Genomic DNA, 72,089 nt, shown 5'->3' on the forward strand with positions numbered 1-72,089 from the left:
GTTGTTGAAAGAGTGACTACTCTTTCCTTTGAGTATAAAAAAAATATCCAATTAAAGAGATCTTTATATACTGCAAGTCATTTTGAACAGATTTGATCTCACATAGATTTGAGGTCTTTTTCTTTACCATTCCAAGAATCAAGGCCATATTATTTAATGTCTCTTGTATAAAAGATTCTTTCCATGTAAGCCATCAAGTCTTCATATGAGAATATATATGCACGTGACTTCTGTAAGGCATATTACAATTGCCTTTATATTCTTGGTACTTCCTTTAGTAGCCTTGTGTAAGAATCTTCTTGATCAAATTTATTTCCCTCAGATAATAAATAATTTTCCTTGTATCTGTAGTATCGATCCTTGTATATTTTCATTCTATTTGAGCACCCAAAATATATTATTCAACATCTCATATTTTCATAACTCTTGCCGCCTTTCCTTGTAGATAACCCATAAGACTAGTCTTCTAGCGGTTGCTCCTCATTACAGAATAATCTTGGATAATCCTTCTTTATTCATTGATGAACTTGGACCTTTTTCATGTGCATTACATGAATTTGGCATTCCCTTAATTTAAGGGTAATTTTCTTTCCTTTCGAGAATAGGTACTGGAAGATTTTTCAAGTCTTCTCTGGCCTTGTTATTAATTCCCTCCGTAGTGTATATATGGTTGTCACGACTCGGATATTCAACTTTCGGGAGTCGTGATAACGCCTACTAGTGAAAGCTAGGCAAGCCAAGTAGTCCAATTATTTAGCCATTTTTTATTTTTAATCCCTTAGTAATTCGAAAACAACATAACAAAAGTAGTAGAAATAATAATAACAAAAACAGTGCGGAAGATAAAATTTGATAATTTAGATTAACACAAACTTCGGAAGTCTAAGTACAACTCTATCCTGGATTTGGTGTCACAATGTCACAGACCATCTATGAATACTGCAAATAAAATCTGAATAGAAATACACGAATATGTCTTTGAATAAGTAAAAACAAAAGGAAATGATAGAAGGAGACGCCAAGGTCTGCGGACGCCTGCAGGACTACCTCGGGTCGCCTGATGGACTGAAGGCATCGACCTTATTATGGTCCAAAAGCTACAACACCGATATCTGCACACAGTACAAAGTGTAGTATCAGCACAACCGATCCCATGTGCTGGTAAGTGCCTAGCCTAACCTCGGTAAAGTAGTGACGAGGCTAGGACCAGACTACCAAATAAACCTGTGCAGTTAAATCATATACAGCGGAAAATAAAGGTAGAAATGTACAGTTAAAAATAGGAGGGGGAAACATGCTTCGGGGAACATCAAGTAATAACAGAAGAACAACAGATAAATATAAGGAACACCAAAGTTCAATTTTCAACAAGAATCAGAAATAAAAGATAAGTGCACGGCATCACCCTTCGTGCTTTTACTCTCATCCTCTCCATAAAATCAATAAAATCGGCACGGAATTGTACATCGTGCGGCACGACATCACCTATCGTGCTTTTACCTCACAATATCGGCACAGCATCACCCTTCGTGCATTAACACTCTCGAAAATCATACACGGCATTACCCTTCGTGCTTTACACTCTTCATCACCCAAGCAACAATCACAAAGCAATTTGGGAAAGAGATTCAATAATATTTCAATACAATCCCGGCAAGGGAACAATAGCATAACGACAATATCCCGGCAAGGGAAAACAATATCATGAATAACAACGTCCTGACAAGGGAAACAATACCAAAAATAATAACATCCCGGCAAGGGAGACAATATCATAAACCTCTCCTCTTTTTCACATTTACCTCACAACTCAATTCACAACTTGAGCCAATGCTCTACAATGTTCAATTGCCAATAATACTTCCTCAAGTCATTTTATAACTTGAGCCAATGCTCTTCAATGTTCAATTACCAATAATACTTCCACGAGCCTTGTTCAACATTAGAAATCATCATATAAAGCATGAACAATACAAAACAGAGTCATATTAATCATAGTATGAGATTCACGGACATGCTTGACACCAACGTATAAATACTCATCACCATGTCTATACGTCGTACTCAACGATTAACACATAGCAAATAAGACACGGCTCCTAATCCCTTAAGCTAAGGTTAGACCAAACACTTACCTCGATGCCACGAACACAATTCAAACCTCAACTACCGCTTTACCTCTTATTTCCACCACCAATTCGCTTGTATATAGCCACAATTTACTTAACGATATCAATAAGTGCTAAATGAATCAATTCTAATGTGTGAAAATAGATTTTATAAAGATTTCGCTAAAAAGTCAAAAATCGACCCCGGACCCACATGGTCAAAACCTGAGGTTCGAACCAAAACCCGATTACCCATTCACCCGCGAACTCAATTATATAATTTATTTTGAAATCGGACCTCAAATCGAGGTCCAAATTCCCAAAATTTGAAAAACCTAAGTTCTACCCAAAACACCCAATTTCTCCCATGAAAACCCTTGATTTTGAGTTGAAATAGTGTAAAAAGATGTTATAGATTAAAAAAAATGAGTTAGAAATGACTACAATTGGTTTGGAGATGAACCTTTCTTTAGAAAATTGCCCAAAAGTGTTTAGGTTTTGAAAAGGTTTGAAAAATGCAGAAAAATGCGTATAAGTTCCAATTAACAGGTCTCTGATGTCACATTTGCGACCAGGGTTCGCAATTGCGAACCCTTACGAAGTCTGCTATCTTCGCAAATGCGACGAAATTGTCGCATTTGCGACCACTCAAAAATCTTGAAGGCTTCGCATTTGCGAGACATCTATCGCATTTGCGACTCTGGCCCTTCCGCATTTGCGATAAAATGGCCGCATTTGCGATCAAGGCCTACCCAGGCCATCTTCGCAAATGCGATACTACTTCGCAAATGCGAGCTCACATTTGCGAGCCAGGCCCTGCAGACCTGCAACACACCAACAATTTTTCTAAGTCTAAATTCACTCCGTGGCCTATCCAAACCTCACCCGGCCCTCGGGGCTCCAAACCAAATATGCACGCAAGTCCAAAAATATCATACGGACTTGCTCGTTCGATCAAATCATCAAAATAACATCAATAACTATGAATTTAGCATCATAATCAAAAAAAATCTCATGAACTCTTAAGTTCCATTTTTTAACAACCGAGGGTCCGATTCACGTCATAACAAGTTCGTTTCTTACCAAATTTTATAGGCTCAACTCAAATGCCATATAAGACTTGTACCGGGTTTCGAAACCAAAATATGGGCCCGATACCATTAAATTCATACACATTCCAATTTCTAAAACTCTTATAATTTCAGTTAAATAATTTCTTTCAAAAATTCATTTCTTGGGCTTGGGACCTCGGAATTCAATTTCGGGTATACGCCCAATTCCCATATTTTCCTACGGACCTCTAGGACCGTCGAATCACGGGTCCGGACCCGTTTACCCAAAACGTTGACCAAAATCAACTTAAATTTATTTTAAAAGCAAAATTTATCATTTTTCACAGATTTTCACATAATGACTTTCTGGATACATGCCCGGACTGGGCACGTAAATTGAGGTGAGACAAAAAGGAGGTTTTAAGGCCTTGGAACACAGAATTTATTTCCAAAATAAGTGATGACCTTTTGGGTCATTACATTCTCCACCTCTAAAACAATTGTTCGTCCTCGAATGGACATAAGAAAGAAGTACCTGAGTCGGAGAAAAGAATAGGATATCGGCTTCACATATCGGACTCGGACTCCCAGGTCGCTGCCTCAACAGGCTGGCCTCCACTGAACACGAACAGAAGGAAAACTCTTCGATCTCAACTGACGAATTTGCCGGTCTAGAATAGCTACCGGCTCCTCCTCATAGGACAAGTCCTTGTCCAACTGGACAGTGCTGAAATCTAACACGCGGGATGGATCGCCGTGATACTTCTTAAGCATGCACACATGAAACACTGGATGCACGGCTGATAAGCTCGGCAGCAACGCAAGTCCATAAGCCACCTCTCCCACTCGATCAAGAATCTCAAACGGGCCAATAAATTTATGGCTAAGCTTGCCCCTCTTCCCAAATCTCATCACGCCCTTCATAGGCGACACCTGAAGCAACACCCGCTCACCAACCATGAGTGTCGCATCACGAACCTTACGGTCAGCATAACTCTTTTGCCTGGACTGAGCTGTACGAAGCCTATCCTGAATGATCCTGACCTTGTCCAAGGCATCCTATACTAGATCCATACCCAACAATCGAGCCTCTCCCGGCTCAAACCATCCAACCGGTGACCGACACTGCCTACCATATAAAGCCTCATAAGGAGCCATCTGGATGCTTGACTTGTAGTTGTTGTTGTAGGCAAACTCCGCTAAAGGAAAGAACTGATCCCACGAACCTCCAAAGTCCATAACACAAGCTCGGAGCATATCCTGCAAAATCTGAATAGTACACTCGGACTATCCGTCTGTCTGAGGATGAAATGTTGTGCTCAACTCAACCCGTGTGCCCAACTCTCGCTGAACTGCCCTTCAGAAACGTGAGGTAAACTGCGTGCCTTGGTCAGAAATGATAGACACGGGCACACCATAAAGATGAACAATCTCCCAGATATAGATCTCTTCCAACCGCTTAGAATAATAGGAGACTGCTACCAGAATGAAATGCGCTGACTTGGTCAGCAACCCATACTGCGTCGAACTTCCTCCGAGTCTGTGGGAGTCCAACAACGAAATCCATAGTGATCCGCTCCCACTTCCACTCAGGAATCTCGATCTTTTGAAACAAACCACCAGGTCTCTAATGCTCGTACTGTACCTGCTGACAATTCAAACATCGAGCCACATATGCAACAATATACTCCTTCATTCTCCTCTACCAATAATGATGCCGCTAATCCTGATACATATTAGCGGCGCCCGGATGAATAGAGTACGGGGAGCTATGGGCGTCCTCTAAAATCAACTCTCAAAGCCCATTCACATTAGGCACACAAACTCGATCCTGTAGCTCAAACCTCCATCATCTCCAACTGTAACCTGCTTGGCACCTCCGTGCCGCACTGTGTCCCTAAGAACATACAAAAGAGGATCATCAAAGTGTCGATCACGGATACACTCAAATAATGAAGAACAAGCGACTGTGTAAGCTAACACATGGTTGGGCTCAGAAACATCCAACCTTACGAACTGATTGGCCAAGGCATGAACATCCAAAGTAAGCAGTCTTTCACTAACCGGAATATACGTAAGACTGCCCATACTGGCTGACTTTCTACTCAAAGCATCAGCTACCACATTGGCTTTTCCCGGATGATATAGAATGGTGATATCATAGTCTTTCAATAGCTCCAACCACCTTCTCTGCCTCAAATTTAGCTCCTTTTGCTTGAACAAATACTGCAGACTCTTGTGATTCGTGAACACCTCACATGGCACTCCATACAGATAATGCCTCCAAATCTTCAACACGTGAACAATGGCTGCTAACTCCAAATCATAAACTGGATAATTCTTCTCATGAATCTTCAACTAACGCGAAACATAAGCAACGACCTTGCCATCCTGCATCAACACCGCACCAAGTCCAATACGATATGCGTCACAATAAACTGTATATGGCCCTGAACCTATGGGCAAAACCAACACCGGCACCGTAGTCAAAGCTGTCTTGAGCTTTTGAAAGCTCGCCTCACACTCGTCCGACCACCTGAACTAGGCACCCTTCTGGGTCAACCTGATCATTGGGGCTACAATAGATGAAAACCCCTCCACAACTGACGGTAATAGGTTGCCAAACCCAAGAAACTCCGGATCTCTATAGCTGACGCGGTCTTGACTGCCTCTATCTTCTTCGGATCACCTGAATACCCTCTGATGAAACAACGTGACCCAAGAATGCAACTGAACTCAACCAGAACTCATACTTCGAAAACTGAGCATACAAGTGACTATCTCTAAAAGTCTGAAGAACAACTCTCAAATGCTGCTCATGCTCCTCCCGGATGCGGGAATAGATCAAAATATCATCAATGAAGACTATCACGAATGAATCTAAGTAAGGCTTGGACACTCAGTTTATCAAATCCATAAAAGCTGTTGGGACATTTGTCAACCAAAATAACATCACCAAGAATTCATAATGCCCGTATCGAGTGCGTAAAACTGTCTTACGGACATCGGATGCCCTAATCCTCAACTGATGGTAGCCAAATCTCAAGTTAATCTTCGAAAATATCTTGTCACCCTGAAACTAATCAAACAAATCATCAATCCTCGGCAATGGATACTTATTCTTGATTTTAACCTTGTTCAACTGCCGATAATCTATACACATCCTCGTCGGTCTGTCCTTCTTCTTAACAAACAATACCAGCGCACCCCAAGGCGAGACACTAGGTCTAATAAAGCCTTTATCAAGCAAGTCTTGCAACTGTTCATTCAATTCTTTCAATTCTGGCGGGGCCATACGATATGGCAGAATAGAAATAGGCTGAGTGCCCGGAGCTAAATCAATGCAGAAGTCAATATCCCTATCGGGTGGCATACCTGGCAGATTTGAAGGAAAAACCTCAGGAAACTCACGAACAACAGGCACAGAATCCATAGAAGGAACATCAGCACTAGAATCACGAACATATGCCAAATAGGCCAAACACCCCTTCTCGACCATATGTCGAGCCTTCATATATGAGATAACCCTACGGGTAGAATGACCAAGAGTCCCTCTCTACTCTTAACGAGGTAAACCCGACAAGGCTAAGGTCACAGTCTTGGCATGACAGTCCAAGATAGTGTGGTAAGGTGATAACTATTCCATCCCCAATATGATATCAAAATCAAACATATCGAGAAATAACATATCTACTCGGGTCTCAAGACCCCCAATCACAACTATACATGAACGATGGACACGATCTACCACAATAGAATCACCCATCGGTGTAGACACATATACATGAGCACTCAAAGAATCACTAGGCCTGACCAGACACGGTGCAAAATAAGATGACACATAGGAGTATGTAGACCCCGGATCAAATAGCTGAAGCATCTCTAATACAAACCAAAACAGTACCTGTGATAACTGCATCGGAAGCCTCAGCCTCAGGCCTGGCTGGAAGTGCATAACATCGGGGTTGGGACCCACCACTCTGAATTACATATTTGGGATGACCTCCTGCTAGCTGGCCTCCACGTCAGACATGTCTACAACAACATTCTTATATAACAATACACACCTCTAGCACCTTTACCTCTACCTCTAGCTGGCTAAACGGGTGGGGTAACACTCGGTGCCTGAACCATGGCACGGGAACCCTAATGTTGAGAGCTGATCGGTGCTCAAGGGCAAAATTTAGCAATATTTCTCGTATCACCACAAGTATAATAAGCCCTCGGCTGCTAAGACTACTGACACTAACGGCCTGAATAACCACTCTGAAAACTCTAGAGGGGAGGTGCACTGATAGGAGCTGGTGGTGCACCGCATGGCAACTAATCTGAATACTGCATATGAGAACCACAGTCACCTGGAGCATCGTAAGAAGCCTGAAGGGCTGAATGAAATGGCCTGGGAGGAAGGCCCCTACCAAAATAATCCCCGCCTCCAGATGAGGCACCACTGAACCTGCCCGAATGACGAGGCCTCTTGTCAGACTCCTGACCACCCCCCTGTGATAGAACCATCTCAACTCTCCTGGCCACATTGGCCGCAACTTGAAAAGAAATTTCGCTTCCCGTTTCCTTAGCCATCTGCAATCAAATAGGTTGAACGAGTCCCTCAATGAACCTCCCCACCCTCTCTCTCTTAGTGGGAAGTATAAGAAGAGCATGACGGGCCAAGTCAATGAATCTGGTCTCGTACTGAGTGACAGTCATAGAACCCTGCTGGAGACGCTCAAACTACCTCCGATAGTTCTCCCTCTGAGTGATAGGAAGAAACTTCTCCAGAAATAGCTGAGAGAACTAATCCCAAGTCAAAGCTGGTGACCCAGCTGGTCTAGCCAAACAATAATTTCTCCACTAAATCTTGGCGGATCCAAACAAATGAAAAGCAGCAAAGTCGACCCCAATGGTCTCCACTATCCCCATGTTCCGAAGAACCTCATGGCAACTGTCTAAATAATCCTGGGGATCCTCAGAAGATGCACCGCTGAAAGTAGTAGTGAAGAGCTTGGTAAACCTGTCCAATCTCCATAGGGCATCAACAGACATAGCTGCTCCATTACCGGTCTGAGCTACCACACTTGGCTGAGCTGCTCCAACTGGCTAAGTTGCTGGAGTCTGAAACTGGGGAGCCATCTACTCCGGAGTGCGGGTAGCGGGAGTCAGTGCTCCCCTCTGGCTTGAGAGACGGCTGGTGCTACCAGAAGTAAGCCTGCCCGGATGACACTCTCCACAAGGCCCTCTAGACAGACCAGAGCATCCTGGAGTACTGGGGTAGCAATGAACCCCTCTAGGACCGGAGATGGGCCCACCGGAACTGCCTGGGCCGGAACCTTATCATCAAACTCAACCTGAAGCTTCACCGCTAGTGCTGCTGCTCTAGGCTAAGCTCTGCCCCCGCCTCCGCCTCTATCACGGTCTCGGCCTCGCCCTCTGCCCCTCATCGGAGCTGTTGGGGGCTCGGGCTGCTGATCAGTGGATGAGAAAGCATGTGTTCTCGCCATCTGCAAAAGAACAAAGTAGAAATTCAATTAGCATTGAGAAACCAAACCGTACGACAGGAAAGAATAGATGTGAAGTTTTTTTTCCTAACTCTGTAGCCTCTAGGGGATAAATACATACATCTCCTTACTGATCTCTCAGACTCTACTAAGCTTGTCCGTGAATTGTGAGACCTAAGTAACCTAGAGCTTTGATACCAACTTGTCAGGACCCGGATTTTCCACCTTCGGGGGTCATGATGGAGCCAACTAGTGAAAGTTAGGCAAGCCAATTAGTCCAATTATTTAACCTTTTTTTATTTTTAATCCCTTAGCAATTCCAAAACAACATAACAAAAGCAGCGAAAATAATAATAATAAAACAGTGCGGAAGACAAAATTTGATATTTTAGATTAATACAAATTGCGGAAGTCTAAGTACAACTCTACCCAATATTTGGTGTCACAATATTACGAACTATCTATGAATACTACAAATAAAATCTGAGCAGAAATACACAAAATTTGTCTCTAAATAAGTAAAAACAGAAGGAAATGATAGAAGGATACGCCAAGGCATGAGGACGCCTGCAGGACTACCTCGAGTCGCCTGATGGACTAAAGACAGCGACCTCAATGTGGTCCAAAAGATGCAACACCGAGATCTGCACACAGTGCAGAGTGTAGTATCAGCACAACCGACCCCATGTACTGGTAAATGCCTAGCCTAACCTCGGCGAAGTAGTGACGAGGCTAGGACCAGACTACCAAATAAACATGTGCAGTTAAATCATATACATCAGAAAATAAAGGCAGAAATGTCCAGTTAAAGATAGGAGGGGGAAACATGCTGCGGGGAACATCAAGTAATAACAGAAGAACAACAAATAAATATAAGGAACACCAAAGTTCAATTATCAACAAGAATCAGAAATAAAAGACAAGTGCACGGCATCACCCTTCATGTTTTTACTCTCGTCCTCAACATAAAATCAATAAAATCGGCACTGCATCACCCTTTGTGCTTTTACCTCACATAATCATGGCACGGAAGGATCCTTCGTGCATTATCACTCGTATCATGGCACGGAATTGTACATCGTGCGGCACGGTATCATCCTTCATACTTTTTCCTCACAATATCGGCACGCCATCACCCTTCGTACATTAACACTCTCAAAATCATACATGGCATCACCCTTCGTGCTTTACATTCTTCCTCCCCCAAGCAACAATCACAAAGCAATTTGGGCAAGGGATTCAATAATATTTCAATCCAATCCTGGCAAGGGAATAGTAGCATAACGACAATATCCCCGCAAGGGAAAACAATGTCATGAATAACAACGTCCCGACAAGGGAAACAATACCAAAAACAATAACATCCCGGCAAGGGAGACAATATCATAAACCTCTCCTCTTTTCCATATTTACCTCACAACTCAATTCACAACTTGAGCCAATGCTCTATAATGTTCAATTGCCAATAATACTTCCACAAATTATTTTACAACTTGAGCCAACGCTCTTCAATGTTCAATTACCAATAATACTTTCACGAGCCTTGTTCAACATTAGAATCATCATATAACGCATGAACAAGACGAAACAGAGTCAAAAAAATCATAGTATGAGACTCACGGGCATGCTTGACACCAACGTATAGATACTCGTCACCATGCCTATATGTCGTACTCAAAAATTAACACATAGCAAATAAGATACGACTCTTAATCCCTCAAGCTAAGGTTAGACCAAACACTTACATTGATGCCACAAACACAATTCAAGCCTCAACTACCGCTTTACCTCTTGTTTCTACCACCAATTCGCTTGTATCTAGCCACAATTTACTTAACGATATCAATAAATGCTAAATGAATCAATTTTAATGCGTGAAAATAGGTTTTATAAAGATTTTCCCAAATAGTCAAAAAACGACCCCGGGCCCACATGGTCAAAACCCGAGGTTCGAACCAAAACCTGATTACCCATTCACCCAAATATATAATTTGTTTTGAAGTTGGACCTCAAATCAAGGTCCAAATCCCCAAAATTTGAAAAACCTAAGTTCTACCCAAAACACCTAATTTCTCCCATGAAAACCCTTGATTTTGAGTTGAAATCGTGTAAAAAGATGTTATAGATTAAAGAAAATGAGTTAGAAATGACTTACATTTGGTTTGGAGATGAACTCTTCTTTAAAAAATCGCCCAAAAGTGTTTAGGTTTTGAAAAGGTTTGGAAAATGCTGAAAATGTGTCTAAGTCCCAATTAACTGGTCTCTGATATCGCATTTGCGACCATTCAAAAATCTTGAAGGCTTCGCATTTGCGAGACATCTGTTGCATTTGCGACTCTGGCCCTTTCGCATTTGTGATAAAATGGTCGCATTTGCGATCAAGTCCTGCCCAGACCATCTTCGCAAATGCGATACTACTTCACAAAGGCGAGCTCGCATTTGCGAGCCAGGCTTTGCAATTGCTAAGCCTGCAGACCTGCAACACACCAGCAATTTTTCTAAGTCTAAATTCACTCCGTGGCCTATCCAAAACTCACCCGAGCCCTCGGGGCTCCAAACCAAACATGCATGCAAGTCCAAAAATATCATACGGACTTGTTCGTACGATCAAATCATCAAAATAGCATCAATAACTATGAATTTAGCATCAAAATCAAAGAAAAATCTCATGAACTCTTAAGTTCCATTTTTTAACAACCGATGGTCTGATTCATATCATATCAAGTCCGTTTGTTACCAAATTTTACTAGCTCAACTCAAATGCTATATAAGACCTGTATCAGGCTCCGGAACTAAAATACGGGCCTGATACCATCAAATTCAAACACATTCCAATTTCTAAAACTCTTATAATTTCAGTTAAACAATTTCTTTCAAAAATTCATTTCTCAGGCTTAGAACCTCATAATTCAATTCCGGGCATACGCTCAAGTCCCATATTTTCCAACGGATCCTCGGGGACCGTCGAATCATGGGTCCGGGTCTGTTTACCCAAAATGTTGACCGAAGTCAACTTAAATTTATTTTCAAAGAAATATTTATTATTTTTCACATATTTTCACATAATGGCTTTCCGGATACAAGCCCGGACTGCACACGTAAATCGATATGAGATAAAAAGGAGGTTTTAAGGCCTCGGAATACAGAATTGTTTCCAAAACAAGTAATGATCTTTTGGGTCATCACAATGGTGATTTCTTGTATCACTGGTAAATATTCTCCATACTTTTGTAGAACATTTCCTTATTGAAATATTCCATGCTATCTCCTTTAATCTTCTGATTTCTTTCCTTTTGTTTTTCTTGTACTAATCTTCTAAAGTTCTTTTATAAATATTTTCCATATCTTCTTTGATACATTTTGAAACTATCTTCCAGCAAGATAAACCATCCCAATAAAACTCAGTAATATCCTCCATAAAATTAGTATGCATTTCAGATATTTCCTTCCTCAACTTTGTTGTAAATCACCATCATTCTTTCATCTGCTTTCCATAATAAGCTTGTACTAATAAAATAAATTTATCACAAGTAAATGTTCTTTGATTAAACCTTAGGTTGGTTTGGTATCATCAAAATTCGTCTATGAAACCTTGGGGCTAACACTCGACTCAAGAATTAACTTACTACTAAAAAACAAAAATTGGTGACGGATAAATTCTGTAGCTAAACAGAAAAATCTATCACTAATCCTATTTAGAAACGAATTAATAACTATTTAGCGATAGATTAACGACAAACTTAGTAACTAATTTCATTTTTTCGTAGTAACTTTGTCGCTTTGTCAAAGGTTAATCAGTGGTATCTTAACATATCTTTGAATGTCTCTTTTTTCTATGAACTATACTTGGATTTTTTCATATGCCTTCGGATTTTACTAAAACATCAAAAAGGGTAGTAATTGTTCTTCCCATTAAATATGTGGGATTCTTAGGACATCATAAGTCGCATAGTAGACAAACTCACATGGGATCAATATTTCTTGCTATCTTCATTGTCTGACCCATAAACCATCTCTTGTACTCCCTTTGTTTCAAGAACTTAAGATATTTATATATTTATCAAATATTTAATGAATTTTTAACATATATATATATATATATATATATATATATATATATATATATATATATATATATATATATATATATATATATATATATATATTAATTTTTCCTAGTTGGGATAAATCTAGTTTATTTTTCCAACAAAATCAAAATGGTATATTGATACAGAATTAATAAGTATACAATCGAATATTGATTCTATTTGGCAGAAACTATAGAAGCCATGCATGAAGTAATGTGAGCAATCGAATTAGTTGTAAAGGTGTTTGCTTTGAGTAATAATGATCTGAAGCTAACCCACATTACCAATCTAGGAAGGAAAGAGCCCTAAATTATTAATTCCTTTACGTACAAGTTACTAGCCATGCATGTTGTGACTCACCGTTTTGCCATGTTCAGTCTGGAGTCAGACGACATCTTTTTCGATTCATTTTATTTTCTTGGCTATGTTTCTTTCAGGATTCAATATTAATTATACGCAGAGGCAGACCCAGGATTTGAAGGTCGGGGGTATACTTTTGCATTCAACCAAAATGTATTTTGTATATAGGGTGTCACTACTAATATATTAGCATTTTCTAAAAAACACATACTCTTGTATTCACGAAAAGTTTGGCGAATTTTTTGGGTGCCGGTGACCCCTTATTTGATAACATAAGTCCGCACCTCTGATTATACATATGGGTCCTGACGGATAGAATTTTAACTTTATGGGTTCTGGATTCTAGAACGACAATTTAAATGCTAACAATGGGTTTTAAACTTAATATTTGTATACATTTAATGAATTTCTTAACATAAATACACTGTTTGAGCAAATAATATTGGGTTCAGCCGAATACCGGGCTTCTAGCTCTACCCCTGAACCTTAGAAAATAGCACCTTTCTTCATTATGGGTCTTCCCCTTAGTTCGAAGCTACTCCAATGTTCAAGGAAAGGTACACCATAGAAATAAAGATTAAGCACTTTGAAAAGTGTTGTGTCCTAGATTTATGGCTAAGTGATACAACATCTTCATTTTAGAAGCAGCAAGATAAAATATATAGACAAAGAAGAGAATATTGAGTTCTTTTAACTAACTTAGACTTAGTAGAGAAACATGTTAAAGGAAACTTACAAAGGAAAAATGCAATTATGAGCCCCCAAATAATAGGCTTAAATTTCTCCTTCATCAAGAAGTATAAAATAGGAGATGTAGCAATGGAAATTTCATCACTTATTCAACTCAAGTACTTAGAACAATTAGAGAGTGACTAATATAATGGCTAGATCAACAGCCCACTTAGTTGTGGGTTTGGGAATTTTGTTGCTAATGTTAGTAGCAATGGTAGAGGCAACTCCCCCTGGAATAGCTGATCATCCAAGCCATTCTCATTGCTCAGATGATGAGATAAAGCAATGTAAAAATCTTCCACATGTTTGTCCTAAATTTTGTCCCAATGGCTGCATAACTGAGTGTCGATCTTGCAAGCCTATATGTATTGATGGCTCAGTGCCGCCTCCTGATGATCATGGTTCGTCAAAACCTCCACCATCATCTCCTCCAAAGGAAAAAACTCCGTCATCCCCATCTCCTCCCAAGGAAAAAACTCCACCATCCCCATCTCCTCCTAAGGAAACAACTCCACCACATTCACCTCCTCCCAAAGAAAAGACTCCACCACATGATGGTGATGATCACGATCATGATGGTGATGGTGATGATCATGATCACGATGGTGATGATCACGGTTCAGGATCTAACACTGGCCCACCTCCACCACCTTCATATCCTCCCAAGGAAAAAACTCCACCGTCTCCTCCTAAGGAAACAACTCCACCACATTCACCTCCTCCCAAAGAAAAGACTCCACGACATGGTGGTGATGATGATGATCATGGTTCGTCAAAACCTCCACCATCATCTCCTCCAAAGGAAAAAACTCCGTCATCCCCATCTCCTCCCAAGGAAAAAACTCCACCATCCCCATCTCCTCCTAAGGAAACAACTCCACCACATTCACCTCCTCCCAAAGAAAAGACTCCACCACATGATGGTGATGATCACGATCATGATGGTGATCATGATCACGATGGTGATGATCACGGTTCAGGATCTAACACTGGCCCACCTCCACCACCTTCATATCCTCCCAAGGAAAAAACTCCACCACCCTCATTATCACCCCCGTCTCCACCTAAGGAAAAGACTCCACCACATGATGGTGATGACCATGATCATGATGGTGATGATGATGACCACGATCATGATGGTGATGACCATGATCATGATGGTGATGATCACGATCACGATGGTGATCATGGCTCAGTATCTCCTCCTAAGGGATCAACTCCGCCACCATCTCCTCCCAAAGAAGTAACTCCACCACCATCTCCTCCCAAGGAAGCAACTCCACCACCACCATCTCCTCCCAAGGAATCAACTCCACCACCTCCCAAAGAAGTAACTCCACCACCCCCCTCTCCTCCCAATGAAGAAACTCCACCATCCTCAACTCCTCCTAAGGAAACAACTCCACCGCCTTCTTTGCCACCCTTATCTCCTCCTAAGGAAGCAACTCCTCCACCCTCATCAGATTCTAATTCTGCTCCACCTCCCGATCAATCTGATTCTTCAGGTGACCATAAATATCCTCCCCCAACTCCTTATTCTCCTCCTCCTCCTCCACAGGACACAACTCCACCTTCATCTTCACCACTGTCACCACCATCTTCTCCTCCACCACCCTCATCTGGTTCTTCTCCTCCTCCTCCTCCTCCTCCTCCTCCACAGGAGACAACTCCACCTTCTTCTTCACCACCGTTGCCACTATCTTCTCCTCCACCGCCATCATCTGGTTCTCCACCTCCTCCTACATATCCATCACTCACTCCTAAGCCACCCACACCAAAGAAGGTCAAGTGCAAGAACAAATACTACCCCAGTTGTTATGCTGTCCAACATGTATGCCCAAGCTCTTGCCCTACAAGTTGTCAAGTTGATTGTGTCACCTGCAAGCCCGTTTGTAGTAAGTTATTACTCCATCAGTTTCAATTGATATGTTTTACTTTTTTAGGAAGTGTCAAGAAAAGAATGCCTCTTAAAACTACAATATATTCTTAAAGACACTTCCTTATAAAAATGATATTGTATATTTAAAACCACAAAATTCTAAAGATATTTTTAATAATTATACACACTTTTAATTTAATACCACAAGATTTGAAATTTTTATTTACATTCTTAAACTTCGTGCCTAATCTGAAGCAAATAAAATAAATAGAAGGAGTAATTTCCTAATTGTTTTTTCAATAATCCCTTTATATTTTTTTCTCCCTAGTTTATGTTAAAACTAAACTATGCATTATATTTACCAACTTTTATTTGGGACGCAGAGTGTGACAAGCCTGGAGCAGTTTGTCAAGATCCACGTTTTATTGGTGGAGATGGAATTACTTTCTACTTCCATGGCAAGAAGGACAAAGATTTTTGCTTAGTCTCAGACCCTAAATTCCACATCAATGCTCACTTCATAGGAAGAAGAAATGAAAACATGAAAAGAGATTTCACTTGGGTACAATCTATTGGTATCCTTTACGATACTCACAAAATCTCAATTGGTGCACTAAAAACATCAACATGGGATGATTCTATCGATCGTCTCGCTCTCCACTTCAACAATGAAGCTATATTCCTTCCTGAAAATGAAGGTGAAAGATGGCGATCTGAAACTATACCTATGATCTCTATTACTAGAATCAGTAACACTAATGACGTTGTCGTCGAAGTTGAAAATGTTCTCAAGATCACAGCTAAGGTTGTGCCTATAACACAACATGAATCTCGAGTTCATAACTATGGTATAACTAATGATGACTGCTTTGCTCATCTTGAACTAGGGTTCAAGTTTGTTTCTTTAAGTGATCAAGTGAGTGGTGTTTTAGGGCAAACTTATAGGAAAGATTATGTGAGTAAAGTTAAAATGGGTGCTCTTATGCCTATAATGGGAGGTGACAAAAATTTTGCAACATCAAGTCTTTTTGATGCTGATTGTCCTGTGGCTAGGTTTCAAGAATTTGATAAGGGTTTGTTGAATTTGGATTTGCCAAGTTTGAGCTGCAGTAGTGGGATTTATGGACGTGGAGTTGTATGCAAGCGTTAGAATTATTTTCCAATAGAATGGAGATTCAGTAATAAATGGTGATTTTTATATCAAAATAAGGTTGTAATCCAATAGAATGGAGATTCATTAATACATGGTGCTAAACAGTAAAATGAGTTTGGACCAAAAAAAGAAATGTTATTATATATGTCATATTCTTCCAATAAGATTTTGTTGCTTTCAAAAGTTAATAATGTTCTTTTCCAAATTGATAGAAATATATAACCATCGTTTGTGATTAAGAATGCATTCTCCCACTTTAAGAATTATACAGGGCGCCAAGATCCGGATCGCCTAAACATTTTGTCAGCCCATCAAAAACGACCTAAGAAATAATAGTCATCGCCTCACCATGACTGTTACTCATTTTTTGGCGTTTTAGAGCCATATAGCTAGAATTGCGCCTGATTCCCATATTTTCGTGCTATAGCCCACGCCTTCTTCATGGGCCCAGGCCTCTGGACATGGATCGCCTAAAGTTTTTCTAGACTATCAAAAATTACCTAAGGAACAATAGTCATCGCCTCACCATGACCGTACCTCATTTTTTGGCGTTTTAGGGCTATAAAACTGGAATTTCGCCCGTTTCCCAAATTTTCGTGTGCTATAGTCCACGCCTTCTGCGTGGGCCGAGCGTCCGGATCCAGATTGCCAAAAAAAATTTCAAACCATCAAAGACGATAACCGTTGCTCTTTTTTGGCGTATTAGGGCCACAAAACTGGAATTCTGCTCAATCCCCAAATTTTCGTGTATTATAGCCCACCCCTTCTACAGAGGCCTAGGCGCCCGAACCCGAATCACCTAAAATTTGCGAGACCATAAAAATGACCTAAAGAACAATAGTCACTGTCACACCATGACCGTTCCTCTTTTTTAGCGTTTAGGGTCATAAAACTAGAATTCCGTCTGATTCCTATATTTTTGTTTGCTATAGCCCAAGCCTTCTGCATAGGCTTAAACGCCTAAACCCGAATGGCCTACAATTTTGTCGGACCATAAAAAGCCCAAAGGAATAATAGTCAATGCCTCGCCAGGACCTTTCCTCATTATTAGAGTTTAGGACCATAAAACTGGAATTCTACCTAATTTTCAGATTTTCGTGTGCTAAAGCATACGCCTTCTATATGAGCCAGGGGGTCCGAACCCGGATCACCTAAATTTTGCCGGACCACCAAAAACGACCTAAGAAATAATATTCAACGTCTCGTCATGACCGTTACTCGTTTTTGGCGTTTTAGGGCCATAAAACTAGAATCCCGCTCGGTTTTTAGATTTTCGTGTGCTACGCCTCTACATGAGCCCATGTGCCCGAACCTGGATAGCCTAAATTTTTCGGACCTTCAAAAACGACCTGGGGAATAATAATCACAGGCTCATCATGACCGTTCCTCATTTTTTGGTATTTTAGGGCCATAAAACTGAAATTTCGCCTGATTACTACATTTTCGTATGCTATAGCCAACGTCTTGTGCATGGGACCAGGAGTCCGGAACCGTATCGCCTAAAATTTTGTCGAACCATAAAACACGACCTAAGGAACAATAGTCATCGCCTCGTCATGACCGTTCCTCCTTTGTTTGGCATTTTAGGGCTATAAAATTGGAATTCCGCCTGATTTCCAAATTTTTCGTGTGTAATATCTCATGCCTTATGCATGGGCCCAGGCACCAGACCTGGGTCGTCTAAAATTTTTCCGGACCATCAGAAATGACCTAAGGAACAATAGTCACCGCATCGCCATGATTTTTCTCGTTTTTTGCATTTTAGGGCCAAAAAATATGAATTACGCCTGATTCATACATTTTCATGTGCTATAGCTCATGCCTTCTGCATTGGACTAGCGCTCGCACCCAGATCGCCTAAAATTTTGTTGGACAATTAAAAATGACCAAAGAAACAACAGTCACCATCTCGTCATGATCGTTCCTCTTTTTTGGCGTTTTAGCCCATGAAATTGGAATTCCACCTGATTCTCATATTTTCATGTGTTATAACCCAGGCCTTCTACATGGGCCCGGGCGCCCTCTGCCTTGATCATCTAAAATTTTGTCGAACCATCAAAAACGACTAAGGAACAATAGTCACCGACTCGCCATGTTCATTCCTCTTTTTTGGCGTTTTAGGGCCAAATATTTGGAATCCGCTCAATTCCCAATTTTTCGTGTGCTATAGCCCATTCCTTATACATAAGCCTAGGTTCCCAGACCCGAATTATCCAAAAAATTTGTCGGACCATCAAAAATGACCTAAGGAACAATAGTCATAACTACATCATGATCTTTACTCGATTGTTGGCATTTAAGGGTTATAAAACTAGAATTTCACTCGATTCCCAGGTTTTATATTCTATAGCTCACGCCTTCTGCATGGGCCCGGCCTCCGGACCCCGATAACCTAAAATTTTGTCAGACCAATAAAATGACCTAAGGAACAATAGTCACTGTCTCGCTATGACCGTTTCTTATTTTTTGTCGTTTTAGGGTCATAAAACTAAAACTCCACCCGATTTCTAGATTTTCGTATTTTATAGCCCATGCTTTCTACATGGCTCGGCCACCTGCACCTGGATCACCTAGAAGTATGGCAGCCTATCAAATACGACCTAAGGAACAATAGACAGTGCCTCATCATGATCGTTACTCATTTTTAGCATTTTAGGGCCATAAACTAGAATTCTGCCTGATTCTAAGATTGTTGTGTGTTGTAGCCCACGCCTTCTGCATGGGTCTGGGCACCGGGACTCGGATCTCCTAAAATTTTGTCGGACCATAAAAATGACATAAGAAACAACAGTCACTGCCATGCCATGACCGTTACTCATTTTTTGGTATTTTAGAGTTATAAAACTGGAATTCCACACGATTCCCGTATTTTTGTGCGTTGTATCCCATGCCTTCTATATGGGCCTGGGCGCCCGAACCAAGATCGCCTAAAATTTTGTTGAACCATCAATTATGACCTAAGTCATGATTGTTACTCATTTTTGGTTTTAGGGCCATAGAACTAAAATTCCACCCGATTTCAAGATTTTCGTGTCTTCTGCATGGGCCTGGGCGCCGTGACCCGAATGGCCTAAAATGTTTTTGAACCATCAATAATAACCTAAGGAACAATAGCCACTGTCGCGCCATGGCCGTTCTTCGTTTTTTAGTGTTTTAGGGCCATAAAACTGAAATTCCGTCAGATTCTCAGATTTTCGTGTGCTATAATAGCCCACGCCTTTTTCATGGACCCGAGCATTTAGACACGAATCACCTAAAGTTTTGTCAGACCATCAAAAATGACCTAAGGGTTTATAGTCACCACCTCGCCATGATCGTTCTTCATTTTTTGGCATTTTAGGCCATGAAATTGGAATTCAGTCTGATTCTCAAATTTTCGTGTGCTATAGCCCACGCCTTCTGCATGGACCTAGGTACGAGATCCGGTTCGCCTCAAATATTGTCGGATCATCAAAAATGACTTAAAGAACAATAGTCACTACCTCGCCAAGACCGTTTCTCATTGTTTGACGGTTTAGGGCCATAAAATTGGAATTTCGCCCGATTTCCAAATTTTCTAATGCAATAGCCTATGTCTTTTGCATAAACTCGGGCGCCAAGACCCGAATCGCCTAAATAGTATTGAGAAATCAACAGAAATAAGACCGAGAAGGAGTTTGAGGTTAATATGTATGGAATCGTTGCAAAAATTCAGATGAAAAGAGAGAGTGGAGCTTCGTTCGACGACGAAAATGGCGAAAGATTGCAGACGAGGAAAGTTTGCTCTTTCTAAAATAGGAAGAAAAACGAAATGTTTATCTTGCTGTGTTCTGTCTATGATCAATAAATGCAGACATAAATAAGAGCCTGTTTGGCTTAGTTGATTTGAAGTAGCTAATAAACATTAGATGTTGAAAAACACTTTTAAGTGCTGAAATTGATTTAATAAATAAGCAGTTACGTGTTAGGTACAAGTGCTGAAATTGATAATAAGTTTCTATAAGGGCATAATTTCTTCAAATTTTTTGATTCCAGATCGATTCAAATACAAAATATTCTATTCGTCATTTTATTTTAAATACAAATGTGCTTAGATAAGATAATTCTTATAATAAATATAATTTATTTTATGATAAGCATATAATCATAAGTTATAATAATTAATAAATTGACAAAAGTTTCTCAGTAAAAAATAAACCTAAATAGGACAAATTATTTGAAGAGAAACAAACATTTTCTTCATCACCATAACACGTAGAAAGCAATACACCAAAAATTTGATATGTCCTAATTTATTACATACAGTTCAAAGATAAATACACAATCACATAGATATAAGTACGCAAAGGAATAGAGAATTTGCTTATCTTAAATAGTCAATGAGAATTGCAGACTTGAAGAAGTGGGGGGAGGGGAGTTAGGTTGAATACTTGTGGCAGTGAGTATCGATGTAGTAGTTTTGTTCTAAAAAGAAATATTTTAAGGATAAAATAGTAAATATTTTGATCAAACTTAAAGTGCTTATAAGCTAAAAATTTATAAGCTGAGGGTGACCGGCTTTTGTCTTATTTTTGACTTATAAGCACTTGGCTCATAAACACTTTTAACTTTACCAAACGTGTAAATAAGCCGAAAAGTGCTTATAAACTAATTTGACCAGCTTATATGCTTAGATTGCGACTATCTAGCATCCATTATTGTTTTAACTTATGACGTTATTACTAAAGCAGTTTACCTACCATCTATCTTGATGGTGACTAATTATCTATTTAAACTTAAATTAACTAAGCTTAAAGTGTATATACAGAATAAATTACTCTTAATCTTTAGTTCACAAGAAATTAGTCTTGTAGTGCTCACCAAACTTGAGTCAAAGAAACTTGCAATGTTATGCTAAGAAAATTATGAAATGGATAAAACAGTGTATAACTAATATTTGTATTAGTTATATATTATATTTGGTATTATTTTATGTATAAATAGTGCATAAAAAACAATAACATTAGTAATACCAAAGCTATTAATGCATGCGTTAGTATGGCTAAAGATAAAATTGTTCTTAAAGTCCCATAAAATTAGAGAATATGGAGGACATTTATGTAAACAACTATTTTTCTTAAAAATTATGTAATGCATTATAATTTTTAATACAACACACCAAACAGTAGATAAGAAATAGTATTTGTACAACTAATACTTGCATTACTAAGCCATACATTACTAATCTCTGCATTATTTCGCACTATTCTTATACACCGTAGCAAACAACCCCTTATTTTATTCTTTTAACTTCTGTTATGTAATTAATATATACTGAATTACCACTATATGTGAATTATATGACTAATGCTTTTGGAAACCATGCACATTAAAAAAAAAATCCAAAACGGGCTTTTGCAAAATACCTAGAAGTTGCATAAATATTTTATAAATAAACTAGAAGAAAATTCTATTGGACCTAAGCATATTAATTTATGGTTGTCCAATATCTCAATTATGCAAAATAAGACTAAGACAGTGCTAATAAGGATTTGCTTAATAATTTATTAATTTCAGATGTTTGATTATCAAAATTTATTTTACGTTTAATTTGATTAATTTTTAAAATAAATGAGAGATTAATTACTTTTACATTAATGCAATATTCTTAACAATATTGGTTTTTTTCTTCTTCACAATAACAGATTACATCATTTGTATTAGAATAAAAATTTAATTTGTGGTAGATGAATTCTCTAATACTAGACGATGAGAGACGATTATAAAACATTTAGGACATTTAAATTATAAAAACAAGTCCATAAATTGTAAGGCAAAATTTAGAGAAAATTTACATAAGAAATTAAGAGAGAGGATTTAGATTGAACCCCCCCCCCCCCTTAATTTTGTTATTACAATTTGGACGTTTCTATATGAATATCCTTTCAAATGATTTTTAATTTAATTGTTGTATTTATTTCTGAAAATTTTATTAATTATTTTTACTCCAAGGCTTTTAATTAGAAACTTGACCATGCAAAGGAACTGTGAATTTATATGTTCGTTTTAATTTTTTTTACATCTTTTAGGAAAGATCTTAAAATTATTAGAAGATTTTCGTACTTGAAATTTTTAGTTGAATATGATTAAAAATGTGGTTGTTAAGGATTACTGTCTAAAACGCTCCTGATTTCTTTACGACTATCCTTATGTAGCTTAACTTCAATCCCTACAAAAGGTTATAGATTGTCATAACCAATAGCTAAGTTGAGAAAAGAGCACCCTGATGCACCAAGCTTTCGCTATGTGTGTGGTTCGGGAAATGGCCTGGGCACAAGGGTCTATTGTGCGTAGCCTTATCCTGCATTTCTGCCAGAGGTTGTTTCCACGGCTCATAATCAAGTTGAATAATGTGCTAATTTTAGAATCATCAAAAACTTTACACGTATCCGATTAAAATAAGCATATCGTTTCTAGAAGGCAAAAATACGTCAAAACAAATGATATTGTCATAGAAAGGTTGACGGTATAAAACACAAAACACTAAGTTAAAAAAAGAAGACCATATATCACATAACTACTTACATATATCAATATCTCGCGAATACAGCTATTGGGCCCGTGCTCAGCATGGGCCAACTTTAACTAGTTAATAAATAAAAGGTGGTTTGCATAGGATTATTTTTCTTCTTTGGCTAGAACGAAATTTCTTCATGTTTAATCAAAACTTTTGAGTTCGACTTTGGTTGACAGTTACATTCTAACAATCAGTTATTTGTGACTCCGTAATCTCAAATAGAAGAGCTTCCGTCAATGTTTCTCACATGCTCCATATCTCATGACAATCGCAACCGCTTCAGTTCATGTTTAAGTTCCAGAGATACCCATTACCGGTACGCTCCTTCAAACTTATCATACAGAGATGTTATTTCCAGTTCTCTCGGTTTCAAGAACCAAAAAGATTGTAATAGAATATTTGATATTCCAATTGGTTCCTGATTACTTTGGTCGGAAAAATTAATTAGGAATTCTCAGATGTTCGATTGAAGTGGTCGAAAAAATTAATTATTTATTAATTTAATTTTAATTTTTCCGGCCAATTTGGTCGGGAATTATGAATTTAATTTAAATTAAATATTAAAATCTCAGACCAAATTGGTCGGAATTGTCAAAAAATGATTAATATTTACTTTAAAATGTGTGACCGATTTGGTCGCAAAATTACCAACCGTTTCGATCGCAAAATTTAAATTTATCCGATCACCCAGTTTTTCCTTATTTGCAATTGTTTTGGTCGAAAATTTTTTGTGACCATCTATATTCCGACTACTTCATTTCTGTTGAAGATCCATCGAAAATAGTTGATTTCCGATCGATTTCCTACGGAAATCGTGGTCGGAATATTGACATTTTCGTGTAGTCTTATCTTGTAATGGTCGAAAAGTTAATACCAAATATCGAATGATTTTACCAACAAAATAAATAAAAGAAGACAATTAAATTCAAACCTAGCATTCAAATATTTCACATAAGAAAATAGTACGGTATAGTATTTTAATTAAAATCCATCTGTAGTTTAAATTATTGGGTATTTAAAACAATATTATATGAAGATTGTGTTTTAATTACTTCTATCCATTGATGCTCCAACATAAGTTGTTTACTCTGGAAATCCTACAAGTGGTAAAGTTAATTACCTTACATTTCCTATACTAACTTACTTTATGTGTTAATTTGGTTTGGTTAATCAAACCATTTTCATGACACTTAGCTACTCACCCTTTCAATCAGCCTACCATACGGAAAATGTTAGGAAAAAAAATTAGTGGTAATTAAATGTGGTGCTAAGATTTTAACTTTATAGGTTTTGGAATTTAGAACGATGATTTTAAGCGGTAATGGATAATAGTGAGTTGATCTAGTGATGAGCACCCTCCATTTCCAACCAAGAGGTTGTGAGTTCGAATCACTCCAAGAGCAAGGTTGGGAGTTCTTAGAGGGAGGGATGTTGGGGGTCTATCAGAAACAGCTTCTCTACCCCAGGGTAGGGATAAGGATAGTGTGTACGCAGACTTTACCCCTACCCTGGGGTAGAGAGGCTGTTTCCGATAGACCCCCAACATCTCTCCCTCTAAGAACTCCCTACCTTGCTCTTGGAGTGATTCGAACTCACAACCTCTTGGTTGGAAGTGGAGAGTGCTCATCACTAGAGCAACCCACTATTATCCATTACCACTTAAAATCGTCGTTCTAAATTTCAAAACAAGGTGGGAAGTTCTTAGAGGGAGGGATGTTGGGGGTCTATCGGAAACAGCCTCGCTACCCCATAGTAGGGGTAAGGTCTGCATACACATTATCCTACCCCAGACCCCACTGGTGAGATTATACTGGGTTGTTATTATTATTGTTGTTGATTTTAAGTGGTAAAAATTGAGTTCTAAATTTAAAATTTTAATATGTTTAATGAATTTATTAACATAAATACACTATTTGAGCAAAAATCTAACGGGTTCGACCGAACCTATTACGAAACTTCTAGCTCTGCCCCTAGTGCTAGTAATTAGTAATCATGTGTAATCTATAGATCACGAGTTCAAACCGTGAAAGTACCAATAATACTTAGCATTAGGAAAAGTTATCTATATTATACCTCTTCATTAACCAGTGTTTACAACTTGTTAATCACCTAATTTGACAACGTCAGCATACTAATTACATAGCAAAAAAAAGGACAAAATAAAGCTAGAAATTATCAACAGCGTACATAGAAATCCATAGACCAAATCTTCTAGTATTATATATAATTTAAGAAAAATAAATAGCTCAAAATAAACGTCGTTAGATTGTTTCCGTACATAATACAAACGGCACTAACGGAGTCGCTTCGTAACAAAACGGCGTCGCAGGATGTTGCCACTTCTTAAACACCAAAACCACCGCTGCCGCCGCCGCCGGCGGCTTCTCCTTTACCTCCACCATCTTATTGCAAACGGAATTAATCGCTACCGTTAAGTTGTTACAATCAGGAGAAGTCGGCGATGAAATCAACGGTGATAAAAGCGGTATCGCCACATTCCAATTGGTTGAACGGTTTATTTGAATCGACGCCGGCGCTCGCTGTTGTAACCGGCTCGGTTGCCGCCGATCACCTGAAAAGTTACTCGATTGCTTGATATCCGCCATGAGTTTGAACTTTGAAGTAATGAATACTCCGTATTTAGTTTCGTTGAGCAGAGAAATGAAATGAATGATATAGGGGAGAGAATTTACGGGAAGGGTATTTATAGTGGGAAATTATATGATTGAAGATTTTCGGTCAATGGTCAAAGAAACGGCGATGTGATTGTTTTCTGTTGTTTTCACGTGGCTCGGCTTCGCTGAATATTTTGAGCTGGCTATTACTGGAAATTTTTGTTATATGCAAATTTAGAGCCCGATTGGACATAAGAATTTTTTTTTCCTCGAAAATATTTTACTTTTTTCGAAATTAGTATTTGATCTTTAATTTTTATTTGAAGATGAATTTTAAAAAATTTCGAATATTTAAAAACTCAAAAAAAAAAAAATCACTCAGATCACTCACGAAATTTTAAAACAATCCAAAATTTTATTCATGTCCAAACACAACTCTAATATCGAATATCATTTTACTTGGAAAAAAAAATTCACTTTTTTTGGAATTTTTCAATTCTTATGTCCAAACGCCCACTTAATGTCTTTTTCAACAGAAAGCAAAGAAGAAGAATTTATAAGCTTCTAAAATTAGCTTATTTTGAATTTTTTTAAAAATATTTTTAGTGAGAAATAATTTATATTCAGCCAACAACAACAATTCAGTAAAATTTCACTAATTCGCGTTCACTAACGATGTCTCATAGCAGCCCCGCAAAATATATCAGCAGAAGATACAGCTCGACTCTTCTTCTCGCACATTGTCAAATATTGGGGTATGCCCAAAGACATCGTTAGCAAATGCGACTCACGCTTCACTAGCAACTTTTGGACCCATCTCTTTAAGTGCCTTGGGTCAACATTGAGTCACAACTCAAGCATCCATTCATCATCGAATGGCCAGCCAGATCGATTCAATGACATGCTGGAGGAATATTTCTGCCACTTTGCAACCGGATCACAGAAGCATTGGGTGAAGCTTTTGGATGCTTCTCAATTGTGTTTCAATTCTCAAAAGAACCATCATACAAATAAAAGCGCTTTTGAAATTGTTACCGGACAACAACCGCTTCTCCCGCAAATGATGAATGCATCAATCATGCCAAAATCTCCTCGAGCTGCTAACTTCTCGAGGGAATTAGAGCCCAATTTAGGGATAGTGCAGAGCTACCTCATCAAAGCCCAAGAGTAGGTAAAAAGGTTCATCGATCAAAATCTTTGCTTTGTCCAACATCAAGCAGGAGATAAAGTGATGTTAAACATCCCAAAGCAATACTTGTTTGCAGAGAGGACCCATGACCCTCGCCTGCTACAAAAGCACATCAGACCCTTGTCCATCAAAAGACGCATTGGGAAATACACATACTAGGTGAAGACTTCATCATGGTGGAAGATCCATTAAGTCTTCCATGTCAGCCGCCTGAGATCATTACATCGTTTCCAAAGCAAGCTCAAAACATAGAGGGGAACAGACCTCCGAGCCAACAACAACTTGATCGATCATCACCATGCAGGTAAGACTCCAAGGACGTCGCCAACCAACTCAGGTGGGGGAGAATGTCATGGGCTGTTTTTCATCCACGCCCCATGACCCCTTGGACGCGTCCAGTGGCGTCCTAGCAAGCCTCTCAATGCCTCGTGCCATGGTCGGCCCCGTGGTCTCGGCAACGCCAAGTGGCAAGCGGGCATGTGCCTCTGTCGCCCCACCAATAACTCTTGCCAGGCCTAGAGGCTGGCAGATTCCAACAATACCGCGCGGACAGACAATGACGCTCGCACAAATCATGATGATGCCAACAGAGCCGCGAGCACAGACAATGTCGCGCGCAGATCCTGATGCCTCGCCAGCGCCCAGTTGCAGGCCCATTCCAATAGCGCCTCGCGCACAGACCCTGATGCCAAGCACCAGCGCCCAGCCACAGGCAAATACAACAAGTGTCGCGCGCGCCAACAGCATCGCGCTCTCAGACCCTGACCCAAAAGACAATGTTGCTGCTATCGGACTTGTTTCTACCTTGTAGTAAACTAAGTCCTTTTTCATTGTAATTATAGAGTTGTTTCATTTCATTTTCATTCAGAGTGTTTCTGTAGCGTAGCCAGGTCAAGTCATGTAATTTTGGGTTTTTTTTAAGCATTATCAGGGGGATCAAGCAATCATTTCTCTGTACTGGTGTCTCTTCCCTTCGACACCGCTTCCTTTTGTAATAGCTTTAATACAATTATCAGCTTTCATTCACAATTGCTCATTTCAGTTCTCTCAATAGCTCACGAGATTGGTTTTTCCTTACGACACTGACAATCTAATCTACCGTACGGAGGGGACCTCAGTTGGCGGACAGCAACCGTACTAACATCAATTGCTTAGCCTTACGTTGCCCTTCCAAAAAACATCAGGAAGGCGTTTTTGATGAGCAATTAGTGTTTGATTAAGTTTCTAAAATTATTTTTAAATGTTTTTCCCAAATGTTTTTATAAAAGTGTTTTTGCAAAGAAGCTTTGTTTTTTTTGCTTTTCAAAAATTATTTTTGCTTCTACTCAAAAGTATTTTTTTCTGTTAAAAGCTAGATTAAATATTTTAACTTTGAGAAAAATATATTTTTAGCTAAAAAGGCGCTTGGCCAAATAGGCTATTAACATCAAAAAGGCCTTGATGCAATGGAGGTAAATACTCGGAGATGATTGAATTCACTGGCTTTTATTCAAATTATGTATTTGTATTAAGTTTAGGTAGAGTAATTTCCAAAAAATACTAATAGACTCCTAAAATTTCAAGAGTTTGCGTAATATCTTGAATTTAAAATTTAACTTTGATGTCTTACATTACTAACGTGACTACTTTTCAACCGAATGAAAGAATTGGCTCTATCCCGTCGTCAAAGGTTAATTAGTGGTATCTTAGCATCTTTGAACGTGTCTTTTTTCTATGAACCATACTTGGGATTTTTCATATGTCTTTGGATTTACCAAAATATCAAAAAAGGTAATAATATATTTTTTTTTTTGGTCAACTAGGAAACTCCTTTCAGAGTACTCTAGATAAATCTCGTCTAGTATAGTAACTCGTAAATCATATTAAAAAGATAAATTATACATGGAGTTTCGAAAGGGTAATATTCTTTCCATTAATATGTGTGATTTTCTACCGTCAAATGCAAGGTAAAAATTGTACGGGGTGTCCTATTTAGTCGATCCCTTTTAATTTATACTCGTTTTATTTTTCCGTTTGCATTTGTATCCATTTTTTTTGTTAAAAGTGTTTTAAAAGACGATTTTGCCCTTCAGGACTATTGACAAAATCGTAGACTGCAGGAAAAAACTTTAGCATGTTTTGGCATGAAGTTTTAGCAAGTGAACTAAAAAACTTAAGTATGTTTAATCTGAAGTTTTAGCAAATGAACTAAATAACTTAAGCATGTTTAATCTGAAGTTTTAGCAAATGAACTAAATAACTTCAGCATGCATTAGCAAAAACTCATTAGAAAATTACATACTGCAAGACAAAAACTTAAGCATGTTTAGTCTGAAGTTTTCGCAAATGAACTAAATAACTTCAGCATATTTAAACTGAAATTTTAGCAAATGAACTAAATAACTTCAGCGTATTTAGACTGAAGTTTCGAATAAAACTCATGAAAAAACTGTAGACTACATGGTAAATAACTTCAGCATGCATTTCATGAATGAGATTGGAGATCACGCGATTTATTAGGGGTGTAATTGTCATATTATTACGGAATTTTTGTCAATTGGCTACCAAATCAATAAATTTTAAAAATAGGGTATAAGTTAAAAGGTGGCACAAATATAAAGTACGGCTACAAATACCCCAAGTGCAGGGGCGGATGTAGCCCTATAATATTAGATCCAATTGAACCCATAATTTCGATGCGAAATATAAATTTATGTATAAAAATCACTAAAATCATAATAATTACAGGTATAAATCTATAACTTAAAAATTATAATGAATTCGGTATTAAGAACCTTAAATGTTGAACCTATAAGATTTAAATTTTAGATTCGTCTCCGCGCTATCGAGGATAGAATCGACATCGTTATTGTATCTGGTATTATTACAATTTTTTGCCGTTAAAGTTCAACTTACGTGGTCAGTTTTTATCCTTAGAACATCGCAAGTCGCACAGTAGACAAAAAATTTTATTTTGTGTCTCATACAATTAACACTAGTTATATAAGGTAATTTTTTTATTTTATAGTTTTGTGAATCCAGATTTTTGTGGACCCAGAAGTATAAGATTGGGGTCCACAAATTTATGAGACAAAAATGAACCTCGTACAATTAATATCAGTTGTACGAGACACAAAATAAAACTTGTCGACAGTAGACAAACTCACGTGGGATCAAATATTTCTTGTTATCTTCATTGTCTTGATCTTGCTGTCACCGCCTGTATCTGACCCATATACTCCCTTTGTTTCAAGAATTTAAGATAAAATACAAGATTATATTGTTTCGCCTTTGATTATGAGTACGGGTGGCAAAATAATTGATCACTTACGGTTCGTTTGGTATAAGGTATAGGAAGGTATAAGGGTAGTATAAAAATTTAATATCATCTTAATACTCTGTTTGGTTAGCAAATCAGGTATAAGTTATCCCGGTATTAATTTTAACACTGGGATAACTTACACCTTATAGAAGGTGGGATAATTAGCACCGGTATAACTTATACATTCTTCTTAGAAATTATACAATTGTCATTCTTAATACAACATACCAAACAATAAATAAACAACAATCTCAGCATAACTATTCTCAGCATAACTTATCCCAATATAACTTATACCGGTATAACTTATACCGGTATAAATCATATTCCAACCAAACGACCCCTTATATTATCTACTAAAAATGGATTAAATAATAAATTTTTTAAAAATAAATCAAATATGAATAAGAGCTATATTATTTATTTAAAAAATAGATAATCAGTGAATAATTAATAGATTTAACTTTTATATTTATAAAACCTCAAATTGGGATTCCTCAAGTTTGGGCGAATATGAATTATCCCAAAAGTGATCATATTCAAGAAGTCATGGATAATCTGGATATCCATATTATTCGCCGATTAACCCATCTTTTATCCGTATTAAATATGGGCCGGCTCAGATAATTTATCCATTTTTTCATTACTCGCTTTGACCCGTCTCATATCCGACCCGACCCACACGTTTGTCACCCCTAATTATGAGTATTAATTAGTTTCAAGAATTATTTTAAACTACAATAATAATAGCAAACTTAGTAAAATATCACAAGTGGACTCTTGGAAGGTAGTGTATATGCAGACTTTATCCCTATCTTGAAAAGATAGAGAGGTTTGTTTCTGATAGACCGTCAGCTCAAGAAAAGATGAAACGAAATATTAGCAGGCTCTATAGAAAGGCTAGAAAATACAAGAGTCGCCAATCGAATCGACCAACAAATGATAGGTCAAAGAGATGGGCTCGTTCAACTAATCAATAATCCCCGGACCTACCTAACACAGATGTCCATTCGAGAAAGAGTCCATACAAAACTTGTTTGAAACTATTAGAATGATTCAGTTACCATTTGAATGAGTCCATCTCTTAAAGAAAGGTGACATGCATAGATAGAGATTGAAGTAAGGATGCATAGAAACCCAATAAGAGAGGAAATAGTCTTTCATTTTGTACTAAAATGATAAAACTAGTTATTCTATATATAGAAGGCGAGAAAGCTAATTCGTCTATCTCATCTTCGTAACCAAACAACTCCTAAGGCTTTTCATGTTAGGATACTTATCGAATTATTAAAGGTAGAATAATCTAATAGACACTTGTTTAATTTTGACATGTTAATCGCATTACTTTATAGGTTTACAAGTGGACATCTCTAATTTATGTAATTTCTTTTATTTTTAAAAATAATTTTTTATAAACACATATATATTATGACATATTTAACAAATCATACGTTTTTTTAAAAAAAAATAATAATTAAATTTCATGCTCAATTAAATAAAATCACATAAAATGAAACTGGAAGAGTAACACATTATTCTTCCAAGATAAGAATTGTCATTTGATCATTAGAATATCTGTAGTTCTAAAGTTGCCTACTGGCCAAAAACAATTGAACCATCATTGACAAAGGCGAATATAGCTTTTCAACTACGGGCTCAACTGAATCCAGAATGCGTATAAATTTATATATAAAATCCTACTAAATTTTAACAAATATTAGATTTAAACTTATAATTTTAACAGTATAATGAGTCTAATACTAATAATTTTAAAAGTTAAGCAAATTAAATTTAAATTTTAAATCCACCTCTCATCGTTTACAGACGAAGAATATACAAAACCTATGGACTTAAAAAGCCAAAGCATAGACAAAAATAACATATCTTAAAAAAAAGAGGATCAACCAACCCATAGTTTGTTACTTTTACAAGACTTTACAAAATTCAGGTGGAATAGTTGGGACTATACAAAAAAAAATTATCCACCTCTTGAGCATTAATTTCCTTTTTTCCCTCTTTTTTCTCTAATTTTAAATCCAATTATATAAATATAATTGGGATTTTTAATTGGTTAAAATCAACTATCGAAAAAGCATCTTGAGTTCTTCAAGTCTAGCTGAACGTACTTCTTCATCAGTCAAAGCTCCAGCTATCATCCTTTGCTTTCTTGCTTGTACTTGTTGCATTCTTTCTTCTACTGTGTCCTACACCCCATTTTCCATAAAGACAATCATTAATATTTATAAACTAAAATACAAAATTAACAAAAATTTTAATACAAAGTTGTAAAAAAAATAAAATTAACCTTTATTCTTGTATTTATGGAAATAGATGAAGAAATCACTCATGTAGTTTTGGACTATATTGCTCGAACTCTCTGAAAATGTCACCGGGATCGTGTCAGATCCTCCAAAAGTAGTGTATTTTTTGAAAATCCGACATGGATACGGCAGCATTTTTGAGAGTCCGTGCAACATAGGTTTTGGACCAAGTGGTGCACTATGAATAAATCGAGTTTTAATGCTAGGTCACATGTTTAACATAATTTTTTCTAAAATAAGATATATATAGAGAGAGAGAGTCAATGCAAAGAATTTATACTGAACGGTCGCTCAAAAAATATTTACAAGTAGAACTCTTTAAAACATGAGATTTATAATCTTGATAATATTATATATTACATGCTACAAGTAAAAACAATCTATGTAAAAGTTGACTCGGTTGATATTTGAACCCTAATTTTTCGTGATTATTACTTGTATAAATTATCTCTAGATTACGCCCTTAGATGTCTATGTGACATGTTTGATATATTTTTTTCTAAAATTCCCTCCCAATTTAAGAGGATCTATAGTATCTCTACATTTCCTCTTTGGGGTGACTTGAACCCAGGACCTAACGGTCGTGGGTGGAGGTGCTTTACCAACTGAGCAAGCCTCAATTGTCATGTTTGATACTTAGTTATATATGAAGAAAAAACTAAGAAGATTAACTTGACTTTATATTATATGAGGAGGAATTAACCACAAAGGCAAGCATATAATAAACTTAGGATTCTTTCTTAATTCTATCAAGAAAATTATTTGGAAGTGACAGTAATATAATGTGTAAGACAGCTTTTGTAATGAGGAATCTTTACCTTAACAATGAACCTTCTAACACGAACTGTATTCTTTTGACCAATACGATGAATTCTCATTATTGCTTGCTCTTCTACTGCAGGATTCCACCATGGATCCTACAATGATTAAAAGTAATAACATCAACAATCATATGGCAAGAAACTGAAAGAGAAAAGGACAGCCCGGTACACTAAACTCCCGTTAAGCGTGGAATTCAGAAAAGTGCTGGACCATAAGGGTCCATCGTATGCAGTCTTAACCTGCATTTCTGCAAGAGACTATTTACAAGGCAAGAAATAGAAAAGAGAAACATAGAAAATATATACTCCCTCCGTTTCAATTTTTGTGAACTCATTTAACTGGGCAGGGAGTTTAAGAAAATAGTGAAAACTTTTGAACTTGTGGTGTAAAAATGAGGCACATATATTTTGTATGGTTATAAATCATTTCATAAAAGTAAATTGTTTCCACATAAGGAAAGTAGTAATTCTTTTGGCACGGACTTAAAAAATAGGTTCATATAAATTGAAACGGAGGGAGTATTATATTTCTCGTGTCCTTCAAAAGTGCATGTGTACTGGATCTAGTGGCGAAACTAAGAATTTTATTTAGGGTATTCAAACTTGAAATAAGTAAAAAAAAATCCCTAATAAAGGGTGTTCAATATATGTTATATACCATTAAATTCTAATAATTTATCTATATATACCGCGTAATTTTTCGACTAAGGGTGGTCAACTATGTACCTTCACCCCTGAATGGATCCTCCAAAAATTATTCATTTAGGAGGATCTAACACGAGTGCGGCATCATTTTTGAAGGATCCAACCAACATATAATATATACATATATATGTATGAGAAAGAGATTACCATGAGGAAGACATTAGAAGCTGCTGTTAAATTCAAGCCCACACCTCCAGCTTTTAGTGACATTAACAAAATCTGAACACATTGAAATAAAATAAAAAAGGTTAGAACTTCAGAAGAGCTGAGCAAAAAATATTGAAGAAAACAGATTAGTATATTGGTACTATGTTGCTCGACTCTCCAAAAATATTGTCGCACCCACGTTAGATCCTTCAAAAAAATACTATCTTTGGATTATCCGACATGCACTCGACGATATTTTGGAGAGTCGGAACAACATAGATTGATACTACTTACTGTTTTCTCATTAGTCTCACTGAACTCTTTCAAGACCCTTTCTCTTTGTTTCTTCACCAACTTTCCATCAAACCTCAAATATCCAATTTTCTTTTTCTTTAGTGGAATTTCCAAAAGATCAAGAAATGTAGTCCATTGACTAAACACAATGCTCTTTTCACCAGAACCTGATTTTCTTATAGATTCTAAACATTCCAACAGTTTTGAAACCTTATATGATTCTTGCCAATTCTTCTCAACAGCAATCCTAAACCGATTTTCGGATGGACACGTAAATAGCTCATTTTTCCTTATCATTTGTCTACAAATTGGACAAAGTCCACTTGCTGGAGTTCTCCAGCTTGAAAGTAGACATTCTCTGCACATTCTATGAGCACATGGTGTTAACACAGGATCATCTGCTGACTCAAGGCATATAGGACATTCTGTATTTTCGCCATTACGAATTCCCTCAACAACTTCTTCTACATATGCTGGTGTAAGTGCTTTCTGTGTTGTAGAATCAGGATTTGTTTCCAAGAACCTTCTTGCTAGCTTGTCTAAGTCTGCAAATTCTTGTGTATCGCTTCGACTGCATATTTACAAGCAGTAAATATATAGTGTTAGATCCATGAAGAAACTAACAAGATATGTTGCTCAAGTTTTAATAGATTGATGACTCATTTTAACCTCATAACAAGGAAAGGATGATTGCAACACTGCCTCAATCGAAGTAGTAATTCGAGAATATTAGCATAGTTGTGAAGAACTTTTCCTTGTGCCACAAACTGATCAAATTGAACCTGGTTTATTCACCAAAAACAAAAGTATAAAACATACATTCCATTAGCAACAACGATCATTTCGCGTTCAAGAATACAAGAAACTCAAAGCAATTAAATGGTAAAATTTCAAGAACCAAACAACATTCAGGGGCCGTTTGGTTCAAGGGATTAGGTAGGTTATCCCGGTATACATTTTGTTATTAAATGTATCCCGTGTTTGGTTAGATGTATTAGTTACCGGTATTATTTTGTACCAAAATCTTGATATAATTATCACATATAGAAAGTGGGATAAGTTATCCAAGTTTTGATCCTGGTTATCGTTATCCTGATTTTGAACCAAACGACCCCTCAAATTTTACATTGGAAGAATCTTATTCTTACTTTAGATCTCTTGAAGAGGGCATCATAGAAGTCATGTTCGGCTTCTGATTGTATACACTGAATGACTTGAATATCAGTCGGAGGGAGAACAAGTATCAGCCTGATTTCAGAAGAAAATATGTAAGTGCTGAGTAAAAAGCTATGTATGCATCAATTGAAAGAAGGGTAGGATAAAGAATATTTGAAAAAAGTAGAATAAGTACCTTCCTTCTTTGTCCTTGGTATCCTTTGTTCTCCTCAACATAAGTGGCCTCAAAATGGCTTTGATCAATTTTAGAGCGCTTTGATCACCATTTTCATAAGGTCACTGTATTAACTTGTTCCACCTATATTAGGGGCAAAGTGGATTGTCTCTAGTTGGACCTAGCTAAAGGACCTCATTTTTTTTCCCTTTTCATTGAATCAAGGTTTAAGTGTTTTTGGCAATAACTTGTTGGAGGTAAGAGTCTAGAAGCTTTCTTACTATATTTTTCAATCAAGATTTAAGTGTTTTTGGCAATAACTTGTTGATTGCTTTCTAATTATGGCTTCAGAATGGACTTCAGAACTAAGTGTAAGAGTAAACTTAAAATTTCCCACTTAAGGTCACCCCACGGAAATTTGTGATGATATAGTTGTCCTTGAAATGAGATCTTGTAGATGTGAGGGATTGAATGGTGCAACTTTGTTGTCCTCATTCTTCTTTTGCACAAAGTTTGCATATAAGATTTGCAACAATCTCAAACTTAGGAGAGTAACATGGAAATGTAAGGAAAAGGTGAAAATATGTTTTCAAGTTTTGAAGGTGAGCGAAGAAGATAACTAAAGAAACATAAAAAGCTAGGAACAGACTACAGAGTTACGGAAGCCTACGCCAATACCCAAATGAAAAAAATGTTAATTTGATAACACCATATAGCATACAGCCTTGCTATCTGAAATATGTTCTCTACATTATTCAATTCATGATAGCCTGTGTCACTATTCCTAGCTGGAATTTTGGCTAATGAGCATTAACTGGGCAAAAACCTAGCAACACCCTATAAACCAACAGATATTAACTCTAAAAGGAGCGCTAGTCAATCAATCATAGCTATGTGTTAATTAACCTAAGTCATGCATCTATTGTGTTAGTGCAAATACCGGGATAAGTTAGCAGGATAGGCGCATCTGGTGAGTCCCAATCTTGCTGTTGAACCAAGTCCAGTATTTAAGCGGAGAAGGATAGAGGGGCGGGCCTATTATTGGCGGAGTTTGGCTATCAAAAAAATGGGGGATAAATTTCTCCTATTAAATGCGGAAATTAACAAACCAAATTGACAAGATCATCAACAATTCAAACCCGATCATTCCCAAATTTTCAGGAAAAAAAAAACTTTCTAGGGATTATTATATATAAAAACAAAATTCCCTATTCAGCATTATAAATGAATCTATGAGATCACACAAGATCCAAAAGGAAGAGTCAAATTACATAATACAAATATAAACACCAAGAACAATAAGAGAGGTACCAAAAAGAGCAAGACCAACGCGGGTCTCTTCACCAAGAATCAATCCAAATACAGCAGTGGCAGCGAAAGTGGTGGCATTGGTTACAGGAACAGCTAAAGAAATGGGTGTATCACTGAGTATTGCAAAGAAAGTAGCTGAAGCTGACAGGTTTAGGAGAAATGGCAAAGAATACTGCCATATCAACACAAGTTTGAGCCAATTCTTGAGACTGGCCATTACTGGGTTCTGGGGTGTGTTTGGTTGAGGTAAAGATTTGACGGTTTCGTCCCATTTGATTGCTCCTTTTCGCATCAGGGCATTCGTCGCTCCCCAAACAAGCCCTACTGCCACCATCTTCTCCACTTCTCCTACCATCTTTTAGTGACTTTCGATTTGCTTCTGAAAATATCAATTTTAGTTAAAGTGTGTCCATATTTAAAGAAAAATTATCATAAACACAATTTAAGTACGTTATTATAGGCTTGTAGCTTTCGTGGATGAATTTTGGTATTTTAAAATGTATTCATAATCCATAAATAAATAGTTTCAAATAAATTCGTTTACAGTACCAAAAGCACTTTTTCCATCACTTCAATTGACCTTTAAAGCTCCTTTTGGCTAACTAATTATAATTGAAAGCTCGATTCCTATCTATTTAATTAAAAATAAATGCGGCTAAAATTTTTTAAAACACGTAATCAAGTTAACGTTCGAATTCATGCTTGTTACGGTACAATTGAATTTATATACGTAATTTACAGATAATTAAATTAATTTGATCCTCAAATAATTAAAGAAATGTGCAATACTTAGCCTTGAAATAAAGATGAAATCACGAAAAACAGTAATTCTAGGGGCAGAGCTTCCGAGCACAACAGTGATGAAACCAAAGAACAAGGAAGTAAAATTGTATAGAGCTTTTAATCGATTATAGCGTATGTTTGCCAGAAAAGTCCTCCTTTACAATGATAACAGAGCTCATTATTTACAATTATGCCTAGGAAACAAAGTCCTAAGATCGTGCTATTCTTTAGTGTCAATTATGAGGGTCATTGATGAAGGTTTAATGGCGAGCATAAATGACAACTTCTCTGTAACGGCCAGTGCACTAAATGATGTGGAATATTCTTTATTAAATGCTACCGATAGAAGAATATTTGTTGTATCTTTTTGGGTGTCATTCTTTCCGGTGATAAACGGGATAATTGCCTTTGGTTCTAACTGCCCCCCGCCTTGAGTTCCACATGTCATCTTGTTAAGCGGTCACTTAGCATAGCGTATTTTACCGTATACAGATAGTCCACCTGCTTTCCGGACACATAACTTTGTGTCACCGGGAAGTTGGTAGAAACACTCTTTTTGGCGGGAACTACTATGATTCCCTCTGAAAAGCTTCTGACGGTTGATTAGACGCATGTCTCCCCGCATTTAATGCCCCGAAAATGTGTTATCCCACGATTCAGCATAGCTTTTGCCGGTTATCGAGGTAATCATGGCCACGAAGTTAGCCGCATAAACCTTTACTTATACGCATCAACCTTCTTTACTCATACTCCATAACTCTCCAAACTTCCTAAAATCTTCTTTATTGTTCTTCAACCTTTCTTTAACTTCTTTCAAACAAAAAAGTTTTTTCTTCATCCATAACATATAATGGCTTCTGCTTCAATTAAATTGACCTTTAAAGCTCCTTTTGGCTAACTACTTATAATTGAAAGCTAGATTCCTATCTATTTATTTAGAAATAAATGCGGCTAAAAAATTTTAAAACACGTAATCAAGTAAACATTCGAATTCATGCTCGTACAGTTAAATTTATACGTGGTTTCTAGACAAGCGAATAATTTAATCCTGAAATAATTAAAGAAATACGCAATACTTAGCCTTGAAATGAAGATGAAATCACGAAAAACAGCTTCCTGAAATATTGAAGAAACAACTTTCTAGACAAGCGAATAATTTAATCCTGAAATATTGAAGAAACTTTAATATTCTTTTCACATTGTACTTAGGTTTCAGCTTCCTGTAAGTCTTTGTTTATTTGATTGGTAGACCATCTCTGTTTTACAAATGATATCATTTTGGCAACGGCTTCATCCTTTCGGGAATCATGGAACCGCACTCATAAGTTCCTTATTTAATATTTCTTCTACTAGAAATCCTTTCATATCTGATTTCGCCCGATTCAGCAACTCAATGGGTTCTACCCAGCTTTGAAGCTATACCGTGCTGCTTTGACACGCAGTGCACGGGATGCCCTGGAAACTTCGAGCAATTTTCCATGCTCGAGATAATTGATGGTATCATTCCTCCAGTCCTAGACCAAATTAGTTGTATTTACCTCGTAGCAGTTGTCTGCATCCAAGACCGAGTGCATCAATTGTACTACCATCCCGGACTCTGACCCTTTCATTTTCGTTGATAAACCGAGGTTAGCTAGTGCATCTGTTTCAGTGTTTTCTTCCTCGGGATATGAGTAATCGACCACTCCCGAAATCGAGCCAGCAGAGCCTGGACCTTTACCACATATTATTGCATGCGCTCCTCTTTGGTTTCGAAGATCCCGTGGACCTGATTTACCACCGGCTGTGACTCGCACTTGATTTTTATGACCTCGGAATCTAGTCCCCAGGCCAGTTCGAGTCCTGCAATCAAAGCCTCATACTCTGCTTCATTGTTAGTTAGAGGGACCATTCTGATGGCTTGCCTTAGGGTTTCTCCCGAAGGCGTGGTTAGTATCATGCCATGCCTAGACCCTTTTACGTTGGAGGCCCCGTCCGTAAAGATTTGTGACTTAATCGCAGTCCTTGGTTTATATTCTATGTCGAATTCTCTCATTTCAACGGCCCATTTGGCCAACCTACCCAAGAGTTCGGGTTTGTGAAGGATGTTCCGCAGAGAAAATGTGGTCACCACGGCTATCGGGTGACATTGGAAGTAGGGCCTCAACTTTCGAGCGGCGACTATGAGAGCTAAGTCCAGCTTCTCCAAATACGGGTAGTGAGCTTCTAGTTTCGTTAAAATTTTACTAATATAATAAATGGAAGATTGCGCACCTTCGTCCTCGCGGACTAAAACTGCACTTACCTCCACTTCCCAGACTGCAAGGTAGACCAATAGTGTTTCACCTACCTTTGGTTTTGAAAGTAACGGAGGGCTTGATAAGTACCTTTTCAAATCTCTCAAATCTTGTTGGCACTCCGGGGTCCATTCGAAGTTGTTTTTCTTTTTGAGCAGTGCGAAGAAACGGTGGCATTTCTATGACGACCAGGAAATGAACCTGCTCAAAGCGGCCAATCTCCCAGTGAGCCTTTGGACTTCTTTCACACTTGACAGCTGGTCTGGGATGTCTTCGATGGCCTTGATCTTATCGAGGTTTACCTTAACCCCCTTTCGTGATACCAGAAATCCTAGGAACTTGCCAGAGCTAACCCTAAACGCACATTTCTCGGAGTTAAGCTTCATGTTATGCTTCCTTAGGATGCCAAAGGTTTCTTCCAGATGCTTAAGGTGGTCACCTGCATTCAAAGATTTAACGAGCATATCGTCTATATAAACATCCATAGTTTTCCCTATTTGTTTTTCAAACATCTTGTTTACGAGCCGCTGATAAGTGGCTCCAGCGTTCTTCAACCCGAAGGGCATCACATTATAGCAATATGTGCCGAAATTCGTTATGAACAAAGTCTTTTCCTGATCTTCCGGGTTCAGCTTAATTTTGTTGGACCTGGAATAAGCATCGAGGAAACTCATTAATTCGTGCCCGGTCACCGCATCGATCATTTGATCGATGTTTGGCAGTGGGAACGAGTCTTTCGAGCATACCTTATTCAAGTCCTTATAATCTAAACACATACGAAATTTATTGTTCTTCTTAGAAACTACTACTACATTAGCTAGCCAGTCTAGGTACTTTACCTCTTGTATCGAACCGATGTCAAATAAGCGAGTTACCTCTTCTTTAACGAATTTATTCCTAGCCTCCATAATAGTGTATTTATTTTATCTTACCGGAGGGATGTTGGGATCAAAACTTAGCTTGTGTACGGATACCTCCATTGGGATACCTGTCATGTTTGCAGGCGACATGAAAAATAATCGACATTAGATTTAAGAAATTCAATAAAGCCAGACCTAAGCTCGGGGTGCAGTCATGTTGCCAAGTGGAGTTTCCTTTCTAAGAACTTTTCAAATAATGCAACTTGCTCGAGCTCGTCCACCATGGATTTTGTTGCATCCGTCTTTTCTGGTACCTGGAAATACCTTGGCACCAGATAAGATTCTGACACTTCCACCCCCGGGCTAACCCCATTTGATTTAGGATCGAGCGGCCGTGTAGCTTTTATGCCGCGTGCTCCTTCCCTTTGCTACTAGAGACAAAATCGCATTCATCTCCCTTGATGCCAGTTGGTCTCCCCTTATCTGTCTAATTCCTTCAGGTATTGGAAATTTCAGCAACTGATGATATGTTGATGGTACGGCTCTCAACTCGTACAACCATGCATTCCCAAAGTAATATTATATCCTATATCACCATCCACCACATCAAAAAAAGTCGTTTTCATCAATCCTTCAGCATTCATGGGCAACAAAATCTCTCTTCGGGTTATCACGCTCGTGAGGTTGAATCCGGCGAGGAGTTTTGTGGTCGGAATAATGCTTCCGATGAGTTTAGATTTCTCCAATACCCTTCATTGTATGATATTGGCCGAACTTCCTAGATCCACTAGAACACATTTGATTTTAAAGTCTAACACATTTAACGAAATCCATAATGCGTCGTTGTGCGATAAAAACAATCCATCTGTGTCCTCCTCCATGAAAGTGATGTTGTCTTCAGCAACTTTCCAAAGTCTCTTGCTATGGGTTATTGATACTTTCATTTTTTTTTGTGCCGAGAAAGTGATCTCGTTCCCCCCGAATATCATGTTGATCGTCTGGCATGAGGGATCTTCTCCTGCTTTCGAGGGTTCTATGTGATCCCGGTTGCGATCATAGTTGTTCCTGGCCCAGACACTTAAGAATTCTCTGAGATGACCATTCTTCAATAGTGTCGCCACTTCTTCTCAGAGATATCGGCAGTCCCCAGTCTGACGGCCATTGATCCTGTGGTATTCACACTATAAGTTGGGATCCCTCTAGTTGGGATCAGATCTCATCGGCTTCGGGAACCGTGCTTCTTTGATGTTTCTCATAGCTTATATCAACTCTGCTACACTAACATTGAAATTATATTCTAAAAGCTTGGGTAAGAAGAATCTCGGGCACCTGGCTCTTCTTTGACCTGCAACGATCTATTGTTCTACCGCGATAAGTCCTTCTATCGGTAGCAAACTTGTCTGTTGATCGGAAGTTTTTGCCGTGGCCTTCGGTTCTTTCGTAGGGCAAAAACCGGCCCCTCGAAGACTGACTATCCGTGTCAAAATTGTCTTTTGATTTTACTTTATTCTTCTCTAGCCCTTTTTCCGACGACGGGAAGCCAACCTGATCATCTTTGATCCTTATCTTCGACTCGTAGCGGTTGTAGATATCCGCCCAAGTCGTTGATTGGAACTCAAGCAAGCTTTCCTTCAGTTTCCGAGAAGTGTCTGAACTACTCGGATTCAGACCCTTGGTGAATGCTTCAGCCACCCATTCGTCTGGAACAGCTGGAAGCAACATCCTCTCTTTTTGGAAATGGAAACGAACTATCGCAGCAACTCGGATTCTCCTTGTGAAATTTTGAATATGTCAGCCTTCCGGGCATGCACCTTTCTGGCCCCGGCATGATCCTTAATAAAAGAATCTGCGAGCATCTCAAAAGAATCTATGGAATGCTCAGGTAATAGCGAATACCACATCAAGGCTCCCCTCGTGAGAGTCTCTCCAAATTTTTTTCAGCAAAATAGATTCAATCTCGTGAGCAGCTAAATCATTCCCCTTCATCGTCGTTGTATAGGTGGTAATATGCTCCTGAGGGTCTAAAGTTCCATCATACTTTGGCACATCGAGCACTTTAAAATGCTTCGGGATTAATTCTGGTATCGCGCTTAGTTTGTACGGCAACTGAGTATACTTCTTTGAGTCCGAACCTTTCAGCACTAGTAGTGCGCCCAGGATTTAGTCCATGCGGGCGTCCACTTCTCTCATAAACTGTAAAAGTTCATTCTTAAAGGTATCATTTTCGTTATTGGGGCCGGATTCGTTCCCCTCAACCCCATCGGAACCAAGCTCGCCCTCAAGGTGTTTTTGTCAACCCTATGAGTTATTTGATTTGCAGGAGTGCCGGGAGGAACTGGATCTCATCTATTCACGTTATTGGAAGCCCCGATAATGCCTACTTCAACTTCGTCATAACCTTATCCTGCCGTGTGAGATGGCCTATAATGATCTCTTGTTGCTCTTGTAGGACCCTTACCGCATCAACAACATGCTCTGATTCAGCATCATCAGAATTTGTCTCCCGGACATGTTGCGGGTACTGCCTGTCGTGGACCGGCGTGGAATCGTTCCCATCATAGTGGATGTCACTGATTGATTCCTCGAAATGCGGCTGGTCTCATCGAACCATAAGATTATGTGTGTTGTTAACATCGCTATTTGCCATTTTTTATGATTTTTGCCAAGACAATAATCAAAACACGTTAGTAAAAGAGGCAAGGATCAACTTAATTACACGGTGGGCGCCAAACTGTTTACCCATAAAATGGTATAGTTGAATTTATACATGGTTTCTAGACAAGTAAATTAATTTGATCCTGAAATAATGAAATAATTAAAGAAATGCGCGATACTTAGCCTTGAAATAAAGATGAAATCATGAAAAATAGTAATTCCGGGGGCAGAGGCTCCGAGCACAATAGTGATGAAACCAAGGAATAAGGAAGTAAAATTATATAGAGCTTTTAATCGATTATAGATTAAGTTTGCCAGAAAAGTCCTCCTTTACAATGATAACAGAGCTCACTATTTATAGCTATGCCTAAGGAACAAGGTCCTAGGATCGTGCTCTTCGTTAATGTTAATTATGAGGGCCATTGATGAAGGTGTAACGGTGATCATAAATAACAAATTCTCTATAACGGACAGTGCACTATATGCTGTGGAATATTCTTTATTAAATGCTACCGATCGAAGGATATTTGTTGCATTTTTTTGGTGTCATTCTTTCTGATGACAAATGGGATAATTGTCTTTGGTTATAACTGTCCCCCGACTTAAGTTCCACGCCTGTTAAGCGGCCATTTAGCATAGCATATTTTATCGTATACAGATAGTCTCCCTTTCCGGTGATTTAACTTTGTGTCACGGGGAAGTTTGTAGAAACACTCTTTTTGGCGGGAACTACTATGATTCCTTCTGAAAAGCTTCTGACGGTTGATTAGACGCAAGTCGCCCAGCATTTAATGCTCCGAACACGCGTCATCCCATGATTCAGCATAGCCTTTTCCGGTTATCGAGGTAATCACGCCCACAAATTTAGCCACCTAAAGCTTTACTTATACGCATCAACCTTCTTCACTCATACTCCATAACTCTCCAAACTTCCTAAAACCTTCTTTGTTATTCTTCAACCTTTATTTAACTTCTTTCAAACAAAAAAACTTTTCCTTTATCAGTAACATATATTGGCTTCTTCTTCGAAGAACACCTGCTCTTCAAAGAGTAAGAGCAAAGCCAAGGACGCTCCTCCTCCAACAGTGGCCACCATCATCCCTAGAACTCTTGTTACAACAAAAGACTTTGAAGAGAAATTCCCTTCGGCTAACCCTCATACGTAGGCCGTTGGCAAATACCCTTCTTCCATCCGCCCTTCCAATATTTCTATTGTGAAGGAAGATTGCCGCTGCCAAGGTTCGGACATTGTTTCCCCTGATATAACAGAGCGTATAACCCTACCCGAGGAGGGTTTTACATATTTTTACATGTATCCAATTACTTTGGGTGCGTTTTCTTTGAGTAATTATGATAATTTACACTGCCTCTATTTCAAAAGTTTGACATTATTTCATTATTAGTTCGTTTAAAAATGATTGTCACCTTTTAATATTTCCTTAATAGGAAGCATTTATAGCCACACAAATGTTATTACAGGTTTCAGATCACAAGTTTTAAATGTTTTACTGACACACAAATGATATGGCTTATTTAATATCACATATCTCAAAAGTCCTCCTTTCTTTATTAAAATTTATGCCAAGTCAAATTAGGACAATCTTTTTTAAACAGATGGAGTATAAATAAGTAGCTAAGCCAAAATAACAGAGGATTGTTTTATTTGTGCAATTGTTATGAGGTTATAGTTATGTTACTATTACAAAGCATTATTATTTTTTTCAAAAGAAGTTCCTAAAATGTCTTCCCGGATATGCTCATTTGCAAACATTGGAGTATCATAACTTTAAAATTTCCAAAAAACTTTTTATTAGCATCCTCCTTCGCTAGAACATTTGCTATTTTATTCTGCTCCCTGAAGTCATACTTGATCTCCTGATTTCCAATTGTTGCATCATCAACCTGCAATCTTGAATAGTAGGCTCGTAGTGGTACTTCCTGTTTGAATCATATTGATTACCCTAGTTGAGTTTGTGAAAATTTCTTATAGTGTCAGATTGTGCTCAACTACTAATTTAAGTCCTTGCATAAATCTGTTAGTTCAGACTTTTTATTAGTGGAATGAGAAATTCCTCCCATGAAGCCAATGACCCTGTCTCCATTGTTATTTCTGATTAGGCCTCCTATTCTCCCAACTCCAATGTTACCTATACATGATTCATAGGTATTAAATTTAAATTTACCTCTATCAAGAGGGATCCATTTAATATTAATAGTAGTGAAAGTATTGTCACCCCAGCTATATTTCGAAATTTAGCTCATTTTTCACTATTTTGAGTATTGGAGCTTGGGAAGAGGTAATTTTGGTAGAGACTTTCACTACTACTTTGAGGGTAAATGATTTCTACTTGATTTTGATTATATAACTTATTTCTGTATAGATTTATACACTTAGAGTATGGAATTTGAAAGAAAAATTTAGAATTTTTGTCTACAATTTAAAAGTGTAATTTGGGAATTTAAGGGTCAATTTGAACTCGATTTTGGAATCTAATCACATATTTAAACTCATGGGGTTTATGGGCAGTTAGGATCTATCCCTTGACTTGGATTTTGATCATGTGGGCTCAGGTTGACTTTTGTTGACTCTTGGGATTTTCATTAAAGATTAAAGCTTTATTATTTGAAATTGATTCCTATAGCTTTATTCGACGTTATTGAGTTGTACCTGACTAGATTCAAGTCGTTTGGAGGTTGATTTAAGAGAAAAAGTTATTTTGGAAGGTTGAAGCTTACCAGGTGGAGGTATGTCTCTTGTCTATCCTTGTAAGAGGTAATTCTCCACATAGGTGATCTATTTGCTACTTGATTTAGGAGCCTTGTATATGCAAGGTGATGAACATATATGTATAACTAGGATATGACCATATTCGATAGTGTTTGACTTGCATTATGCCTTGTTTGGATTACGTGGAATTATTATCCATATTTCAATTGATTCTATGAATACGTGATAATTCGTAATTATGATTTAGGAGCATGTTTAAGGTTATGACTTGTTGAATTTGGCATATTGTTTTGCCATGTTAAAATCTATTAATAATATGTAGTCATACTTGTGTTATTTGCTCCATGATTTGATGGTTATTGGCTTTATTGACTTATCTTAGGTAATATGATTAGACATGTGCATGTTTAAATAGCTTATTGAGCTGTTGTGATAACTTAATTTACATGATTAGCCGTAGCCCTATTTTAGTCATATGAGCTTTTATCTGCATCCTTATTGTTATGTCTGGTGCTTCTTTATTATATTATTTCATAAACATATGCATGAGCGGAGAGTTGGTTATTATTAAAAGTTGAGAATTTTGGCACTACAGACACCATGAGCGGATATTGATTATTGGTTATTGATCATTAATTTTAAAATGATCAATACTTGAATATGGATCCGTCCTTCCGGAGTTAGGTACTGTGAGCGTAGGCACCCGGGTTTTTGGTGATGTAAGATATTGTGAAAGGATCCTGAGCATGCATATATATACTTTGACTTATGCAGCAGCTTTATATAAATGTTGTTGACATGATGTAACATGTCTTTAAATGAGAATTGAGGTGATTATATTTTATTTGTTCTCCTTTATCTATAAAGCATGTCTAAATTCCGTATAAATTGTGTTTTGAGCTTTCGTACTCACTTGATAATGTCATGCTTTATTTCATATCATATTTATGCTTTTCACCTAATTATTGAATTGTTAATAAGTGTTGAAGTTGATTTTTCTCCACTACTTCTTCGAGTATAGACATGATACTTACTGAGTAGGTGATCCAGTGGAGACTTCGTGGTGAGCTTCTTTACTTGATACGATCTGCAGCATATGGAGTTCCCCCTCCATATTTATCTATTATGTCTATTTATTTCCCGTTCAAATAGACATTGTCATTCAATTGACACTCTTTATTCTTGTTATATGCTTGTGATAGTTGTTACACAGGGTTTTAGGCATTGTTACACAGTTTTTGTCATATTTAGACCATGTCTAAGATATTTGTATTCATGATATATTGGTGTTGCGACTTATTCCGCTTGTAAATTTATATCATAAATTTGCTAAAGGCATAATAATTTGCTTTCATTATTGTTGGATGAATGTTGGTTTGCCTAGCGAGCGGGTTAGGTGCCAACATAACCTTTGATGGGATTTAGATCGTGATAACATTGTTATTTCTAGTAATCCAGATGTACCAAAATTAGTATGGCAAAAGGATCTCCTAATCGAGGACATAATTGGAAGACCTGAAATTGACTCTATTCAGATGGAAAACCAAAGTCATTAGTAAAGACTAGGTTATGGTGCCCATCATTACTACCAAGTTAAGTGATACCTTACTAGAACATTCTAGCATTAGTGCACCCAAAGAAAATATGGGTAATATTCTCATAACCATTTATATAGAAGAAGCATATTAGATCAATGTTTAAACCAATACCATGGAGGTAGTGGGCAGCAGGAAGTCTGGCATGCTTAAAGTGTCATAGGAAGTGTTTGATCTTATTGGGCACTTTCAGTTCCTAATTCCAATTGAAGTCCTTTAGATAAATAGTGTTTTGGTTGAGAGGAGTGAGTAATGTAAGAGAGTGGTAGCAAGAGCTTGTAGTGAAAGCACCATTTGTGGTTAAACCCCATCTGAGCCTATCCTGATTAAAGAAGGGGATAAATGTAGGTAGTAAGGATCATTGGGTAATAGTATGAGGCAAAGCAAAGGAGGGGGAATCAATATTCCATTAGGGCATATGGAGTTGACTCTAATTTCTCACCTTCTACGCTAAGTGGGCCTTGGATGAGGTATCTACGATTCCCTTGTATATAGAGCTAGTTGTCCAAATAATATTTGAATTTATCCCCCTTACTAATCACCCATCTGGAGAATTTGGTACATGTAACCTAGCCATTGGGAATACATTTCCAGATGTTAATTTTTGGCTTCCTGGAAGGGTTCCTTCAATTATAGTGTTTACTATAAGAGTCCTAGCCCAAAAGGGGGCCAAGTTTATGAAACATTCTCTGTGTTAGTCTAGCACGGATAGACTTATTCCTAACCTCGTCTTTTTGGATTCCTAGCCCTCCCTTATCCTTAGGCCCAAAAACAGTGTCTTATCTCACCAAGTTCATTTTTCTTTTCTGGCTAGTTGTGCCCCAGATGAAATTCTTTTGGATTTTGTTAATTTGGTTCAAAATGTGACTAAGGAGTTCGGTGTATTTCATGATATAGCTGGGTATACTGCTTAATGAGGCTTTTGCTAGGAGACCCTACCAGCATGTTGAGAAAGTTTGTTTTCCAGCCAACTACCTTAGCATGCATGTTGTCAACGATTAACTGAAAGTCACTGTTCGTGGCTTTTCTTATGAAAGATGAAAAACCCAGGTATTTCCCAAGGGTACTGCTAAGCTTTGATTGTTAGATTTTCAAAAATAGGTCTCTTTGTCTATAGGTTGCAGTTTGCTGAAAAGACGACTTTGGATTTTGCAAAATTAATACTTTGACTAGAGGCATCATTGGAAGTCGTAAGAGTGTGGAGAATGATATTTTAATTCCTAACATTGGCTCTGGAAAAAAGTGTTAAATCAACAGCAAAGAAGAGGTGAGAAATGTTTGGGCCAGACCTGCTGATGATGAATGTAAATCATTGTTTTGCCTCTACTTATTAGTCAACCATTGTAGAGAGCCTTTACATATGGAGGATGAATAAGTATGGGGAAATATAGTCCCATTGTGTTATTCCTCTTATCGGAATAAAGAATGGAGCTTTACTACCATTAATAAGAACAGATATTGAGGAAGTGCAGACACAAAACATAACAAACTTAGTGAGTTGGGGAGAAAACTTGAAAGCTAAAAGGGTTTCTCTAATATACGACCAATTTAACCGATCAAAAGTCTTTTCTAGATCAATTTTGAGGATCATGTTGGCATTACTCCCTTTTATCTTACCAAAACAATTCATATATTCTTGGACAATAATTGCATAGTCAACAGCTCTCCTGTTGGAGAGAATGGCCTGGCTAGGTTCAATAATAACAAGGAGATGGGGCTTGATTTTATTGACAATGCTCTTGGTGATTAGTTTATAGATTGTGTTGCATATATCAATAGGTCTGTAGTTCTTAAGCGTGGATCCATGGGAATGAGACATATGAGTGTGGAATTCATATTCGAATCCGTGACATCATTATGGAAGACTTCTTTGTAAAAGGTAGACATTGGTTCTCTAGAATTGATCAGTATCTTTGATAGAACAGAGGATGGAGGTCATCAAGCCCTGGGGCTTTAAGGGCCTAGAACGAGAAGATAGTCTGCTTGATCTTAGAGTCTCTTAAAGGGGTGCTAAGAGAAGAGGCTTGTGCCTCAGTTAGAGTGTGTGTAGGGTTGAACAACTCACTTTTATGGGGAGAAAAGGATGTGTAGGAAGTGGTATAGATGGAGGAGAAGTAATTTATGATAGAGGTTTTGATGTCAGTTTGGTCATACAGCCAATTGCCAATATCATCTTGGATGCACGGGATTCTATTCCTTCTCCTCTTATTGAGGGTGGATGTGTGAAAAAATTGGTATTGGCATCTCCCTGGGTGAGCTAATTGATTCTAGACTTGATTTTATTGAATTCAACCTCTTGATTAAGGACAAAGTCATACTCTTTCAGAAGTTATGATTCAAGATCTAGGATGAAGTCAGTAAACTGATAGTGAGGAGATTTTTGAATCCCAGCTAATCTGGCAATTAACTTCCTCTTCTTCTTGAATATATTACCAAAAGTATTTTTATTCCACTCTATGGCCTTAAGCTGAAAATAATTTGTGGAGGTAAAAGGATTTTCATTAGGGGGAGGTGGAGACAAGGCAATGAAAAGATAGGTATCCACACCACATAGATTCAAACCTAAATGGACGAGCACTGCTATTTTCTGAAGTAGGAGAATGTAATCTAATGAAAAAAGGATAGCGGTCAGAGTGTGTCCTGGTAAATGGGTTACAATAGCTTCTTAATAGGTGTGAATCCAAGAATAATTGGCAAAGCACCTATCTAGTCTTTCTAGGTTTAAATGTTGTCTATCCCTATATTTTTTATTAGTACAAGTATATTTGTTACCTTTAAAGCCCAAATCTACTATGTTACACTTGTTAATACAATTCTAAAATAGACCTATTAGAGTTGATAGAGTTCCCTCCAAACTTATCCCTAGCTTTAATTAAAAACTTCATTAAAGTCCCCATCAATAGATCAACTACCAACATAGGATTCAAAGATAGCAATTAATTGTTCCCAAAGAAATTTCCTATCAGTGTTTTAATCATCTTCTTTTTTAGGGCAAGTTTTACAACGTAAAAATCACATCCTAGATCGATCAAAATTAATTGTTCGGATGACCACCACAACTCGGAAAGTTTGTTTCGAAGGAATTAGTGAGTAATGCGTTCACAAATTCTTTGATGGTGAGGGAGTAACTCCATGGGAGACATAAAAGATTTTGTTCCCTGTCCGAGAATGAGATTTAATCTTGCATATGTTCATGGAGCATAGATTCCTTTCCATTATTTTCTTGGGAATAATACGTACTTGTTGTCATGGAGTTTTTTTCCAATAGCATTTCTCGGTACGAATGTTGTGGTGATAAGTTCTCTTTTTTTGGCTATTTTCTCCATTCGGTGGTTTTCGGGGGTGTTTATTGGTGGTACTATTGGTGGTGGACTGCTCATCGGAATGAGAGACAGGGGCGCATCTATGTGTTGGAGCATGAATAATGTTATATTTCTTACAAATTCTTTAAATATACATGTGTGCACCAAAACTCAAAGAGTTCGATGGTTTCAATGATTACTGGGTGCACCTTTATAAGTGAAGTTAAAGGTTCAAATCACAGTTTGTAGGCATATCTAGTGTCCCTCTTATGTTCTAATTGAGTTTTTTTTCTTTTCTTTTTTTTATTTGATTTATTCATTCAAAATCACCAAATCTAACACATTGAAACCCTTTGATCTCCTTTTGTCATTGCAGAATCAATATATTAATATAATTCAGTGTCTAAAAGAGATGACGTGGCACTATCTATAATTAGAAAATATTTAGTTTCTTTTTTCTCATTTTTGTCCCTTTTCTCTATTTTCTCATTTATGCACTAAATTAAAAAATTAAAAAGTTACCTCTTAATTACACCTCTTCATCTTCCTTCTCACACATTCTCTAAGTAGTGCAATGGTTAAAAAAAGTCACCTCCTTAATTATCTTAATTACCATAATAAAAAAATACCTCTAAATTAAAAATTAAAAAATTCACCTCTTAATTACACTTCTTCATTTTCCTTCTCACACCTTCTCTAAGTATTGCAACTGTTAAAAAGAGTCACCTCTTTAATTATCTTAATTACCAGAATAAAAGAATATCTTAAATACACCTCTTCATGTTCTCTCTCCTACCTCTTCCCTAACTAAAATGTTTTAAACTTCTCCCTTGGTTCATCAAAGTCTTATTTATGCACAAAAATCATAAATTCTCACCCTCACTTTCTCTAAGGGAATGAAAAAGTGTAGGTTTCTATTTCTCATATACATTCTATTTGTCAAATTCTATTTTTTTTTTTTACTATAATCTGTATCCCCTATTTTCAATGATTTTCAATTGTGTAACACATAATTCTGTTACAAGCAACGTTGGTAACTGATCTTTTCATGGAGCAAAGAATAATATAGATATTTACCTTTATGTGGCACTAAAAATATTTTTATATGTGAATTAATTACTGAATTATATTTTGTATACAAATAAAAGACTATAAATAATAGCAATGAATGGTGTAGCATGGTTCAATGATTTCAGTATTTTTGATATCGAATATATGTATATATGTTAGAAATTAGACATAGAATAAGGAAGCTTCTTGACAGTTTGTCCAAACTCTGATGCTTCTGGATGAGAATAAGATGTAGAGCCAATTCCAAACTTGTTTTAAGCATGCATGTTAATAGCTCCCTACTGAAATCCACATATATACAACACTAATTTTCAGTCAAACAAAAAGCAATTTCATAACTTAATACATCACTTCCAGAATGCCAAAATAGGTCTTTTAAAGCCAGTTTTGCAACCAGATACACTAGATGTTATGTCCTCTACCATTCTAAATCCAATCTGCATTCATATTAAAGGGATGTATCAGTGAAGTATTCCCAGAGTCATGAAATATTTAACTTTCAAGTTTTTTTTTTAAAAAAAAAAGGAGGAAAGGGAGGGAGGGGGTTATAGAATTCCCTGCAACATACCTTGTCCAAAAGTATGTCTTGAAAATCTTCTGGACGGATCTTAATATTTTGATAATTGATTCTTGTTGTCTGCATAGCAAGAACAACATTAACATTTACAATTTTGGTACGCAAAGTTGTTCTGATGGTAAGCAACCCCCACTTCCAACTGAGAGGTTGTGAGTTCGAGTCTCCTCAAGAGCAAGGTGGGAAGTTCTTGGAGGGAAGGATGTCGGGGGTCTATTTGGAAATAGTCTCTCTACCCTAGGGTAGGGGTAAGGTCTGCGTACACACTACCCTCCCCAGACCCCACTAAGTGGGATTATACTGGGTAGTTGTTGTTGTTGGTACGCAAAGTAAAAAAGAAATCCCAATATAAGGTCTTCTCCGTATAGAAAGCACGCATGTGAAGCTAGTAATAATATATGAAAGGATATACCTCAGATACAAGACGATTATCGTAGTATGATTTCCAAGGCTGAGGCTCCAAAATAAAGACACCACCCTGCTATCAAAAAAGTACAGTTAAAACATGAGTTTCTTTCTGTTTTCAAGGAATTGCTTCCTATTACACGTGAACATTACCGGTGAAAGGAGCCTCCAGACTTTGGAAAACAAAGTTATTAGTCCCTCATCTCCCCAGTTTAAATGCACCCACTTTGACACGCTTAAGCTGCATCCAATGAAATTCAGCTCTTCAAGCTCAAATACATGGAAATAGAATAAAATTTCAGCACCCAACTTCATAAAAAGTAACCCATACTGAAAAAACATACTATACATTCTCTTGCTTTAGATCATATGATATAATCATATGTTATACAGAAAAGCAGAAAACTGGATCTAATTTTCTCTGTAAGAAACCCTCAGAGAGCGTTCAAGTGCTGATCAATCTTTAGAAAAGCCAAAAATTGAGAAGCCTGCACCCAGCCCAAGAAAGAAAAGAGAATTGAGAAACCTGCACCCCAACACTCGACCCAATTTCCCATTCCCTAAGAAAGAAAAGAGAAAAAGAAGGATCCCACAACAAAATTTAGCAGACTATTGCAGTTGATCTCAAAATTGTCGCACACTAAACACTACTGGAACATAATGGCAGATAACTCAGTTAGAATCACTTATTACTTATGTTGAGCAGACTCTTCAATTTAGCCACCGCACTTGTGTCGACACGACACTTGTACTGATAAAGGAGCCTGCCTCACTTTGGATTCTCCAAAGAAGAGGTATTCAAACCAGCTTTACATGCTTTCTAAGTCACCAGGAAACTGATACCAATGACCATCTATTCTTGAATTGTGTTATTACTAGACAACTTTGGCAGCTCTTTATAACACTAGCTAGTATTGTTTGGATGATGCCCAAGGAGGCCGTTGGCTTGATATGCAGTTGGAATAGTATCAGGGGAAGAACCTCTCACAAGGAATGGTGGAAGATTGCTCCAGCTTGCATATGGTGGACAGTTTGGAAAGAGATAAATGCAACATGTTTTGAAGGCAAGAGTACTTCAACACAGAAAATCAAGATTCACGCATTTCTCTTTGTGATTTTTGGTTTAAAGAACAATTGGTAGGTGATGCAGAATCAGTACTAGACTTTTTTGACTCGCTGTAAATCTCACAGAGGTTCTGTACTATTAAATATTATAGAGCAGCCCTATTTTGAGTGCTGATGAATATAAATATTACCTTTCTCAAAATAAAAATGATATTCATAAGCATGAGAGTACATAAAAAGTCTCTTTCTTCCCCTCTTTTAACCATGTCTTTGTGGTGTCACAGATAGGACTGGAGCTAAAGGAAAACAAGACAGAATCCACCCAAATCATACTCACCTAGGACTGGTCAAAGTTGGATGTCAGGGTAACGAAACAAAAAATGTTCTCTGGCTAATAAACTCATTAAGCTTTTGCACTGTTCTTTTATCATCTTGTTCTGCTTACATAATTAGCCTCTACCGCCAAAAGAAGTGCACCTTTAGAATAAAATTTTGGGTGATTTTGAAAAGGAAACACAAGTTCCAACAATATAACATCTTGGGTACCTTTTCGCAGAAGGATTGCAATTGACTAAAAGATTTCACATCTCTTGAACCATACAGGGAAGATGACGTTAAAGAAAAAGAAAACTTACCAAATAATTGTATCATATGATTTATTGTCTCTTGGATGCCAATTCTGAATAAAATCTCCTTTCTTGAAGGAGACTATGTCATAAAAATCTCCTTCTTGCAAATGATGAGGTGATGTACAATCATTCTTTGCCCTTTTATTAAGTGACTCTGCCACAGGGTGTTTTAAACAATTTACAGTATTTGATTCGGCTAATTTGTCACCCCCTGCAGGCACTGTTCTAATACTCTTCACTTTTCTCCTGAGAGTCCAATAGGCATCATTAACTCTTGCTGGAAGATGTGGAAAGAGAGAATAAAAGTTATAAACCACATCCTAGCAGCCCAAAGTCAAATGCTAAATCCATCAGATCACACATTACTTAAGATGCCTATATGGACAACAAAATATGATATTATCGGCAACTATGGCAATAAGACGCAAAAGAGATCAAGAGGCCAAATTTATACAATAATAAGAAGGAAAAGAAATTAAAGAGTGACGGTGTGACACAACAATCCGACCAACCGCACATTACTATCACTGCACAAAGCAATTGTTTGGTCCATCCAATTGCACAGGAAAAATCAACAAAATGCACTATGTGGGTTCAAAATCAAATACTAACAAATTCCCGTTCAGCTGGTCTCTAATAAAGACTGATCCATGAAAGTAACATTTGTGCAGTTCACAAATTGCATGACAATTTGTTGGCATCTTAATCAGCTCGTGATTTCTTCCGGCCATAATCAACTACAAGTGAACCAAATGTGCAGATCAAATGAAAAGTTCAAATACTTACCACCATCAATGTCAATTCCAAGGATGCTTCGGCAGCTAAACTTTTGTGCTGCAGTCAAAAAAGAATCACTGATATTAACAACAGATAAAAGAAAAGGGAAATGTGTAACCTCTATTGGTGGACAATGTTAGCAGAGATATCAAGCAAAAATCCCAAATGCGACTAAAAGCATTAAGGAGAAATCCCAATTCAGAAACAGATATGCAATTAAGAAACTTTTACCAATGGCGATTGTGATCACTCCACTATTACAGCCAATATCAAGACAATCCTTGTCTTCAAACCACTCCTTCTTCATAGCTTTTAACCTTGGATCTTCTTCCAAATCCTGACCAATCTGTACACAAAAAATACCAAATAGTGAGAGTCCAACTAAAAGGTATGCAGTGATGAACTTGCTCAAAATTATGTATGGACTTATGATACTTGAATAAAAAAAATTATAAAAAAAAACTAAAAGGTAACAAAACAAAAAAGAAATTCTGAGTTGCTCCCAATTTGCTTCAACTTGGGAACAGTAAGATTTTCTGGAGATAGCACATGCAATAGAAACCTTAAGGGGTCATTTGGTAGAGTGTATAAGAATAATGCTGAACATTGTGTATTAGTAATGCTTGCATTAGTTATGCCGGCATTAGTTATGCTGAGATATTTCCTATCCATTGTTTGGTTTGTTATATTAAAGCATTGCACAATTTCTGAAAGAATTGTTTGTTTACAAAAATACCCTCATAACCAGTCCATTACTTTATCTTTTTAAAAAAACATATGGTGAGGAATGTTTTTATATAAAAAAGGTTTTAAAAAATTATTTAATTTGTCTACATATGTTGTAGTGTAGAACTTAATATTTATTTATAAAAAAAGAAAATATGCTAAGTATTTATTTATTTACTAGGGATATAATTTTATTTATCACTTTCTTGGATTATTTCAAACTTGCTTTAAAATAATAACATATTTTAATCAAGCATAAATTTTGAAGGACAATTTTGTCTTTAACTAAGTTAATGCATGCATTAAAATCCATTGCATTGTTAATGCCATGGTTTCTTATGCATTAGTTATGCATAGGATAATACCAAATAGGGTGTATAACCAATACTTGCATCACTAATGCATAAGTTCAAAAAGTGTACCAAACAAAGTATTACTAATACACAAAGCTAATGCATGCATTATTTTACCTAATGCATCCTACCAAACGACCCCTAAGACTGTCAAAGGAAGTTGTGGGTATAATACCTAATGCATCAAACATTACCTAAGATAAGGTTTTTTCATATAATTGTGGGTACCTAAGCAAGTTGTGCCCGCCTTACCTATTCCACCCATGGGCGGAACTAGGTAGAGTGAAGGGTATTAAACCGACACCCTGTCAGCGGAAAATTACACAATGTAAATAGAGTAAAATTAATATTTTTTGGTTATATGTGAGATGACATGAAGAAAAATACAAGAATAGTAATTAAGGGGGGTTCAAAATTGCTTTAGGTCATACGTTCAAATTACACCGGTGACATCCTAGAATATTTTTGAATCCCCTTGTATAAATTCCCGCTCCCGCTAGTGATTTCACCCCTACATTACACAGTAACTATAGATATGGGGCATGTAACTATACTCACCAAGGCTTATGGTTTTGCCTAGATGGGATTTATTTCCTTACATGGAATTTAATGCAAAACTCATCCATTAGCACCCACAAACCAAACAAGTAATGGGAAGGGTATGTAAAAATAGAAAAAGAGGGAGAAGAGAAAGGCTTACTCTATAGCCATAGTAGTTTCTGTAGTTACCATAGAGAGCAACTTCCTTACGTTTTTTCTTCTGCGTCGTCGCCGATGTGTCCTGCTGTTCACCGCCTGTTCTTGCTCGTTGGTGGTGCTCCATGGAAATATGGAAAACCACTCAATGGGGTTTCCAAATTAGGGTTTTAGCCTGGAACAATTAACTACAAAAATAAAATTATTTATCCTTGCTTATACATTTGCTTTTATACCCATCAAACTAATTAATTTCCTCTTTTTCTCCTTTTTTTTTTAATTTCTCTGCTTCTTTTCCTTTTTCCTTCTTTTTTCTTTTCTTTTTTCTTCTCTCTTTTTTATTCATTTCTTTTTTGTCCAAATCATATTATTATTATTATTATTATTATTATTATTACCATAATTTAATTTCACGCTCAATTTTGGCTCTTCTTCATTATTTTTTTTCTTTTTGTTTTCTTTTGTTTATTTCTTATTTCTTTTTTAATTTCATTTTTTCTTTTTTTTATTATTTACTTTTTTTGCTCTTTTTATTTTTTATTTATATAACAAGAAAAGATAATTGTTACAAAAAATATTTGTTCACATTTTTTAATATAACTGGTATAATATACATTTTATCTTTTTTTTTTTTATTCAATTATTAAAATAAATTATACATTATAATTGTTTTCTCTTCTCTTTTATGCTTTTTATTTTTTTTTTTGCTTTCTAAATTTTATTTATTATTATTATTATTTCAAAAAATAAATTTATTTTCATCTTTTCATAATCTTATTCTATAAACATCTTTGGCTCGTTTATTTTTTTATTTTTATTTATTTGTATTTTTATATATATTAATTATTATTGTCACACCTCCTTTTTCTGAAAGGATAGGGGAGTTTTTCCAATTAAAGTGACATTATTCGAAATTGGATTATTTATTTATTTCAGAGTCGCCACTTGGGATATTTGCTATGGTGTCACAAGTCACCGATTTTTTTAAATCCCAAATCGAGAAAATTTGACTCTATTTTAAAGTGTGCAAAACCACAAGACCGGGTAAGGAATTCTATTAACCTGGGAGAAGGTGTTGGGTACTCCCGAGTTCCGTAATTTTAGCACGATCACTCAACTATTAATAATTGTCTAAGTATCTGATTTATTGCATGTTTTAAGACTTATGTGCACTTTCACTTTCGAACCACTTTTAATAGAGTTTAAATGCTTTTAAGATTTATGGAGTTTATTTGAATAAGTCACGATGCCTCGCACTTATTGTTTTTGTACACATTGTGAATCGCGCAACGTGAAACACACACTCAATTCACAACATGTTTATTTTTATTATTATTTGAAGTTATGTCTAGTCACATGAAACGCACACTCGAATTGGGATTTATGTATTGTGACCATGCTACGGGAGTCGTACCCATAGCCACAATGATTTATTTAAACGCGCCTAAAGCAAACTATGAATGTTCATGAATTTTATTGTAGGGTCAAGAGTTTATGGAAATTAGTTGTGGAAGCAAGGAAGTAATCAACTTTGTTATTAAAGAAGAGAAGGGCCAATAACATATCATTATGGCGGAGGATTTATTTGAACTAACTATTCAATTATCAAATTAGCCAGAACTAAAAGACCATTCCATTCTAAACTTAATCTAGTTTTCTGATTTTTTCTAAGATAACCAAATGGCCAGACTACTAATTATCACACCTCCTTTTTGCACCCCGAGGAGATATAAGGGAGTTTTTCCAATTAAAGTGACATTATTCGAAATGAGATTATTTATTTAATCAGAGTCGCCACTTGGTATAGTTTATTTAGGGTCCCAAGTCACCGGTTTATTTTAAATCCCAAATCGAGGAAATTTTGACTTTACTTTATAAGTCTGCGAACCAGAAATTCTAAGTAAGGAATTCTGTTAACCCGAGAGAAGGTATTAGGCATTCCCGGGTTCCGTGGTTCTAGCACGGTCGCTTAAACTATTAATAATTGGCCTATTATCTAATTTATTACTTGTTTTAAACATATTGTGCATTTTTAGTTCTATAACCGCTTTTAATTATTTAAAACGCTTTTAGGAAGATTCAATTCTATGTAAAACACGTCTTCAACTATGCTACATGAAATGCAACCGCGGTTCGCGACACTTTCTATTTAACATTGTTGAGAATTGAAATTGGGTCACATAAAATGTACACTCGGATTTTGTAATTAAAAATCACAACTACGTTACGGGAACCGTACCCATAGCTATGATGAATCATTTAAATAACGCGCCCAAAGCAACTACAAAGATTCAATTTTTAATAGCAACATTTGTAAGGGCCATGGATGATTTAATTTATTTATGGCACATCTCAAACCTTTTTCTATAAGTGTTGGTTCTTGAATCTAATCTTATGAGGGCCATGGATTATAAATTTTGTTTAGCATGGCACGCCTCAATTTATTTCAAAGGGTTTTATCATTCAAAGTTGTTATAATCGGGTTATATGAAATACACCCCCGAATTTGAGAATTAGGTGTCATGACTATGTCACGAGAACCGTACTCATAGTCACGATAATTTATTTACGCGCCTAAAGCATAATACGATATTCAAATTATTTCCTAAACTATTTTGAGATTATTGTGAGGCTCAAGGCTTATGAATATGAAGTTATTGAAGTATTTTTTATAGAATAAATATGAAACAAAGGCCAACTTATTTTATAGTATTTAAGTCCAAATCCATGTAACTATTGTGACTTAATAAATCTAAGGCATTTAGAAAACCAAAAACATGGAGATAAACTGCTGCAACCTCAATCAATTCAGAAATATTCCCTTTTTTATGTTTTTTTCTTCTTTTGTGGGATTTTAGTGTTCTAAATTAGAGAGTGCTCTTTTTTTCTTTGGCTCTTGCGTGTGTGCAAGAATCTATAGGAGAAGAGTGAGTGAGATGCTAGAAGGAAGAGGGGTTTGGCGGCTTGGAAGGAATAGCGAAGAAGAGGGCACCGGTTGCTAGGTTTTCCTCAAGGGAGGGGATCTCATTGTTATCGTTAGGGTTAAGGGAATGGAAAATGAGATGGGAAAAGGGGAAGTGACTAGTTCGGCCAGGCGGGTCAGTGGGGATTGGCTGGGCGGACGGATTTAACATTTGGGCCGCCTCTTTGGCCCAATTTCACTAAATAGGAGGGCAACCAATTTCTTTTGGAAAATTTTCATAAAGCACTATCTTTTAGTAGTAATTAGCCATCTATAGATACCATTTGCTATATTACAGATTATAGATACCTTTTATGTGGTTATAAGATGTATTTGATGTATTTAAGCTATTGTATTCATGAATACAATAGCAAAAATAGGCGTGAATCAGGGAAGTCCAGCTAATCAGTTGTTGTATTCGAGTGTATTCGACTGTATTCATGGAGTGAAACATGGGATTACAACTGGACAGATTATTGTATTCGACTATATTCACGTCGTTGTAAGCACGTGATTTTTGCTTCACGGACAATCGCTCCAAAAGAAAATAAAAATAGTGGCGTAAGGCTTCGCTGTACAATTTTTCGATCTTTCCGTGACATGTGTTGTTAGTCGTTTATGAGTCTGTCCAGTTTGCATCTAGTCATTATCAAACAAAAATACAAAAAATATATATATATATATATGTGTGTCGTTAAAAGAAAATTCAAAATATAAATATGTGAGTCGTTCGTTCTAGGTTGTGATTTAACTCACTTAAATATTTTTTGTGATAATTATGTGGAAATGTTATAGTGTTGTTGATTTTAATTTTGCTATTTTTATTTATTATTATTAAAAGAAAAAAAAAGAAAAAAAAAGTAAGTAAAAGAATGAGGGAAAACCGGTTTGGGCCCAAAAGAAATGAAATAAAACAGGCCCAAACCAGCACTCAGACCCAGTCCAAGTCCAGGCCTGCCCAGGTGCCTCCTGAAACGACGCCGTTTCGGGCAAATAAATCCAAGCCGTCCGTCCAGGCCAATCCAACGGTTCAGAATCCCTTTCAACAACCCGTGTTCAAACCCGACCCAATAACTAATCCGACCCAACCCCTCACTTAAACCAAACGACCTCGTTTAATTACCAAACGACCCCGTCCCATTTCTCAACATCAGATCTAAGCCGTTGAGATCATCTGATCTAACGGCTCAGATCCGATCAACCTCACCATATATAAACCTTCCCTTACACCCCACGCCCCCTATCCGAACCCCACCCCTCACTCGTCTCCTTCCCTGAACCCTGAAACCCCCAAACCCTAGCAGCCGCCCTAGCCTTCTTCGCCATTAAAGCCGGCGGCACGAACGCCGGTGACCACCCCCTGAACACCCTAAGACCCCCTCACTCCCCTGAACACGAATCCACTAACCACGAACCTCGAATCATCTCCTATCGTCTCGAATCCGGATTTGAAGATTCGAGACAAAACTCGATCTACACCAAACCACCCCATCTTCATACCAGACACCCCCCTGACCTTCCTAGTGACCAAACCAAACTTGGTTTGGTCCGAATCTACCCACAACTCCCAAAAATCCAGATCTGGAAATCCAGACTTTTGAAACACATGCACCTGGGGAACCCGGCCAGTTTTGACATAGGTTTGAGGTCTAATAGACCTTAACCAAGGTGTTCTCATGTGAGAACACCCTGGTTAAAGTTTGTTCGGCCTCAAAAGTTCGAAGTCGAGTTTGATTTGGTTCTGTTTTGGTTTAAACGTTTTGGTAAGTTTTCCGTTCTTTTGTTTTATTTCCAAATAAGTTGTCAGCATATCTCTTTGTGTTTGTTTGTTATTTTGTTACTTTTTCCAGATTTCTTTCATCTCTGTTAAAGACCTTTTATTTGGTCGATTGTCTTCTGTTTGTTCTGAATACACCCTGTGATAAACATGATCGTCAGTTAGATTAATCGTCAAAGGAACTAATTCATATAGGCCCAGTAATTTAATAAAAGTTGTCTGATGCCCTTTGGGTCCCTAAACGTATTGTTTATGTGAGCGATTGATTATTATCTGTTATAATTAGTATAGTCGACTCGATAAATGTCGTCGATTAGTTTTCTATAACTAATGAAACGAACGAACTAATAATGTCGCATGACTAATGAGCCTGTATTGTGGTTTGAATTGGGCATTGCCTATGAATATTAGTTTGTAACTACCTTGTAAACAATTAAAAAAGCCAGGCTGGGGCAATTCTGAAATCGAATGGTTAAAGCCCAAAGTGCCCTGATACTGCAATGGGCAGGGCAGTGATAATCAAGGGCTAGCAAGGGTAGTCTGGGGTTTGAAAAGAACAAAAATGATTAGTTTAAATGAGCTGACAAGTAGGGTACTAATTTGGGATTAAATTAATGCCAATGAGGAACAAGACACAAGAGCATGGGAATTTAAAATGAATACTAAAAATGAACCCATAACTCTTGATTAAAGAAAGCCAGGCGTGGGGAACAAAAAGGGCTGGCATCAAAAGATGCTTAGGATGGGCTTAATAGGGATGGGCAGACTGCAAAGTGGAGGAGGCAGGCAGCTTAGCTGCACTAGGTCGATTAGCTTATAAATAAGTTGTTTTAGAACAGAAGGGGGGCTGAAGTTTAAGGGTCTGAGGCTGGACTTTTTAGTCTTCAGAAAAGGAGAAAACGAAAGGTTGGAATTTTAGTCTTGAGGCTGGAACTCTTAGTCTAAAGAGAGGTCTAGTGAGCTTAAAGAAAACTGAAAAGTATAAGGCAGTTTCCAATAAACATTGTAACCAAACACTGCCTGAAAGTTGTATAAGAGTGCATATTGGTCAAGCTGTCTTGGCCAAGTTCTATTGTTTGCATTGACTGAGCTGTTTGGGGTTGTTGAACTGGTGGTTTTGCTGCATTGAACACTCAGTTATTGCTGTTGTTTCATTATTCTTTCCTGGGATTGCTGGCTTGGTTTCGACTATCTGTTAGTCCTTGTATTCTGGGAGATATTGTTGGTTATCTGTGGCTGTGGAAAACACTTGGTCTAGTTGGTTATTGCTGTGTTGTTGCTGCGTGTCTGTGTTGCTGCTGTATTTACTGCATACTGCCCAGCTGATCATTTCCTTCTTCTTTTGTCTCTCTATACCAGGTACATGACTAATACTCTGTCAAATGTAATTGGAAAGTTGAGCATGAATACAAAAGAAAAGACCTGAAGAGTGACTTTTATACATAAATTGTTACATTAGACATCATGTACTGCATAATGATTTTCATTTCTGTTTTGACAATGGAAGTAGCCTGTATGCCCAGTATATATCAATGTGGATTAGTTGAATGTTAGTTTATATATGTATGTTGTTAGGTGGAAATATTCCCAATATAATAGGTTGTATCTTAGACTTAGTTTAACTGTGTAGTATATTCTTTAATGTAGGCCAAGCATGAAAACTATCCCCTACTAGTTAATTTCTTTCCCTTTAATAGGCGATCCCTTTATACCACGCCAATAGAACCCAGAACGAGTTCACGGCCTCAACCTCACAAGGGTCGAGCCCAGGTCGAAGACAGACTAGACAGGCCCGCATCGAACGAGCAGTGGCCCAGGTCTGGCCAACCGCGCGTGGGCTGGATTTGGGCCCATGATTATTCGTTTGGCCGACTGTGCACGCAACTTCGGTCCTGATTTTGAAGCATTTCCTAATTACATCACAAACAACTTGCAAGCATATAATTAATTAGGACTATCTACTGTTCTCGATTGATAGAGACGAACACGACAAGAAACGTAGTTGCTATAGGATATCCTTTAAAAAAATAAGAACGAGATGAGCCTCGACGAAAATAAACAAAACACGCAGATGCGGGGCCCTTGTTAAATGTATATTATTGAAGCATTTAGTTTCCGGGACGGGTTGTTTAGCAAATCTCACAACCCTCCTAAAATAACAATACGTTAGTCTCTTTAGGATGCGCTTTAATAAGCCTTGCCTTCTTAAAAACTCGGGTGCACATTTATGTGACCCAAATCCAAATCTCGACGGATTCGAAATGTATTTCTAATCACGGGTACATTGATTGTGACGTGATCCGAGAGGCATATCCATGACGTCGCTAATTCCTTTTAAAAGTAGAACGAGACGAGCCTCGTCAAAAAATGAAAAATGTACACAGCCACGGGGCCCTCCAACTGTATATATATTAAAACACTTAGAATTCGGGATAGGTCATTTAGCGAATGTTACGGCCCTCCCCAAAACAACCATACGTTAGTTGCTTTAGGCGCGTCTTAAATAATTTATTTTTCTTAATTCGGGTGCACATTTATGTGACCCAAATCCAAATCTCAGCCGAGTCGAGATATATCAATAACCACGGGTGCATTGATGTAGCGTGGTTCGAGATATGTTTTCACGACGTTGCAAGTCCTATAAAAATAACGGTGAACGATAAAAGCGGATAAAAGATAAAATTGGCACATAGGTTCATAATTGTATTAAAAATCAGATAAATAAGCCGAATATAACAGTTGAGCGACCGTGCTAGAACCACGGAACTCGGGAATGCCTAACACCTTCTCCCGGGTTAACAGAATTCCTTATCCGGATTTCTGGTACGCAGACTGTAATATAGAGTCATTATTTTCCTCGATTCGGGATTAAAATTGGTGACTTGGGACACCCTAAATCTCCCAAGTGGCGACTCTGAAATAAATAAACTAATCCCGTTCCGATTGTCCTTTAATTGGAAAAACTCCCTTGCGCCCTCTCGGGTGCGGAAAAAGGAGGTGTGACAGCTCTGGCGACTCTGCTGGGGACATAAAACCCAGAACCAATGGTTCAGGGTTAAGAAGTCGAGCTTAGAATAATTGTTATTATTTGGCTTTATTTATTATCTGATTATTACATGTTTTTGAGACTAATGTGCTAAATGTTGCTGTTACCGCTTTGATATTATTTGAACTGTATATAAACTGTGCCGAAACCTTTCTCTTCTCACCTCCGGGGATGTGCTCACTGGTTGAGACTCCTTATTCTGTTAGTGTCATACCCTAAATAAAAGAGGTTCGGAAAGTTTCTAAGCCGGCTGGCCTTTTGGTTCCCGGAAAGGAGCTCCTTCCTCAACTCGAGTTGTCCGCTCGGGTACACTGTCTAGAACACCGACCCAGGTTTTGAACATAGAATAACGTGACTTCATGCCGGATCCCTAGTAGGAACGCTTATTTGCATCACGTTGCATATGACTTAGGGGACTCAACACAGGGGTTGGGTCCGTCTAGGACTAGCAACCTGATATGAAAAGACCATTCTGGTGCATCCCACTGTTTTCCGTGCATTTATTTGTCTCATGCCCGCATGCTGACCGGTGTTTGAATATTTGGAATATTGTGAAAAAAGGGAAATAACGGTTAGGAATTGATTGTTTATTGTTGAAAAAAAAAACAAATACTGTCAAAACTCTGCCAAAATTTTGAAAAGTCGTTGTTCTGCCTTTCATAATAAAAAATATATCAATAGAAATATAGAGTTGTCTTGTCATAAAAATAAAAAAAAATCTTATTTTAAAATTTTTTTTATAATAAAAAAGAAAGTCTTGTGTGGTCTTTACTTTTATTATTTGTTACAAATATATGTATATATATATATATATATATATGAAAAATTCAAAAGTTTTGCTTTATTTCAAAATGTATATATCTTTATTTATGGCAAAAGTATTTATCTTGTTAAAGGTCTAGAAAAGTCCTTTCAGGCTCCCAGTTTTTCGAAAAAAAAAAAAAAAAAATCCAAAATATTTTCCGTTATTGACTTCTTTAGAAAGTTTTATATATATATATATGAAAATTCAAAATTCACAAAAAATCGCATATATTTTTGTTTTTAGCAGGATAAGTGTCGTTTGTTAAAATCTTGTTAATAAATGTGCAGAATGAGCACGATTCCGAATGAACCCTTTTCAATCATGAATAAAATTCCCCTCCAATTGCGGCTCTGGTGGAATGATTTGGGCAAAGAGGGGCATGACGAAATCAAGAAGTATCTGAAAGGCCTCACGAGTTTGTTGGATATCAGGCCACGAGGAGATATCATAAGGGCACTAGTCCCCCACTGGGATCCTGCGCACAATGTCTTCCGCTTCTCAGATTTCGAACTTACCCCAACTTTAGAAGAAATAGCAGGGTATATCGGCAGCACTGAGACTCCTTTGAGGCACAAATATCTGATTGCTCCAAGAGCTGTAGCAGTACACCGGTTCCTGGACTCCTTAAAGATAGTCAGAACAGTTCATAACCCTGACTTGGCAAAAGGTTTTTGCAGCACGAGTTTCATATATCAAAGATATGGTCACATAGGAGGATTCGACAAGCCAGAAAACCAGTTGTGCAGCAAAGGTAATCGCCAGAAGTGGGAAGAACATAGACGAATTGCTTTCATGATAACTTTCTTAGGACTACTAATATTCCCAAGAAAAGATGGGAATATTGACATAAAGATAGCAGGGGTCGTCAGTACGTTGCTCACACAGAGTGATAGTACGTTGGCGCCCATGATAGTATCTGATATATTCCGGGCACTCACTTCTTGCAAAGCCGGAGGAAGCTTTTTCGAGGGTTGCAATTTGTTGTTGCAAATGTGGATGATCGAACACCTATGTCACCGAGCCCAGTTTCTGAGCCATGGATCCGCTGGAAAGACCTGCATAGAGGAGTTCTATACCAGAGTTGATGAAACCTACCTACCAGAAGGAGTTGTAGCATGGACCTCATATTTCCAAACCCTCAACGCCAGTCAAATACAGTGGGCGCTAGGATGGTTACCGATCGACGAAGTCATATACATGCCAGCAGCCAGGCCCCATTTTCTTTTAATGGGACTTAAGAGCATTCAACCATACGCGCCGCATCGGGTTTTAAGGCAACTTGGGAGGTATCAGATAGTGCCGAAAGACGAGGATCTGAGCATCCAGGTAATCGAGATCAGTCCCGACGGCCAGTTTCCTGAAGCAAGGGTTCGTCAAATTTGGAGCCAATGTCAATACTTAGAAGCAAATACTTGTGTAATGAATCGGGCAAAAGGGGAAGTTTCGCCCGGGTATCAAGCCTGGTACAAAAGGGAGACATCACCTGGAAGACCGACCAAAAGACCTCACCTGCAAGAATTTGCCAAATCTTCACAAGAACAGTGGGACTGGTTGGCCAAAGAGCAAGAATATCTTGTCAAAGCAGGCAAACTGAAGCAACAAATCCAGGATATGAAGTTTGAGTGCCAATTACAGTCTGCTGCCCACAAGGGAGAAAAGAACCAGTTAATCAGAGAAGGCGAGATCCTCAAAGCTCAGATCCGGAGAATGAAAAAAGAGGCTAATAGCCAGCTAAGAAGCCAGGCAGATAAAAGATTGATAGCAGGGTTAAAAGATCAGGTTGCGGAATGCCAGGAAGATTTGGAAAAAGCCAGGGCCAGCACAGCAAAATTGCGAACCAAGTGGGCAAAGGGTGCGATGGCTCGGAGGCAGCGCCTGCAACAAGTCATAAGGGAGTATGAACTGAGCATCGGGACATTAAGGGAAACGAATGCCTCTCTTCGAGAAAGGATCCTCAAGCAAACACGAAATGCCCAAGACGACAGAAGGCAATATTACGATGCAATGACCAGAATGGAAAGGCAAATGGAGATGTTCCAGGATCAGCTTGCCAACAATGCGCAAACACTGGGATTGAAGAACCAACAGATAAGGCATTTGTTCACAGAAAGGGACAACATCCGGGGAAGGATTGATGAAATAGGGCATTACATCTACATGAAATGCTTGGCATATGAGCGAACACCTCGGAAGACCCTCCTTGTTTCCATCATGGGTTGCGTCCGCCGGATTATGAACGAATTGAAGAGCTTGCAAAGAGACCTTACACCTAGAGCCGCAAAAAGGCCGGATGATGCCTCACGGCCCCTTAAATTGGAGAATTAGTTTTGGTCAAGTCCTGTTTATTTGGCTTTGGTTGTTTTTCCATATGTTGTTTTCTTTTTCGTTAAACCGAGTTTGAAACCGTCGAGTTTGTACTATTGCTATTCCTTGCTTGATGTAATTTGTAATAGCAAAACTTTGAGAATGAATTCAATGATTTCACAAAAATTGTGTGTTTTTACTTTAAGGCAGAACTACGCCTGGTCTGATTCACGCGGGGACGTGATACGTAGGCAATCCCCATAAGATTCGACCGCTTTTAATACATAAAGAAAAGAAAATGTAAATAAAATAAGACGCGGGGTTTCGCAGAATACTCTAAAAAGAGACGAATGAACAAACCGGGATGACGCATGTGGTTTGAAGCAAAGCATGTAGAAACAGTTAACTGCCTAGGTGCATTGCATCCTCTATGTGTTATGATCAAATCTGTTAAGCCCTAACACTAACAAAGTTTGTTGTTGTCTGATAACCAGACAGTTAGTTGTTAAAGAATTCTGGCAACACATTCATACCAAACCAGATCCAAAGGACCGGTAGCAACAAGCATGACTACTTCAGAGAATAGTAATGAGGAAGAAAGGCCGATGAGCCAGTTGCTAAAAGAGGCAATGGAAAAGATTGAAAGGATGGGACTAGAGATGCATGCAATGCAGCTAGCCCTGGCCAAAACACAAAAGAGCCCTGAGACACTGGGACACATGCCGGAATACCCTCACTCTGGCCCCTCCACAAGCCGCCCAAATCCCCTCTATCATCAAGAAAGAAGCCCTCATGATTCCCAAGCTCCACCACCCCATCAACCTCTCCCAACACCCAATATTCCCATTTTTGTGGGACCTGCATCGGCCCCTTTGCAACGAACGACCAGTGAGCCATTGTTTCAGGCTCACGATACACAATTCTATCCCCCTGAACCTACATTCCATGCACCCGAACCACAGGCTTACAATCCCCATTTGGAAGTCCGGGCAGAGGTTGAGAAGCCGGTTAAGGCCCCTGAACAGGATGAAGTGTTGAGAAAGTTCAAAAGCCTGGAGCAATCCTTCAGGAACTTACACGGGCTGGGCAATCAAGTCAGCGTGGCATACAAAGATCTGTGCCCTTTCCCAGATGTCCAACTCCCGGCTGGGTTCAAGATGCCCAAGTTTGATTTATATGAAGGGCACGGTGATCCCATGACACATTTACGGGGATTCTGTAGCAAAATGAGAGGGGCAGGAGGCAAGGATGAGCTGTTGATAGCTTATTTCGGCCAAAGTCTGAGCGGATCTGCACTGGAATGGTATACCAGGCAGGATTTCAGCAGGTGGTACACGTGGGATGACCTGGCGCAGGCTTTTGCAGGTCATTTCCAATACAATCTGGAGATAGTCCCAGACCGTCTCACGTTATTGAGAACTGGGAAGAAACCCGGGGAAAGTTTTCGCGAGTTCGGGTTCCGCTGGAGAGAACAAGCAGCTAGGGTCGATCCTCCCATGAGAGAGGGAGAGATGGTAGACTACTTTTTGCAGACATTGGATCCAACCTACTTTGGTCACTTGGTGACAACGGTTGGAAAATCTTTCAACGAGGTGGTCAAAATAGGGGTCATGATAGAAGAAGGTTTGAGGTCGGACAAGATCTTAAACTATTCGGCACTTAAGGCCACAACCCAGGCTATTCAAAGCGGCACGGGAGGTGCGCTAAGAAGAAAGAAAGAAGAGGTTGCCACGATCGAGGCAGGCAGTTGGCCCAGGGCTGGCAGGCCACACTACAACCAACCCAGGCCTCACAGGTCAAACTATCCATACAACCCACCACAAAATTTCTATCCACCTCGAGAACCGCATTGTTCCGTACACCAAGCCCAGATATACACTCAGCCCCCGGTTCGCCCACAATGGCGCGCACCGGCTCCCCAGAACATATATGCACCACCACAAAACACTTACCCTCCACCAAGGGCATATAGAAATCCTTCAGGGGCAGGTTTCCGGGGAAATCCAGATGCCAGAAATGACAGGTTGCGGAAGCAAAGAACCTTCACCGAACTGGGAGAAACCTACACCGCTGTGTTCCACAAGCTGCGACAATTGGGTTTGGTTAGTCCCGTCCATACTCGGGAACCAAATCCCCCGCCTCAGAATTTGGACCGTTCAATCAGTTGTGAATACTGTTCAGGGATGCTCGGGCACGATACCGAGAAGTGTTGGAAGTTAAGGCATGCCATACAGGATCTTATTGACACCAATAAGATCGAGGTCCAGACACCGGAGGCTCCTAACATCAACCAAAACCCGCTGCCAGCGCACCACGAAGCTCACATGATTGAGTTGGTGTGTGAGGGAGGTGAATTAAGAAAACCCTCACAAACAGTGATGATGATCCAAGCTGCCCCAAAAGAAGTCTTAACCAGGGGAGGAACAAATGTACAGTCGCAGGGAGAAGGTGTCAAGCCGGTAGTAATATGGGGGAAGAACCCGTCCGTCATAACAAGCAAACCCGAGCCAAGCAAATTGGTAATACCAGGGATCCTGCCCACACCGGCAGTCATGTTGAAAGGGGTATGTAGAGAACGGGTGACCATAAAGCCGGTGGTCCAACTGCCTGTGCTTGACAGCAGGGCTGTGCCCTGGAAATATGAAAAAGCAGTGGTAACGTACCAAGGAAAACAGGTGGAAGAAGTCAGTTGTGAAGCGCAAGGTTTGACTCGATCAGGTCGATGTTTTGCTCCGGCGGAGTTAAGAAAAACCAACCCAGTGGCAACCAAGAAGCCAGTGTCAGAAGAAGAGGCTGAAGACTTCCTGAGGAAGATGAAAGTACAAGACTATTCTGTGGTTGAGCAGCTGAGAAAAACACCTGCCCAGATCTCACTATTGTCATTACTCCTCCATTCCGAGGAACATCGTCGGGCCCTGTTAAAGATATTGAACGAGGCTCATGTACCCAGTGAGATTTCTGTAAACCACCTGGAAACCATTGCTAGCAAGATTTTCGAGGTGAACAGAGTGACATTCTCAGATGATGACCTGCCGGTGGAAGGTACGGAGCATAACAAAGCTCTATACCTAGCTGTCAAATGTGAAGACTCGGTGGTAACCCGAGTATTGGTGGATAACGGCTCAAGCGCCAATATTTGTCCATTGTCCACCCTGGACCAGTTAAAGATTGACCGTGGAAGAATCCGGGAGAATAGCATCTGTGTCCGAGGGTTTGACGGAAACGGAACAGCCACTGTGGGGGATGTTGTACTTGAACTAACCA

At 38.0% G+C, this 72,089-nt stretch overlaps 5 protein-coding genes across 5 annotated transcripts; 1 reads left to right on the top strand and 4 right to left on the bottom strand.

Moving 5' to 3' along the window:
• Positions 1-13,974: 13,974 nt before the first annotated feature.
• LOC107797296 (uncharacterized) lies at positions 13,975-16,979 on the top strand. The gene is made up of 2 exons (XM_016620166.2): positions 13,975-15,730; positions 16,098-16,979. Exons 1-2 carry the CDS (start codon positions 13,984-13,986, stop codon positions 16,862-16,864), a joined length of 2,514 nt encoding a protein of 837 aa, XP_016475652.2. The 5' UTR covers positions 13,975-13,983; the 3' UTR covers positions 16,865-16,979.
• An 8,621-nt stretch (positions 16,980-25,600) lies between these two features.
• Positions 25,601-26,087, bottom strand: LOC107797295 (uncharacterized protein At4g14450, chloroplastic-like). The gene has a single exon (XM_016620165.2). The coding sequence runs from the start codon at positions 26,006-26,008 to the stop codon at positions 25,664-25,666; it is 345 nt and encodes a 114-aa protein (XP_016475651.1). The 5' UTR covers positions 26,009-26,087; the 3' UTR covers positions 25,601-25,663.
• Positions 26,088-32,274: 6,187 nt separating this feature from the next.
• Positions 32,275-37,831, bottom strand: LOC107797297 (DNA repair protein RAD5B-like). Its single transcript, XM_016620167.2, has 7 exons — positions 36,147-37,831; positions 35,944-36,043; positions 35,465-35,577; positions 34,796-35,366; positions 34,502-34,573; positions 33,647-33,745; positions 32,275-32,711 (listed from the first exon to the last, which is right to left on the bottom strand). The coding sequence occupies exons 1-7, from the start codon at positions 36,185-36,187 to the stop codon at positions 32,589-32,591; spliced, it is 1,119 nt and encodes a 372-aa protein (XP_016475653.2). The 5' UTR covers positions 36,188-37,831; the 3' UTR covers positions 32,275-32,588.
• LOC107797298 (uncharacterized) lies at positions 37,393-37,791 on the bottom strand. The gene has a single exon (XM_016620169.2). It carries the CDS (start codon positions 37,789-37,791, stop codon positions 37,393-37,395), a length of 399 nt encoding a protein of 132 aa, XP_016475655.1.
• Positions 37,832-52,825: 14,994 nt separating the features above from the next.
• On the bottom strand, positions 52,826-58,130 carry LOC107797299 (putative RNA methyltransferase At5g51130). Its single transcript, XM_016620170.2, has 8 exons — positions 57,936-58,130; positions 56,388-56,502; positions 56,166-56,213; positions 55,386-55,656; positions 53,839-53,926; positions 53,693-53,758; positions 53,275-53,343; positions 52,826-53,143 (listed from the first exon to the last, which is right to left on the bottom strand). Exons 1-8 carry the CDS (start codon positions 58,056-58,058, stop codon positions 53,054-53,056), a joined length of 870 nt encoding a protein of 289 aa, XP_016475656.1. The 5' UTR covers positions 58,059-58,130; the 3' UTR covers positions 52,826-53,053.
• Between the last annotated feature and the right edge of the window lie 13,959 nt (positions 58,131-72,089).

Source organism: Nicotiana tabacum, chromosome 21, assembly GCF_000715075.1.
Source record: "Nicotiana tabacum cultivar K326 chromosome 21, ASM71507v2, whole genome shotgun sequence".
Lineage (NCBI taxonomy): Eukaryota > Viridiplantae > Streptophyta > Magnoliopsida > Solanales > Solanaceae > Nicotiana > Nicotiana tabacum.

Bases quoted from the DNA above. Each gene is read 5' to 3' on its own strand.
- LOC107797298 (XM_016620169.2), bottom strand. From the start codon at position 37,791: ATGGTAGGAGAAGTGGAGAAGATGGTGGCAGTAGGGCTTGTTTGGGGA.
- LOC107797299 (XM_016620170.2), bottom strand. From the start codon at position 58,058: ATGGAGCACCACCAACGAGCAAGAACAGGCGGTGAACAGCAGGACACA. The intron at 56,214-56,387 runs GTAAAAGTTTCT...TTTTGACTGCAG, and splicing joins AGTGATCACAATCGCCATTG to CACAAAAGTTTAGCTGCCGA. The intron at 53,344-53,692 runs GTATATCCTTTC...CTTGCTATGCAG, and splicing joins ATAATCGTCTTGTATCTGAG to ACAACAAGAATCAATTATCA.
- LOC107797295 (XM_016620165.2), bottom strand. From the start codon at position 26,008: ATGGCGGATATCAAGCAATCGAGTAACTTTTCAGGTGATCGGCGGCAA.
- LOC107797296 (XM_016620166.2), top strand. From the start codon at position 13,984: ATGGCTAGATCAACAGCCCACTTAGTTGTGGGTTTGGGAATTTTGTTG. The intron at 15,731-16,097 runs GTAAGTTATTAC...TTTGGGACGCAG, and splicing joins CACCTGCAAGCCCGTTTGTA to AGTGTGACAAGCCTGGAGCA.
- LOC107797297 (XM_016620167.2), bottom strand. From the start codon at position 36,187: ATGTTGAGGAGAACAAAGGATACCAAGGACAAAGAAGGAAG. The intron at 33,746-34,501 runs GTAATCTCTTTC...TAATCATTGTAG, and splicing joins CTTCTAATGTCTTCCTCATG to GATCCATGGTGGAATCCTGC. The intron at 32,712-33,646 runs GTAAAGATTCCT...AATGGGGTGTAG, and splicing joins TTAGAAGGTTCATTGTTAAG to GACACAGTAGAAGAAAGAAT.